The sequence below is a fragment of the Motacilla alba genome, chromosome 3 (assembly GCF_015832195.1).
Source record: "Motacilla alba alba isolate MOTALB_02 chromosome 3, Motacilla_alba_V1.0_pri, whole genome shotgun sequence".
Classification (NCBI taxonomy): domain Eukaryota; kingdom Metazoa; phylum Chordata; class Aves; order Passeriformes; family Motacillidae; genus Motacilla; species Motacilla alba.
In genome coordinates, this window is record NC_052018.1 from 101,484,557 (window position 1) to 101,555,876 (window position 71,320).

At 42.1% G+C, this 71,320-nt stretch overlaps 2 protein-coding genes across 2 annotated transcripts in view; one reads left to right on the forward strand and one right to left on the reverse strand.

Annotated features, from left to right (window-relative positions):
- The first annotated feature begins 1,637 nt into the window (after nt 1-1,637).
- MSH2 (mutS homolog 2) lies at nt 1,638-48,191 on the forward strand. Its single transcript, XM_038132923.1, has 16 exons — nt 1,638-1,902; nt 4,035-4,189; nt 4,599-4,877; nt 5,187-5,333; nt 6,349-6,498; nt 8,663-8,796; nt 26,217-26,416; nt 31,431-31,540; nt 33,535-33,658; nt 34,700-34,850; nt 37,114-37,211; nt 38,647-38,892; nt 40,397-40,601; nt 41,406-41,653; nt 45,604-45,776; nt 47,785-48,191. Exons 1-16 carry the CDS (start codon nt 1,683-1,685, stop codon nt 47,953-47,955), a joined length of 2,811 nt encoding a protein of 936 aa, XP_037988851.1. The 5' UTR covers nt 1,638-1,682; the 3' UTR covers nt 47,956-48,191.
- Nucleotides 48,192-70,280: 22,089 nt separating this feature from the next.
- KCNK12 (potassium two pore domain channel subfamily K member 12) overlaps nt 70,281-71,320 on the reverse strand; it is a 22,319-nt gene continuing 21,279 nt past the window's right edge. Inside the window, exon 2 of the mRNA XM_038133480.1 lies at nt 70,281-71,320. This exon is cut by the window's right edge and continues 4,047 nt beyond it. The gene's annotated coding sequence lies outside the window, so the exon portion shown is untranslated.

Consider the following 71,320-nt stretch of genomic DNA (forward strand, 5'->3'; position numbering starts at 1 on the left):
GTCTATAGGTGATAGTGTGCAGGCAGCTGGATTGGGATACAAGAATTTGGGAATTGGGATACCATGGTGTCTGACTGGAAAGATTAAAAGCAGTGCAAGGTAAGAGAAGTTTCCGAGAATACTTGACTTAGCTGATGAAACATGGCATTTCTCATTATTCCTAGACAATAATCACCAAAATAAAGATTGTCATCTATACTGTTTCTACTCCTTTGTGCCTTTACAGTACAAGATAAAACAGGCAAACAAAACAAAAAAGGAAAATACTTAGGGCAGTGCCAAGAAAAGAGCATGAAAACTCGAAAACCTAAAGCATTCTGGGCATGAGGAGCACCTTGTAGCCAGAGCTTGGGATACTTCTGAGTGCCACAGGACAGTCCCTGCCGTTTCTATCCTTGGGCTGGGTAATCCCTGACTGTATATGGGGGTCAAGCCTTGGGGTTTTTGGCCATTTGCCCTGTTCCTTGTGTTAAAATTAGATTACAAAGTGTTGTAAAATAGTTGATAGATCATTAAGCATGTACTGCTAGTTTGGTTATTATACTGTAAAAGGGGTTAAAAGGGTAGTTATAAGAAACTCAAGGTACTAAAATACACCTCAGTAAAGTGCACCACCCCCAAGCGAAACGAGCCAGCCTGGGCAGAACTGTAATGGGCCAATCAAGCGCCTTAAACCTTCATGCAAATGAAGGATCCAAAAAGAAAACAATCCAAAAGGAAAACAAACAAACAAACAAAAAACAGGATAAAAAAGGGCTTCTGACCCACTGAATCTGTGCCGCTCCATCTGAGACATCGCTGCAGAAAAGCCCCAGCGCCGGCGCTGCAGCATCCTCGACAGGAACGCTCCTGCTCGGCCCGCGGGTCCCCTCGCTTTAGGCCTTTCTTTTTCCTATAATCAATGCTGAAATCACTTTAGCACCGGGAGCCTGCTCTCGTTTTTAACACTTGTGCTGCCTGGAAGGAGCAATCCCCCTGGAAGGCGGGCAAGAGCTGCTCTCTCTTTGCTGGAGGGAGCACACGGGGTCTCTGGACACCATTCCTGCTGTGAGCAGAGCGGGGCCCGTCACCCACAGCCCCTGGCAGCGTGACTGACCCGGGTGACAGCCCTGCTCTCAGCCTGCGCTGCGGCACTCGCCTTGTGGCAGCCCGGACAGGACACTTCTCCTCATGGAGCACAGGCGGTGACCCCCGCGGCACGGCTGCCGGGGGCACCCTGCCTGTCCAGCATTAGCTCGGGCATTTGGAGTTCTGCCCAGGCAGAAGTGGTGCAGTCACCGTGTCCGGAGGTCTTTAAATGCCACTCCACATGGCACTCGCCGCCATGGTCTGCTCCACACGGCGGTGTCCGCTGGCAGCTTGCTCTTGATGCTCTCAGAGGTGTTTTCCAGCCCCACGGATTCTGTAATTCCGAGGTGAATTTCGGCAGCGCGGAGCCCCGGCCACGCGGCCCCGGCGTTGCCATGGCAGCGGCGGCGCGCCGGGCGGGCCGGGCCTGCGCGCTCCCGCGACGCGGGCGGCTCAGCATCGGGGCGGGCGTGACGCGCGGAGCGGGCCCCGCAGCGATTGGGCGGCGCGGGCGTGACGCCAGGCGCGGACCGCGCAGCGATTGGGCGCCGCTTCTGGCGCGCCGGCGCGCGCGTGGCGTGCTTGGCGGGAGGCGGCGGCGGCGGCGGCACAAGATGGCGGTGGAGCCGCCGCGGGAGGCCGTGTGGCCCGAGGGCGCGGGGGCCGAGGCGGGCTTCGTGCGCGCCGTGCTCTCGCTGCCCGAGAAGCCCGACACCACCGTGCGCTTCTTCGAGCGCGGCGACTACTACACGGCGCACGGCGCGGACGCGCGGCTGGCCGCCCGCGAGCTCTTCCGCACCCGCGCCGTCATCCGCCAGCTGGCGGGGGCACCGGGTGGGTGCGGGCGTGCGCGGGGAGCCCCGGGAGCGGGCGCTGAGCGACGGAGAGCGGCGGGCGGGGGCACGGCCGCACCAGGCCTGGCTGCGGCGGGCCTCGGGGAACGGGGGAGCGGAGGAAGGAGGTGGCGGTGCCGGCCCTTGGATGCTCCGGGTGGGCACCGGAACCCCCCGGGAGGCTCTGGCTGGCGGTGCCCCTTGGCGAGGCCGAGGCCTGCGGGCGTCACAAGCTCGGGCTGACAGCGACGTTCCGTGGGTGGCGTGGGCTCAGGATGGGGCGGTGTTGCCGGTCCCGTCCCGGCCTCCCGGGGCGGATGGATGCGGGAAGGGAGAGGCTGAGAGATGTCCGTGGTCCGGTGTCCGCTCTGGTTCACCGAGGCCGGGAATCGCTGAGGAGAGTTCTTTACTTTCAGATGTTTCTGTGTGTTTCATAAGATTTTCTTTTCCATCCGCCCCGTGCTGCTTGTCGTTTATCGCTTGGTATAAGGCAGTGCAGCTTGCAGATGTGGGTTTAAGAGCATCAAGATAAATTATCTTGTCGGAAGGTACAAACCTTAGTATTAGCCTTAATCTCAAGGAACACAGTGCTGCTGAGTTATTGGCTCAGATTTTGCAAAATAAACCTCTTTTAATGAATCAAAAAATATTTTGCATGAGCAACAGCGTTAAAAACATGGCATTCTCATATGCTTTTTCCTTTCTGTTGTGACTGATGAGGTCATAGGTAAAAAAACCCAAAACATTTCAATACTCCAGCTCTCCCCAAAGCTTGATGTGTCTTCCAGACTGGAAGCATGCACCAGTATTATTGTTGTATTCAATTTAGAAGTTTTTTTGCAGGTGTAATCACGTGACTACCAGCTCCAATTTTAAACCCTCTAAAGCCTTATCTACCATATCCAACTAAAAGCCTAAAACTGCACTTGATGCTTTCAGGATGATTTCAAAGAACACATGAACTTCAGCTGCTCCCCACCCCCTGCTAGTGTATTGTTTCAACTGAAAAAATAAGAAAAATTGTGCTTTGTTGGGACAGTTCTACACTGGGAAAGAGAATATATCTAAAATGAGGGGGTTTTTATCTGTTTAAAAAAATCTTACTAGATATTTGAGGAAAGAAAATGAAAAAATCCTATTTAAAATAAACCCATAAGTTCCTATGGGTGTGGAAATTTGCTGTTTAACATCTTTGAAGGAAAGGGAGGAAGAGCCTCAAATGTGATGAAGTCCTGCTGCTAAAAGAGAGATGTGGTACTCCCTGTTGCTTGTGCTTACTTGGTGTCTCACCTAACTCCAGTGTGTCTGATGCCAGTCTGAGTTAGTTCCACTTCCCAGCCTGGCAGAAAGCTTAATGTATTTGCCTGGAATCCCCATTTGCTCAGCAGTGGAATTGCCTTGTTCTGTGAGTAGGCTGCTGCTGGAGTTGGGGAGGTAGAAGTGGTGCTGCTCCTCTGGGCAGCTACGTGGAATTAAATTTGTTCAGCTGCATCATCTGCTTGCACAAGCAGGAGCAGAAGCAGGAAATTTGTCAATTGGGCACTTTCTAAGTTAGGTTTTAATGTAAACTGTTAATTTTTTTTGATGGTATGTTGTTTTTTCTGGATAAATTAAGATAAAAGGGCCCATGTGTGAGTGTGAATAGGGTGGCAGTCTTTTCTGTCAACAGAAGCTGCTTATCCAGGAAAGAAAAAAATGTGCAGTGGGAGGACCTGTAGCAGGCTTCTGATCCTCATTAAATCAAAATGTGTGAAATATTAATTAGTAAACCAAGTCAGGAATACTGTGAGAAGGGAAGGGTGAGAGGAACATATCTCTTTGTACATATTAATGTGAATATGATATGTTATATATTATACTATATTACATATATATTATGCTTATTAAGTGAGATTGGGAATTGAACATTGCTTTTATTTGGAGAGAGAGTATGCTTTCTTCATTAGTATTAACCAGTTGAACGTTGTGGATTTGTGTTGTTTCATGGATTCTACATGTTTGCTTCTTTGATATTAAGACAGTGTCTTCTGAAGGCTGTTCTTGGGGATTTTGATTACAGAAAATAAGAAAATAAGCTTTATGAACAAATTCAGGTATCTCACAATTTTCTTTTTCTTTTTTTTTTTTTGGTAGGAACTGAGAAGCTTGAGAGTGTTGTGCTTAGTAAAATGAACTTTGAATCTTTTGTGAGAGACCTGCTTCTGGTTCGTCATTACAGAGTTGAAGTTTACAAGAACAAAGCAGGGAGCAAATCTGTCAAAGAAAATGACTGGTATTTAGCTTACAAGGTATAATTCTCAACCTTTCTTTATAGTTGTGAGATGAAAGTTAAAAAAAACACAGAGCTTTTTCCTGCTTGGAGTTTTGGGATTTTGAGGGACTGATAGTGAAAAATCACACCTGGTTGTTGTATATTGGTTATATAGCTGTTATGCACACCACTGTATGTTCTACTGCTCTAAGGCTGAAAGAGCTTGCTCTGTGTCTTTTCCATAGGTTGGGAAATAAAGGAAGCCTGAAGTGCTTTCCTCTGTGTAGGTGACAGGTAAAATTCAAATGGTTAAAAAACCAGAACAGCTCTGTATTTTGTATGGATGGACTGTGCAGCACTTAGCTTGATCAGTTGTCATTTTGAAAGATATAAAGAAAATGTGTGTGTACGATTCTTTTAATAAGGATTTCTCTTTTTCTAAGTAGGGTTCTCCAGGAAATCTTGCCCAGTTTGAGGAAGTTCTCTTTGCCAACAATGACATGTCCACAGCCATTGGGGTTGTGGGGGTGAAGCTGTCTGCTGCTGATGGACAGAGAGTAGTAGGAGTGGGCTATGTCGACACCACGCTGAGAAAATTGAGTGTTTGTGAGTTCCCAGATAATGATCAGTTCTCCAACCTTGAAGCTCTACTGGTTCAACTGGGCCCGAAGGAGTGCGTGCTGCCAGGAGGAGAGACTGCAGGAGAGATGGGGAAACTGAGACAAGTAAGGGAGACACTGTGGCTGACAGGCAAAACCTCTAAAAGGCTCAGTTATGGTTTTTAGCCAGACTGATTTGTGGAAAAACCAAGGACCAAAATCATAATTCAAGGAAGTTTTGATTTATGCCTACAAAACGTATTTGTTAATTTATTTGCCCCTTAATCAACAAAAGTTCTAAAATCTAGTCTGACATTCCTGTCCCTGTAGCCTAGCAGTAAATAGGTATCCCTTCAGGGTTTGCTTCTATGTGGTCAATGTCTGTCCCTTAAATATTGAAATTGATGGATAAATGTGTGTGTTTGTGAACAACAGGTCATTCAGAGGGGAGGAATCCTGATTACAGACAGGAAGAAGGCAGATTTCACAACGAAAGATATTGTTCAGGATCTCAATCGCTTGTTGAAATCAAAAAAGGAAGAGCAGCTGAACAGTGCAGCACTGCCAGAGATGGAAAAGCAGGTGAGCAGTGTTCAAATGTGCCTCTTCTTTTTAAAAAGTGGAGTGGTGAGTGCCCCTGATGTGAGCTGAGCTCCTCCACATTCTTGCTGAAGTGTTCAGCAGTTCTGCTCAGCTTGGGTCTGTGTCAGAGCTGGATACCAGGCGTCCTGGAGGAAATGGAAAAAAAAACATTCTCTTATGGCTTTAAAGGAGAAACTCTAATAGGTAGGCAAATAGGCTGCAGAAGAGGTGCCTCCTGTTCATAATCTATCTAGCCTAAGGACTGAAATACAATACTCTGGTTATTTTGCATGACAGGAAAATTGGTATTTGAAAGCAGAGTAATGTTTATGATAATATTTTTGTTTTTCTTACGGCTTAAGTATACGATTTAGTGCCTGCATGTTTGTTCTTAGCTGCAAACAAGAGGCAGTTTGTTGAGATAAACAAGTTTTAAAATGCCCCTCACTGCTGATGCTCGCTGCAGGTGTAAGATTCACAATTATCCTCCCTTAATGTGTCATTTCATAACAGATTAGAGTTGTTTGAAGTGTGTTGCAGCTGAACAAGTCAGTCATGCTGCTGCCTCTCTTTTGTGCTGGCACTCAGCAGTGCCGTGCAGTGAGTCAGAGCAGATGCTTGTTCTGGCTGAAAACTAACCCTGAAACCATGTCCTGAGATGATCCAGCATATCTCATTTATCTGTGCAGTATAACTTGTTTGTGTTCCTGGGCTGGAAACATCCTGATAACAGCTTTGGGGAGCTGGCAAGGTGTGCAACTTCACATTTTGTTGATCAGATTATGCAGATGGCTCGTGTGTTGTTCTTGCACCTGCCTAGAAAGACGCTGCGGTGCCGTAGAACGTCCCTATGGAAATGAAGTCTTGTCAAACAGGATGAGTCTCTCATAGCCCTGCCAGAGTTGGCATGGCTCAAAGTCTTCCCCAGCTGTAATTTTCCAGGAGCATTTATCAAATCCTCTTGGATTCATGTTTCTAACTGGAATGTTATGTGGTTTTTTTAAAACAACTTCAGGTTGCTGTTTCGTCTTTGTCAGCTGTTATCAAGTTTTTGGAGTTGCTGTCAGACGAGTCTAATTTTGGACAGTTTGAACTGACTACTTTTGATCTTAGCCAATATATGGTTCTAGACAATGCAGCTGTTCAAGCCCTCAACCTTTTCCAGGTAAGAAGTACATACTTGGTTAGTAACTGGTTTACAATATCCTCAATTACTTAGCTGCTTGATAATGAGCCTGACTGCCCAATTGCAATTCCCCAGATCCTGATTAATGGCGACTTCTACATCTTAGCTTTGTTCTCAGTTACTCTCCTGCAATGTGTTTTAAGCATTTAGCTACTCTTACCACCTTTTTAATTTTTGTTTCTTGTTAGTTTATTTTACCTGTAGAAGGGGAGAGAGGATCATCAAGGAGGTAGGAAGTGGCCACAGTAGTGCTGTTCTTGGGAAAAGAATGCAAACCTCAGTTAGATGTGTTACTGGAACATGTAACACATGACAGGAGCAGTGCCAGAGGTGTCGGGAAGGGAGGGCTGGCAGTGAACAGGACAGTACTTGAGAACATTCTGAAAGCACCATGTCATGTTAACTGTCATGTTTTGATGTCAGTTTTATCTTCTTTACACACATTTTCTACAAATCCAGACAGGTTGACAGACTCCTTCATACCTCCTGCCAAGTCTGCTTTTCTGCTTTGCCCATTTCTGCAGTTAGAGGAACTCAAAGTGGTGTGTTGTATCAGCTTTTGTCCTGCTTCCACATTAGTAAGCCCTGCTTAGTGATCTTTGCTTGGACCTACTCTGCTTGCATTTCAGATTTATAGGAAGACATCACAGATTATGGCCTCTGTTTACTTTGGAGGAATTTCTGCAGGAAAACAGAGTATATATTCAGCATCTGAGCTGGTTAGCCCCTGAAGAGAGATGTTCTGAATTTTTAAATTTTTTTTTTAGTTTCCTGCCACTGAGTGCCTCTCTAGGATATGAGCAGAATTTACATTTCTTCTCAAGCTTTATGGAGGGTGTTCTAGGAAGTTCTGTTTTAGCTACATTCCTTTACAAGTCCTTGCAGGTGTTAGGTGTTTTGTGATAGGAGATATGCTGCTGTCTCTTCAGGGGCTGTTGTGAGCCTTGGAACAAAGGTTTTTCCATGGAGCAGGAAGCTGCCTGCATGGTAGGATGTGTGTGTGGAGGTTTTTGGATAGCAGTAAAGCCAAGTCAAATTATTTTGTAATTTGAGTTGCTCTGTGAGGTGTGTAGGTAAAGGTCTTAAGATGCTGCAGATGCTGTTGGTGGTATGGAATGTAACCTTAAACATTGGATGTGCTGAAGTAGGTAGTTTGTGTATAAGATATGTATGTATTCTGTGACACTTCCTTACATTCAGGAGATTTTAGTGTGTCATACTGCCCAGAACACTGAGAATAGGCCCATACACTTTAGATATTAGATATTCCAGAGGCTGAATGTGTCAGTATTGCTTCTCATGGCATTAATTTCCTGTTGTTGTGACTCCAGTTCTACATAGAGGAGCATCCAGACCTGCTCCTGGTTGAATGCTTGCCTGCTGTTTTAAATGCAGCCTTTCTTGTGCAGAGGGAGTTGAGATTTTAATTTCAAAGTCAAGAGTTGAAACAAGCTTGTTTGTTCAATATTAACCAAAATTTTTGCTTCATAGCTGTTTGTGGGAAAACCAAATCAAACCACAACAAAAATGCCCAAAAGGCTGTCTGGAGTCCAGCTAATATTAAACCTGACTTATGGGTAATGAACTATAATTTGATCAGAGCTAAGTCTAGGGGTGTTTATAGCACTGCAGAGATGATCTGGGGAAGCTTGAGAGAATTCAAGTAACTGTTCTTCCCCATTGCCTGATTCTGTTGTGTTGTTCCCCCCCAGCAACCCCCAGAGTTCTCAAACAAAAACCCCTTGAACTCAAGTCCTGTTTCTTGCTGCTTTTTTGTGATGGACAGGACCCCTAATTTTTGACCTTAAGAAGAGCAAACTAGCTAGTATGTAGATGTATTTCCACTTTTGCTACTCAAAAGTGCAAACTGCCCCATGACTAGGTACACTTTTAGCTTTGCTGTTCAGTCTGGAGTGGTTCCAAAGTGGACAAACCTTCTCCTTCCTTCCCATGTTCCAGGGACCAGAGTGTAAGTACTTTAATGCTGCACTGTCTCACCATTTTTGATGGGTGCCAAGTTTCATGGGAAAAAAACATGTTCTGTTCCTAAATAGCTGTGTCTCATTCAGTGGGTGTCAATAAACTTCAGTAACTAATTTTTTTTCCTTTTGTTCCTTTATTTTTTTTCTTTCATTCTTTCCAGAGTTCTGTGGAAAATGCAAATACTGCACAGTCTCTAGCTGGCTTACTGAATAAATGCAGAACCCCTCAAGGACAAAGACTAGTTAATCAGTGGATCAAACAACCACTTATGGACAAGACCAGAATTGAAGAAAGGTAACAATATTATGTGCTTAATAGACTCAAACACATTAGTAACTATTTTATATAAGACCCTTTCTTTTTAAGCAAAGAATGCTGCAACCAAGAAATTGTAGTGGTTGGAGTCTTATGTGTGCTACCCTGTAATGGATTGCACTTAGAGCAGAATATGTTTGTCCTTGAGATGCAAATTGACAGGTTACTATTAAATTAAATGCTTTCTACAATTATACATTTTAAAGAGGAGGTGCAATATGTTTAGATGATCTGAATGATGCTGTGCTACAGGCTAAGGCAGTGCAGCAGCCACTTACTGACTTTGTTCAAATGCAAATGCTCAGTCTGTTTAATAATATTTTGATGTCACTTCAAGTTTACCTGTTAAAAAAAACAACAATCCCAAACACCCAAACAATTAAGCAGTTGTGACGTCTTCCTGTTCCCAGAAGAAAGCTACTTCTGGTTACAGTAGGTCACTCTAATCATGCCTAGATACGGGGCTTTTTCTTTCTTGCCCTTTGATCCTGCCCTCTGTCACAGCGTGGCTGCCCTGCCAGTAGATAACAGTATCAGTTGATAAGAAGCCTTAGAGAATCTGGTAAATCCCTGCTGAGAATGCGCAGATTATTCTCAACCATTCAGAGAGGAAAACTGCAAAGGCTGTGTTCCTACTGTGTGTGTTTGTCTGGAGTATGTTCACCACACAAATACAAGTTACGCATTTTTTACACTTCTCCTATATATACACTGTCTTTTAATGATCTAAACCCAAATTTCATGCAACTTTAGCAATCAGCACTACAAAATGTGTATTAAAGTGTATCTTGACAAAACAGAAGAGGCTGGAAAATTGAATTTAACTTTGATAGGTTCTCTACGGCTCATTTTTCAGATAAGGCATTGCAGATATGTCTGTATATGCTGTTGGGCACAGATCCCTGCTACCAAAAAAAGAAATCTTGGCTTGGATGTGCTGATATTTAAATAAGTTATGCAAAGAGTAGCTGTTTAAGTCCAGCTGGCAGCTAAGCACAGAGCTGCCTGCTCACCTCCCTGGTGGAATGGGGAGGAGAGGCAAAACCCAAAACACAGCGCCGTACTGGCTACTGAGAAAAAATAAACTCTGTGCCAGACAAAATCAGGATGATAGTTTTCTCTCTAGATTTCTGGAGACTGAATTATTCTTCTTCTTTTCAACAAGTTTTTCTGCTTTTCCTCATCATTTGCAGAATGGTGTGTGGTAACTTGATCAGAGCCCACTTAGAAATGTTGTTAACGTGACACTGAAATATTTGTTCCCAGTTTTGTTGAATGCTGTCTTCTGCATGTGTTACAAAAGCTTTCATTGTTGGTTCTTGACTAAGTACCCAATATCTGAACCAAATTTCATTTTATGATTGTGTTGTTTTTAAAATTTTGAAAGTTAGAACTCCCATCTTGTCATTTTCTTATGTCAAAGTAAACGTTAGAAATCTTAACTTTTGTGTGACATGTTTGCTTATTACTGTACATCAGAAATCTTCCAAGTTTGGAATAGACAGTGTTTTCTTTATAAGACTGGAGTGGAGTTGTTGGCAAAAAATGTAACTTGACCTGTTTTGTACTGTCATCTCTGTGTTTTGTGTTGTGGTTCTCTGTGGCTAATGTTGGCTGCATGTAGGAAGAGGTGTATTTTAAGGAGGGGGGGAGTAATTAAATGGAGTAAAGCTGTTAGTGAAGCTTGTGAGGGTCAGTATATTCAAGTGTTATGAATTTGAAGGAAGTCCACTGATAACCTCCTGTATCTTGCCCAGCTGCAGAGACCTTGGAGCTGCAATTTGTTAAAAGTGCTTTGCTTTATCCTCTACCAATGAGCACTGAAATACCACAGAGACACCTTTTCATTTTGTTCTGCTGCATTCTGTCTGAATGCATCTTGCTTTCAAGTACTACTTGGATGAGCTCAATTCTCTGAGATAAAAGCAATGTAATTTACTTGTAAGCTTCATCCTCCCAAACTTTATGCTTTTCAAAGGGTGTAGGACTGTTCTTTTTTTAATCCCAAGGAACGAGTATGATAAGAGAAGCTGTTAGTGAGCTCTACTGACAGATTTAAATATCTTTTGAAAGATATGCAGTTGCCAAGTTGTGTTCTGAAGACTTTATAGTATATTGTGGTTATTTTAAGGATTGCAAACCACAGATTAGAGCATAAGGTGGCTTGAGAAGGAAATACCTTGACTGTTTTTCCTTTACATCTCCTTTGTCGTCAAGGTGAGCTACTGATTGTTTCTCAGCTTGAAGTGTGCCATGTTGAAGGACCCCATTTAACACTAACCAGAGCAGAACTCCTCAAACCAAGCAGAACTGCCCAAGCTGGACTGATGTTCAGTGGCTGTTTTGAAGGAAGCCTCCTGTTTTGCTTATACAGGAGGTATTTGACTTAACTGTTGTCCTAGTAGCATAAAATTGGTGTCTGAAAGTTTCACTTTTTTTTTCCCCAAGTTAGACTGTTGTAACCCTCTGCTAAGACCTGCAGGTGGTGCAAGTCATCTTTTGGAGATAAAGGAATCCACTTCTTTCAGTAGTTTGTAATCTGCAGTGTGTTGTTAACCTGCATGGAAAAATGGAACACAGAGTTGAATCTGCAGTCCATATTAACTATTGATACAGTACCAGCACAAATTAAAGTACATATGCACATGCTTCAGATAAAATGATGTTTACTGACAGGAGCAGCTCCTGATGAGAACTGAGAAAACAGAGGCTCCTGATAGCTGCCTGTCTTGTAAGACTTGGGGTTCTGCCAGTATCCAGCTGGTTTTCCTTGATTAAAAAAATAATTATCAGTCATAAGTACACACAATACAGCCCTACTTCTCCTGTGTGGTGTGTTCAGAAGGCAAGTACATGAGGTTCTTGCTCCTTGTCTCATAGTCAGCATATTTGAAATTAAAATGTAGTCGCAGAGCCAGCATGTGCAAATACGAGTATTAATTGTATAACCAAATTGACTGCAATACAGCAGGCAGCTTCAGTATGTCATGTTAATTCTCCAGGTACTGGAAAGTCTGAGGAATGTGGCACAGTATAAAATAGTGCTTTTTCTGTTATGTCCTGAGAAGAGAGTTCATGCTGAATATACTTAATTTTTTTTCTGTATTTGGGATAAACTCTATCTGACATTTATGCACACCATAAATAAAAGATTCCAGCTCACCTTTTTAATGCTTTATGTATACTGTGGTTGAACCTCTTATGTGCCTGTGTCCCATGGAAAAGGTGCAGGGGTCTCAGGGGAGTTAAAGGCTGTACTCAAACATCACTTGCTCTGATCCAAGCGTGTTTTGAGCTTTCCTCCTGTGTTTCTAAATACCATGCTGCGTTGTAGAAACAAAGCCTGTCTCTGGCAGAGTCAGCAAGTAATACATTTGGGAAGCTCGAGGTGCATAAATGGCTGGAAGGGTAAAACTTCCCAGTTTGTAGAACATTTTCATGCACCATGATTATTTAAGTAGCAGTTTGTTTAAAAAATAAAACCCATCCCTAACTTGTTGCCTTGAGACAAGAAGAAGAAACATAATCTAAGGCCCTGGTTCTCCTGGAGCACCTTGGGTGAGGCACGAGGATGGTCAGACTCTGGAATGTGTGCTCAGAGAGGTGGAGGGATCTCTGTTCTTGCTCAGTGTTTGACTGGAGTTAGCCTTGTTTTGAGCAAGGGCTGTAACCAGAGGCCTGCAGTTCCAATGGCAATTGTTCTGCTGTTAAGGTTTCACTGCTTTTGTGTTCTTTTCTAACCTGCAGCTGTCCCTGCAAGGCATCGCAGGTAGGCTTTGTTGCTTTTGTTGTTCTGGGTAGCAGCTCTGCAGAGACCTTCAGTGCTTTTCTGAGTACAGGTCAGGACCTCTCCAGAGGCACAGACTGAGCCCAGGCAGCTGCATTAGCAGTGTGTGCTGGCCCGTGTCCTCACTGAGGGAGGGGAAGATGTGACCAGCTTGGAGGTTTGTCTAAATCACCTCTTTAAAATGCATTTTGGGCACTGGGAGTGCTCCTAATGCCTCTAGGGAAGCTTCTGAAATACAGATTGAGTCTGAACAGATTTGAAGGCAGAAATGTGATTTCTTATTGTCATGGAGATCGTGGTGCAATAAATATTTCCCATGAAAGAAGTTGTCATTCCAGTGACGTGAAAATGGTGTTGGCTTCCAGTAAGCCTTGAAAAATGTTGCCTTTGTCATTCCAAAAGTTACCATCACCAAGTTCCCTAAAGAAATGTTTGGAGCTTGAAGCTCTCAATGCTTCTTCTTTAACCCTCTTCACCTGTGTTTACTGTTTTCAAAACTTCTAATTTACCTCTATTTTCATTTGGGTTTGCTTGTAAAACTGAGTTTGCAATTGAGTGCTGCCTAGACATTAAACTGGAGCTCTGCTAGTCAAGCACACATCACACAGGCCATGTCTCTAGGAAGGAATTGCCATCAAAATCCCAGGCTCTCAAAACCTACCCAAAGGCTTAGATTGTTGTGTTGCAAAAAGACCTATTTTTAGTTTTCTTGTCTGAGGAGCTGAAAAAAAGACACTTTTCATGACACCTTCAGGTGTGGGAAAGACAATGTTTGTATTCTGTTATCCAGATCCTTTGTCTTCTGGGTCAGGGATCAGCAGTGTTGCAAATCTGTAAATTATAGGTGGCATTGAGTGGTGCAGCACTGGAGCAGGTAGTCATAGTATCTCCTCATTGATACTTCCAGCTCACCCACTTCTTCCTGACAAGTCCTCAGTTGGTGCAAAATAAATAGAAAGATTAAGCTTTTAGTCATTTCTTTTGTGTCTGAATTTTGAGGCTCAACAGAAATGAAAATTAAACTAAAATTTGATTGAAATGTCAGATTGGTTTTCAGACTTGTAAGACACGATGAAACTGCTATTTATTTAGGGAAATGTGAATCTGTAGCTGCCATACTGTTCTTTGGCTCTCATCCTGCCAAAATGAGGTGGATGGCACTTACTGCCATAGTTAAATTTTGCTTAGAATCTGTGTTTGAGTATTCATTCCATTAGGTTTCCATTATGTATGGAAACTTAGTATGCGCAGGTGCAAAGCTCTCAGGTTTGTAACAGTGTCCTCGGTAGTCACTGTTTTGAACACTGGCTACAGAAATATGGTTTGTTCTCTGTGAAACAACAGTGACCACATTATTGTTTCTGCTTTGTTTCATTTATGTCCAAGAACATTAGAAAGGTGGCATGTTAGGACACTGCAATGGAAGCTCTTGGCAAGAAAATTTCGTCTTGGCTTGTAATTTAATTTCATTTATCATATGTGAGGATTAGAAGAGTCTTTAATGTTTTGTTGACATACAGTTTTGAGTTTCTTCAGTACAGAATGAATGCAAATGAAGAAATATTTGTTTTTCAACAGCTAAGAAATAGAACTTGTTCAGTATGCTCTTAGTTTGCACAGGCTTAAAGAAATGCACAGGTTAGCAATTTAAAAGGGTGATGGAGTAGTGTAATAAATGTAACCTCTTAATTTTAATAATGTATGGAAACCTGTAAAGAATAAAGCACAAAAAAAATAATAATGAAAATACCTTTTCCTCAGCTGACTCTAGTCTTTGAAGACCACACAGTAATACACTTTTATCACTGGATCCCAAAATGCTGTATTTAATTAAAAAGCAAGACTGGCAGAAAACCTCAGTGGTTTAAGGCGTTAAGCTGGGAAACAGCCTCTGCTGCTTTCCATCTTGGGTTGCTCTGGCAGGTTTTGGGTGGAGCAGTTTCACTGTGTGGGGTTAATAAAGGTGCCCATGACTGGGTAGTATTTGGTGAGTCCTTGCTCCATCCTCTTCATTGTTCTTTGTTACCATATAAGAAATAGAGGTTTATTAGGAATTCTTAAAAGATGGGCAATTGTTGTTTTGTCTGGAAGCCTAAATACTGTGTTGTTCTTGTTTTTATTCAAATTAGGATCTTTTTTCCTTCATGTCCTTGACACTTGCTCACACTCTCTGTGCTGTATGTAGGGTTTCTTGAGTCTTCAGGTTTTAGTGTGAAAGTTTTTCATTTGTTTTTGACTCTTGTGCACCGTGCAGCAGCCTGTGGCCCTGACTTGTTTCATGGATGGCTCGCACTTAAAATAATTTTAAATCAAAAGGTTCAGTCATGCTTCCCTAGCTGTGGACTGCCACCTGTTCCCTTGTAATTGGTACTGGCACTGGTGTTCCTTTAGCTGGCTTGTTCCTCTTTTGATGGGCAGTTTATCATGCTTAAACAATCAAGGGTGTCATGTTCATTGCAGATAATCCAGAAAAACTCTGCAGTTGCCAAAAAGGGGCACTCCAAACCTCCTACTTCCTTCTTTTTTTTTTTTTTTTTTTTTTTTTTTTTGTCTCACAGCTAAAGATCAGTTTGATTTGGCTTGTTCACCTGATGAAAACTAGTCCATGAAAAAGTGAGGAAAGTTGTCATCAGAATTAATCCTCTTGCTCCTCTGCAGCTGGTCCATGAGCTGCTTTTCTCATGAACATCCTAAGTGCAGGTCAACAAGTACCAGAAGCCAGGATTTGTTCAGATTTAATAATCTGACTTGAGTTTGCTTTCTGCTGGTACTTTGACTGTTTTAGAGATTGTGCCAGTTGATTTATGTTGTCAGACTGCCAAACTTGCTACAGGAGGATAGAATGGATATCTGCCTGTCCTTGGACTGGAATAGTGAGTCTGTGAAATGGAGCTGTGCACTACCATTGCTCAATAAACCTGCTGCTTTCCTGACAAATTAGCTGTGAAGATGCTATTAGAATATTTTTAGCTCCTACAGAAAACAGACAATGAAAATTTTATGAAAAATACTGTATGCATGGAAATAAACATTGGGAAGACAAAAAATACATCTCTGATAAAGATTTTGGAAGATACTTCTTGTTTTATGAGCTATCCTCATACAACTTTTGTCTGTACAGTTCCTTGAGGGTAAGAGACTGCTTAGTTGGGTAAGATTGCAATGTCATTTGAGGTGGGAAAGGATTTGCTGTGTTGAATATTCAAAATTCAACTTTGGTGATAGATACTCTTTTTTTTTCCTCTATAAATATGCATGTTTAATAATTGGGAACACTTGTTTATCATTCTGTGAAGTAGTGTGTTACCATAAGGTGAGAATTTCCCCTTTTTATGCCAGTTCCTCTTCTGGTGAGCTGTTTAATTCATTAGGGGTAATAATTTTGTTATTCCTTAACTGTGAAAGAGGAGGGGAGGGGAATAGAATCTAAATAGTGCTGTTATATAAAACAAATGGCAGTTCTTCGTAATAATTAAAAAGTTCTTTGTTCTTATTTGGCAAATACAGCTTTTGGGAAAAGAAAGTAATGGTTTGTTTTCCTTGTCTCTCAGTTAGATAGTGACTGGTACTGTATGTAACACACCCAGGCTGAGGAGTGCGAAATAAAAGACACCTGGCTCTGGTTTGGGGTGTGGCTGGGGTGATTGTGTCGGTGTCATTTGGATGAACAGGTGTATGAGAGTTTCTTCAGAATCTAGACAGGAGCAATACTTCTTGTTTTAAATGTGCTGATATTTTCAGGACCTGGGTTTTGTAGAGCCAGGGCTGGTTTGCTGTGGGAACGTGAGTATCCCAGCCGTGAGGTGGTGACAGATGTCCCTGTGTCCCTGCGGCAGGGCATAGGTGGCCTTCGGTCTTACCTGGAGAGAAGCAGTGGGAGCCCTGGCAAAGCTCTGGTCACCTCCTGCCTGCAGAAATGCTCCTGCAGATCCCCTCTGCACTCCTGTGCAGCACAGCTCCCAGCTGCCTGCAGCTTTGGCCAGGGGCAGGGCGGTGGTCGATGGGCAGTGCTGCCAGCCTTGCCTTGTGAATGAAGGAAAGATGATTCCTTCTTCCTTTTCATTGTAGGGAATTTCTGTGCCTGCCTCCCAGTTCTGGCTGGAGGAGGCCAAGCAGAGCTCTGCTGCTGTGGTGCTGCTTTATTTCATGTTCTTCAGCATGATGCTGGGCACTCGCTTCCCTCAGGCTCTAAAAATATTGCTGTTGCAGCAGTCTGATTCAGGAGCAAAGTCTTAATTGCATCAAGTGGTACTTTGCTGACAAGAATTAAGACCAAATATTTTATTTTTCTGCTGAAGAATTGTTTTCTTCTTACTGGCTCTGAAGAGTGAATGTTTTGTTTTGGGTTTTGTTATCAGCCCGCTCCCCCACGGCTGGCGGGACACAGAGACAGGGAGTACATAGTGCGGCTTTTGCTTTTTGCTGGGCTTTTTGCTTTGCTCTTGCTCTGGCTTCTGCTTGCTCCTGCTTCGCTCTTGCTTTTGCTTCTGCTTCTGCTCATTAGCTAGTTTAGCTAAGCAGTCCATTTTTTTTTCCCTGGACTGTTTTTTTTCCTTTTTTCCTTTTTTTTCTTTTTTTTTTTCCTTTTTTTTTTCCTCCCCTTTTTGGAACTTCTTGAACCTGCTCTGGACTGGGACCTGGAAACACTGAGAGCTTGCACCTCGTGGCTTGTAGCAGCCATCTCCAGCGCCGGAGGGACTGACAACAGAGCAACCACCCCCCAAGAGAGACTTTCTGAATTTGTCATCCCTTTCAGAGTGGTGAAGGAGTGTTATCATCTGGTATTGTTCATTCTGTGTGCTACTTTGCTTGATCTGCTGAGGTCGGAAAGTTCATAAGCACTTGTGCAAAAATAATGAATTACTGGTAACATCAGACTTGGATAAGTATCTTGTGGGGAAAAAAAACCCAATGTTATTTTAACTACTTTTCTGATAACCTTGTCTTATTTTTTATTCTGATCTTATTATCTTGCCTCATAGTCAATACATGCAGTTTTCAATGCTTGATTTCTGTAAGAAATTTTCATGCTTGATTTTTATAAAAAATAGTTACTTTGTGCCTGGTACCCCTGATAGAAGCCCAGGGCTTTAATTTGCTCTCTGGCCTTTGACATAATACTCAAATAGTGTATTCAGAAATTCCTTTAGGGTGGTAAACAGTCTGTTGCTTCCCTGATCCATATTAATTTTATGTTATATAAATGTAACTGATACAGTGGAAGACTGCATTTATTTGAATTACAAAATTTCTCTGTAAATGGACTGTCCTGAAGTTAGAAATATCCATTATTGTTATCATGGTAGGATGGTTTAGGGACTAATTAGGGGAACTAGAAAAGGCATGAGACTGATATTTGACTGTGGCTTTCTCTTAGGTTGTTTAATATTACAGGTTTAACAGCAGGGAGCCTGATCTGTGCAGCTGCTTAGAAGCACACTGTGTACCCAGAGCTCTGGAAAGTGTGTGCAGTTTGATTTCTGTGGCTCTCCTAGGGTCTAAAGCTGCTCTTCAAACCTTGCACTCTATATTACAAGGGATTATACTTCAGCAGGGCTGTGAAAAACAGGATATTCATGGTCTCTTCAAGTTACATTTAAGATTAAAGGACAATAGGAGTGGGTTCTGAGGAGCTGCACTGTTACAGTGGAGTGAAAGGCAGTTGTTAGTGCTAAATGCATTCTGAGAGCTTCAGATCTGTGCCTGCAGATAGATCCCTTGGTTTAGTTCATTTAAAACTTGATGGGGAGAGTATGGCAGGTGGAAGAGCAGTGGGTAGCAGCCCTACCTGACACTTCTCCTGGTGGCAGTGCTGCTTTCTGCCAGCTTGGAAGTGCTGCTGGGACTGGGGCTTGAGGGCATAATTTCCAAGCCACTCTAGGCCAACACCAGAACACAGCTGGGCTTGTCCACAGCTGGCAGGGCCACCCCAGGGTGAGGTGGTTCAGGGGAGCCACAGGTGAAAACAAAGCCAGCACAGCAAACGAAGATGCGTGTTTGAGGAGGGGGCTGCAGCTGGGAGCATCACCATCAGTGGCAAGCTGAGGTGCCCAAAGGTGCCTCTCCCAGGTTTTGTTCCTCCACACTTTGTGGCTGGGCTGTGGACAGAGCAGGACAGCTCTCCAGCTGTTCCCCTGAGCCAGCTCCTCTTTGGTCTCTCTGACTTTTTTGTTTCAGCAGAGGGGAAGTTTTGGTACTCTCTTTGGGTCTAGAGCTGTGAATGATTGCAAGAGCTTTTAAGAAGCTACAGAGATGCTCTTCCTGGGGTGACAGCATCGTCTCTCTAAGAACACAGGCTTTTGCAGGTGAACTGAGAAATGCATCCCCCTGGGACTCTTTGCTCCTGGTTTGCTGTTTCTGTTAATCTACTGTATGATACAGTATCTTCTCATTTGTTGAAAGCCTGTAAATTCACATCCCTCACATAAAACTGTAATGCGCTTCAATTTCTGAATTGAGGAAGAATATACACTGTCATACTTCTTCACTGTCCCCTTCAAAGCTTTCTTTTGTAAGCAGCTATCTTAGTGTAGCTTTTTGGGGCTGTTTAGGTCGTGACAGTGGTTTTCAGGCAGGGAAGCTGTGAAGTAATTTGATAATACAGAAACATTCAGAAACTGAGGAAACAAAGCCAGCTTTGTGCTCACATGGCAGGAGGAAACAATGACACTGTTTGGGCAAGGGTGGCTGGGGAAGGTTTTGAGCCATTTAGCATGGAGGGGAGTCCCTGTGAAGGTGCAGGCTGCTCTTTTTTTGGCAGACAGTAGGAAGAAGTCCTGACTACCTGGGCACAAGCCTCCCACCTGGGTGTCTTGGAATTGCCTGGGCTGTCTGCTTCTGAATTACAGGCCCTTGTGTGTCTGTGCAAATTTGGGAGAGCTGGAGGAGAGCTTGCTCAGGTGAGCAGCTCGTGATACTCAAACACAAGATTTTGGACCCAGAATGATATTGTATGGCCAAGTGGGTACAATTTCATTAAAACAGTAGCAAGATTCAGACCCCTTGCTTGGGATATTCTGTCTCATATGTAAGCAGTGCTGGAGGGGTGTGTGTACAGTTCATGCAGAAAGCAACATTCTGAGGTCTTGGTGAATCAAAAACCTGGATTCAGATCTAGTGTCTTCAAAGTACTGGAGGAACTGGTGCCTGTTGTGAGCCCCTTCCAGGGCTGTTCCTGTGGCTTGAGTAAATGTTGCCATCAGCTGGAGCTGCCAGAAACCAGAGCAACTTCTGGCTGTGCAAAGGCTCCAGTATGAGCTGAGTGGGGACTGAGATCAGGGATCCTAAGCCTATGTTGTATGACTAAAATAAAGTGGCTTTTGATGGTATTAGTCTCTCTAAAGCTGCTGGTTCTTTATTCCTCACGGTTTGTGTTACATTTATTTCTAATTGTTTGCAAAGACTGCTCTAGTTTCATAAAAAAAAAGTAAGTCTTTTGTGCATAACTAAGCACTTCCAAAAGCATGCGTGGGTTGCCTAGCTATTTTGCATTGTTATTTCTTGTGCTTGTCTGAGAAATTTTGGATGTTATTTTTATAAATGCATGCAACAGCTCTGGTTGTCTGAGGCAGAATGACCTGGGATGGTCAGTGTCATTTTTATGCTGCTGTGTACTGAATTACTAAAGTAATTTTTAGTTATCAGGGTTCAGATTTCTGATTTAGGCTCCCATGTGCCAACCTTAGGTGTCTGCCTTAATGCTTCAAAGGCTATAAAGCATACTGAAGTTCTTGGGCATGAAAAGAGCTTTGTAAATTTAAGGTCTCTACTGAGGCAGCAAACTGGATTATGGCTGATTTTGGGGAGAGAGATGATTGTTTAGGGAATTACTTGGTCACCAGGAGAAGTTTATAAAGGGAGCTTAGGGGACAGTGCCCTGCTTATTTCTGGTTGGAAAAAAAGAATTTGAAGTATTTATCTACTACAGCAACTTGCTGTAGTCTGGGTTTCCTCCAGGGTGTTAAAATACTGTGTGCCTTGTGTGAAAAAGAAAACCCAATTAGAACAGGTGAGGTGGTGGGTATCATTTTACATGTCTAGGTTAAACATGTCCAGGGAGGATTTGCTTTGGCTACATTGGCTTAAGAAGAGATCTGAGTTTGAAAGAAACCCGAGGGAAACAAAATAGTGGTATGTGAGGTGTTTTTCCACTTTCCTTTTTATAAGGAAAACACGAAATTAAACTGATACAGCTGTGCATATTCTGAAACTTGGGGTGAGATGAAAGTCTCAGTATATTTTAAAGCAGTCCTTAATATGCTGCTTTTGTAGGTGGTATCTACTGATTAAAATTCTGCATAATCAAGTAGAACAGTTGGACAGGAAAGTTGGTCTTAATCTGCAGTCAAAGAAATCCTGTAGCAGGCAGAGAATACAAATGTGTGCTCTTCAGAAGACTCAGCTGTTGGATAGTCAGGGGAGTTACAAACTTTAAAGGTCTTCTTATAAGTAAGTCAGCTTCTCCTGTAAGAGAGGGCATTCCTAGTTTATTTCAGTATTAACACTTTTGTGTTATGTGGAATTCTTAGTTGGTACAGGTTTTTTTCTGAAAGCATCTATGAGTAATTGGGATTTGAAGTCACTACCCTGAAGTAATATATAAATATTTATTACTCATTATTAAATATGTATTAGTGGTTACATATGGATCCCAGTTTCATGAAAATGTAGAAGAAAAGACCTCAACGTCCTTTTTTTTGAGCAGAGGTGCTTGAGGGAAGTGTTTTCTTTCCTGCATGGACAGAGAGGTGCAGAGCTGTCCAGGGTCTTGTAGGATGTTAGTGGAGGAGAGATTAAAACCCTAGATGCTTTATAACTACTCTTATTGCACACTGGTCTGCTGGGGTTTTGTTTTTTGTTTTTAATTTTTTGTTTGTTTGTTTTTGTTTTAGGGTTTGGTGGTTTTTTTTGTTTTCTGGGGTTTTTTTGGTCTTGACCAATCCTGCTCAGGCATTATACTCTGTTCCTTCTAATGGTGGTCTTTTATTTTTAGTCCTTTAGTTTAGTTATTATTTCTACACACAGAACTCTTTTCTTTCTTCATAAAAATCTGTATACAAATCTGGTTAATGTTTTCCTATCAACTTAAACTTTGATATTCAGCTGTGTAAAAAATCTAGAAATAGGATTAAACCCTCCTGACAAGGTCTGTGTTGAGGCACCTTAAAATGGTGGTGAGAAATGCTGCACAGGTGTAGCAAGGGAAGAAGCAATCTCTTCTGATGTCAGATGTGATGCAGACATCAGTGGAATGGAAGCAGTGTGCCGAGGCTCGGGAAAGTGTGTGACATACATTAGATTGAAAAAAAAAATAGATTTTTGTTGTCTTTTTCTCTGTGTGTGTGGTACATTGGCTTCTGTCAGAAGCTGGCTCAAGAGATGCCTCTTATTAACAATAAAACTGGGGAAAGGATGGGATGTTTTGAGTTGAAGTCTGGAATATCCAGCAGAAATGTGGAGATGAGTGGGTTTTTTCCTCTCTCTGTCTCCCAGAGCGTGCTAAGCCTAATGGTACTTGTTAGAGCACAGAATTCAAAGCTGGTAAACAGCCATGGTTGTGCTTAGCAGGAGTAAAAGGTGGTTACTGTTTCCAAATTAAGGAAAAACACTTGGGCTGAGTTTCAGTTACGTTTGCTGCAGTCTCGTTCTCTGGTTTGGCAAATTTAAATAACTGTCTTGAAACAGAGATTTCCTTTGTGTTCTAGTGTGATTTCACTACTTATAATTGTTTCTGTTATCTTGAGTGTGCTGCCTTAGATCTGTGGTGGAAAGTTCTGCCCTATTTTCCTTTCCTTTTGGCTGTGTGGCAGAAATGAGTTATCTGGTGTTGTCAGCTGTTGTTTGGTTACACTTTCTTGGATTTTTAAAATTTGTTTCTTTTTGTATTTCCTTTTTTTTTCCCCCTCAGTTGAACTTTATATTAAAAACAACTTGTCATTTGATTTCATTATTACTTGTGAGCATTATTCATGGCTCATGGTTGCATTACCTTTCTATTCAGCAGCCTTGTATGTATCCTTACCAACAGAAAATTGTTATGCAAAATGTGGCAGGAGCACAGACCTGTCAGATGTATCTTTGTGGTTGGCAAATGTAGGGGGGAAGATAGAACAGTACCAGGAAGGTCATGAAATGTTAGTCTAATTATCATGGTTTTAGCAGGGGAAAATTGTTCATGCTGATCCGAGAACTCTTTGAACTTGTCATTGTGGACAAAAGAGGAGGGGAAAAAATAAATTAGAGCTTTCAAAATGCCTTTGACAGGTCTTATCCAAGAGGCTGTTGAACAAGCTGGGGGAGTCGTGGGATGAGAGTGAAGGGTTTGTTTGTGCAAAAGGCACAAATAGGGGGAAAAAAACCCCTAGATCCTGGTAAAGATAAGCTCAGGACTACAGAAGCTGTGCTTGAGATGTTCTTGAATGACTTACAGCAGCTGTGCAGAATTTAGTAACTTTTCAGAAGTGATTCTGTGCTAGCAGAAGTGATTCTGCTTTCACTTTTCGGAAGTGATTCTGTATGCTAGCATTACTGATTTTCAAAGGACCTCTTGGAAGAAAATCTAAGTTCTCTGACTTTAAACATGAGCCGTGTGAGGGCAAGATAGCATCTGATGTTGATGGTGAACTTGAATTTTGCACATTCTTGCATGTGTGACATTTGCCATCAAAATAAGAAAAAAACCCTAGTTTTTATACTTGAAATTTCAAAGTTGAAATCATGGAGTAGTCAGTAGTTTAAGCAGGTTGGATAAACCCAGAAAACTCTTGTTTCCTGCTGCAGGCAGGAATAGTATTTCTCTGGATTAAAATTCACTTTGATAATGGATAAACATTCCAAATGTGTCTTGCTTTCTTCCTGGTGCTTTTTTAAAGTGAAGAAATATTGGGATTTTTTAAGTGAAGTAAGGTGATTTAAAACCAGAAATTCATGCAATTTTCCTCATAATAAAACTTGAAGGTATTTGCAACTAGTTCCTCTTTATGGGTTGATGGTGTGGTGGTATTTTGATAATGGAGAAATAATAAATAAATTGTATGCTAAATGGAGTTTATAACAAATCCTGCTTTGTTTTTGCCAAAGGAATTGTTTCCAGATTGCAGGATTAAAAATGACCAAGCTGCTTGGTTCCTGTGGGGAGGTTCATGTTGGCAAGTTGGTTCCTCCTCTAATCCCTTAGAGGGGAAGGTGCATATCTGGTTAGTAGGCTCATTTTTAGGCTGTTCAGCAGTTGTATCAGGTAGCTTTAGTTTACTTTAGTTCTTATTGCTTTTTTTCCTCAATATCTAAACAGTATCTGGTGTTTAAAAGCTGTGTTTGGTCACTGGTTGCTGCCGGCACTTCTGAGAGAAGAGTTTGTGATGTGAGCCCTAAGTGAGGTCTGCTGGGTAGATGGAAGGGATTTGTGATAAACGTGGCAATGTATCTGCTGTGATGAGATCATGCAGTTCTTGTTATTCCTCCAAACCATTGACAGAAGTCTGAAAGCTAGAAATTGTGCTCAGAAACATCAACAAGGATCAGAATGGAAAATTGCTTGGCTTTTATGATGTTTCTCATACAAGTCCTGCTCTGTGTTCTTGCAGTAGGTATCTTCAGTATTTTCCTGTCTATTTCTGACAAGCTCTGTGTACGTGCTGAAACTTTAATGTTTCTTTTGGAAGTAAAGCACCTTTATGTGTCATTAATGTCAACCTCTCAATTTATGTATTAAGGCTGTAGTTGAATGGATAAACGTAGAGCTAGGATCCTTCTCTCACCTTTTTCATTGATTTTTTTTTTTAATATAATAGAGAAGATTCACTGGAGTGTGGGGGTGGAATACTTTTTGAAAAACCAGGAATTTTTTGTATACAGAAATGTACCACTACCTGTCCAGGGCTCTCTGCCTCTCAAGTTGCTTTAGCCAAAGCCTTTGTTTCCTGTCTTTGCTAATTACCTGAGGCAGTGGACTGTGTTAACCCCTGTGTAGTGTTGCCAGTGTCTGGCACTCTGCACAGCATTGCAGTGTGTAATGTAGAGATTACTGCTGTCAGAATGACAAAAAAATTGTAATTTCCAATACAGTTTGCAAGTGCGGGTGTTACTGTAATTGAAACAAATGCATTTTTCTGCCAGTAAGCAAACAGGCAGGAATAATGTGGTGGAAGCTGTCCTTTCCTTGCTTGCATGTCTCTAGATAAAATTAACTTCTCTGCTGAAGCAGAGATATTGATAGGTATTATTAACCAGGAATCAGCACAGTGTGTAGTATGGGGGGGTCTCTGAAGGAAGCAGAGCTCTTCCTTGGTCTTCAGAAAGTGTGATCAAAAGAACACTGACCTTCCCAGCGTTCCAAAGTTAACCATATCCGACTTCATTTTTAACAGCAAATGCAAAATGTGTAGAGATGGCAAAATTAACTGATGCAAAAACCCCAAAAATGTATGAAAATGTGCTCGCATTCTAGTGGAGAAATACAACTTAATGCTCTGTAACTTCTTGTTGAGATTTATGCTTGCTTTCAGCACTTAAAGAATATTTATTTCACTGTTTTAAAGCCCCCATACCTAAAATTAAAAAAAAAACAAAAACAAAAAAACAAAAACCAAAAAACAAACAGAAAAAACCCCCAACAAAATACCAAACCAAAATGTCAGGGTGCAACAGCAAGGGAAGGCAAGCTGGGAGTCAGTGGTGACAAGGCTGGCAGACAGTACCCTCATTGGTAAAAATGCAGTCCCCCAATGCCTGCCATGAGGCAAACAGTAGTTTGGAAGTAGTTGGCGTGGATTTACAGAGGGAAAATTGTGGCTGGGTAACCCAGTAACCTTCTACAAGAGACAAACTAGGTGGTTGGATAAGGGAAGAGCAGGAAATGTTGCTTCTTGTGGCTTGAGCCATCACTGTCTCCTGTTACATCTCACAAAGCAGGGACTAGGTCAGTACAGTGTGGTGCACTGCAGACTCACCCAGCTGCCAGGCTCAGGGGCATGCAGTCCCCATGGAGGTCAGTCACAAGGGCTGTTTTCCAGAGGTTGACACTGGGACCATCCTTGGGGATACCCAGGATGTGCAGCTGGCTGTAGCTGTGGCCCTGCTTTGAGCAGGGGTTGGGGTAGGCAGTACCCAGAGGTGCCTTCCCATTCTGTGGTCCAGGCTTGCACAGCTGCACGGTGTCCATGTTGGCCTTGACCACAGGGAACTAAACTCTGGCAGCAGTGGGGTTTTTTTTCCTTGCTTAGTACCTCTTCTTCCATAGACTACTGGAAGACTTTTTTTTGCTAGTGAAGGGAAGGGATTAATCTCAAAGTCAATTCTGAGTCAGCTTTACCTACAGGATAGATGTTGGGATTTCCACTTGGAACAATTGCAAATACCAACAATTGCACTTCAATGCTGTTCATTAGAAATCCTGACTGTTCAAAACTACAGAAGCTTGACATGGGTTAAATCTCCTTGCTTTCTCAGCTCATGTGTTGTCCTGTTTTCATTTGTTTTGGTTTTTTTTAACCAAGGAAGCTGGCCAGTGGGTACAGCCCTAGAGAAAATACACCTAGAAACTGTCAGATAACTGGTGACATAAAAGAGTTACAGATCATGGCATGCTAATCATGGTTATGAATTTCTCATGTAGGTTGAATTTGGTTGAAGCTTTTGTGATGGATCCAGAGCTACGTCAGTGCCTTCAGGAAGATCTGTTACGTCGCTTTCCAGACCTCAATCGGCTGGCAAAGAAATTTCAGAGACAAGCAGCAAATTTACAAGACTGTTACCGAATGTTCCAGGCTATCAATCAACTGCCTAATGTTGTACAAGCACTTGAAAAACATGAAGGTATTGCTACCCCCACCTATTCTCAATGTTTTTGGTGTCCTGATGATGCAAAGAAATAGAGCGTAGATTTCTAAAGATGACTTTTTTCCCTTTGTGCTTTTGTTGGCAGAATGAAGCTTAAACACATTTGAATTTTAAAAGAGCTGAAATTCCAAAATGCCAGTCAGATACTTAAGAATATTCATAGCCAAATCTTTGCAGGAGAATATGCTCCAATTAGTGTGTAGCTGGGGTGCTTGAACTGTTGGGTGGTAGTGTGGGAATCTTTGACATGGACTTGTCTCTAGGAACTCCTGACCAACTGTGTGTGCCCTGTGATCTTACAATTAAGATACCATTCATACAATAGTGTTGTCATCCACTTTGGGTTGTAATGACACACAAAACCCCCCCAACTTTAAGTATTAGTGGTATAACTCAAATTGCTTTTTTTAAATCATAATGCTCCTGTGTTTGATACAAGTAACATGGCAGGATTTCTTCCAGTCCTCATTAGTAGGAAGCACTATGCTGTGACAATCAGGTCTAGAAAGTACAAAAGCTGCTATTTTTTTTCCTTTTCTGTGTATTACCAAGAAAATGCAGAATAAGATCAGCATTCAATTTAGCAATAGCAGTTCTAACCTACCAGAAAGCTCATTTCTATAGAAGCCCATTAATTTGTTAGAAATTCCCTCTGTGTAAAGCAAGCACCAAAGCCTGACAAACAAATGTTATTTGAAATGGTACGGTTACAAAAATTTCTTTCCTCTATTTGAGAAGAAAATAAAGCTACCCAGTGTCTTACACTTTTCTGTACTACAGTTTTACAACTTCAAGTAATGAAACTTCTACAATATTAATCTTAAAATAAATCCATTTTTGGTTATTGGCTGTGTTTTTTCTAAGAGCAGTTAAGATCTGAAGCTCTGAAAGAACTGACAGATGTAACTCTTCTGCTTGTTTTTGTTCTTAAAGAGCTGTGTCACTCTTCATCTGCCTCATTTGTGTCCATTTGGCTTTTCCAAACAGACTCTGCTTGTTTTAGCCTTGACATGGAGCTCTTGGATTCCCATCCTATACTGAGATGTTAGTTCAGAATGCTGGCTTCCTGTCTTCACTTCTTTTTATATTAGTTGCCATTTGGATCAACAGAGTTCCTCTGTCATAACCCTGGGGTAGGAAAATAATTCCATTTTTAGAGTTTTGAGGAGCAAGCTGTGTAAGGCAAACTGCTAAGCTCACCATATGGAGAAGTTAATAGACTGCAAAAGGTTCTTCCTGTTCTACACATGAATCAGTTGGACTTAGTAGGGCAATCACCAGCAGTGTATTAAAGATAGTTTAAAATAGGTGGTGTGTTATTTTTATTTTTCTTTGTACTTGTACCACCTGTTCAAAGTACATGAATGGTCTGGTAATTTTCAATGTACGTGAGTGATTCAGACTGGATCTGGTAATTTCTCTGTTTCTGATTGTACAGAATGTTGTAACTCATCAAGAGATGGAAAGTCAGAAAGATTTTTGACAATTCTGAGTATGTGCCAGTTTCAGAACTCCCTTGCCTATGAATGGCTGTGGAGGTATAGAGCAGCTATGGGGCTATAGAGCAACCACAAAGCCATCAGCTGTGACTGCCTTTCCCTCAAAATAAAGCATTGTTTTGATGAAATCCTTGTTTTTATGGATGGTGACAGCTGAGGAGGGGGGTGATGAGTGAAGATGGCTTTTTTCTGGTTTGGCCATAAGAAGTCTGCATAAGATGGGAAAGAACTCTGAGTCATCGAATCATTTTGCTCGAGCTGGCAAAAGGGAGCCGTTGTTCATTACTCAGATTGCTGGGGCATGAAATTTGGGTCCTTACAAGATTTCTGTCTTCAAGAAGCTGCTGAAGCCTCTTCCTTCCCATCTCAAACAAACACTCTGTAAGTCTGTAAATATGCAGGACACAGGAATTGTGTGCTGGGTGTCGGATGTGTTTTTACCATACTGTATACCATACAGTGACTGGATACCCCTTACTGCTTGTTTCAGTCCTCTTCTTTCCCAGACTGTTGCACTGGTGTCTTACAGCCTGCTGTGATCAACCTTGGCTGTTTCCCTTCCTTTGTCATATCCAACTGATTATTCCCTTACTCATAGTGGAAACACACTTATCTATCAATGTGTCATCTTACTCAGTGTTGCATTTTACTTCATTCCTATTAGCCCACTTTTCAAGGTGTTGATCTAGTTCTGATTTATCTTATTCCAATATAAGCTACTGATAGCTTCCATATTGTTTATTTTAGTGACTTTTATTAGCAGCCTTCTTTTCTGCATTAATATGAATTCACACATCTTAAAAAGGTAAATGCTTCTGTGAGCCCTGGAGGAACTGATGTCATTTTAGATTGTTCATCTTTTGCAAGAGGGTGATGTCCTCTTTATCTGCTCTTTGGTCATGGCATAAGTCATAGAGCTTGCCCCTTGGCACCTCCTGTGACACCATGCTGAAGGCTTTAGAAGAGCCCAGATTAGGTCTGCAGAGTCCCCTTTGTCTCAGGCATTCAGTATTTCAGACAGATGTTACACCATACGCAGATATTCTACCTGTAGAAAACCTACACTATATTCTATCCCAATTCCCATTGTTCTTTTCCTTTTTATCCCACTTTCCATTGCACTATCAAAATGACTGGTGCACTTAATCATTGGGATTTGTCTGTTTTGCCTGGATAGAGCAGTGTCATTTTGCTGCCAAAGTAACTGTGTGTTTCAAGTCTGAAGATTAGTGTTTTATTTTAATTGCCAGACAACATTTAAAAACCATATTAATAGTCAAGTCTTTAACATGTGTAATAAACGCTTGTCTGTGCTCCAGTAAGTAAATGATGGTTTAAATTAAAAACAGCACCTGGGCACAGATAGGCTTTGTGATCAATATGCATCTCTGCTTTTGATGGTACGTAGCTCTATTAGTCTTTTTCTCAGTGGTTACTTTTCATCCTAATAATGTTGAGTAGGTGCAAAAGAGCATTTTTTTTTTACTATACATCTTTTCTATGAGTTAATGAATACAGGTGCAAGACATGTTGGAGTTTAATTTAGAATTTTTCAGTGGTGTTTCTTGCTTATATTCTTGTAATACCAGGTGTTTTAAGAAAAGCATGTGCAAATAACTTTTGTAAACCCTCATTATTCACTGACTCCACTGTTTTACTTCCTTCAAGTGCTGGATACCAAGTTTGAAGTTGGATTAAAAGTGAAAATAAATTTTGCAGTGTATCAGTTGGACCCATATGAATGTATGTAAATATGTCAGTATTTTATTTACTTAATAAATTATTATATATTCCCATATATTCTAACTTTTGAATGTGACATCTGATATGGTGTCTGAGATGTACCCTTCAAGCTTAAATAATGAAATGGCATCAAGAAAATTCCCTACTCAAGAAAACAAAATAACCACTTTAACTTCAAGCACAATTGTTTTTCATTGATTCAAGAATATTGAAGCTCATTTCATTGTGTGTGCCATGTATTCTGTCAGCTGGAGCACTGGGAACTGCTAAGCCCACTCTGAAGAATGGACATGAAACTTTTTCTGCTCTTCAGTCTCTTCTTTGTTGACTGCTTTTATTTTATAGGTTGGTTTAGGTGTGTCTTCTTACAGGAGGGAAAAAACCAAGATATTAAGAGAGCAAGCAAGAAGTTTGGAATTGAAAGCAATCTTTATTTCATATCTCTTGGTTTTGAAGATTTTTAGTCAGCAGAAAACTCCATTTTTGCAAGTTCAGTAATCTCTCAACAATATGTAATTTTTTTCTCTATTAATAGATATTAGTTTAGAGCTTTCACTTTAGAAGTTTGAGGGACTGGGGAAGCAAAAAGGCATGGTAGAAAAAGAAATCAAACCAAATTTTTTCTTTCTACTTCACCTGAGAGAGGAGAGATTCACTTGGGTAATCGTGTCCTCACTGTGTAACTTCTATAAATTTCTGTGGCACTTTTTCTATAAATTTCTATGGCATTTTTTCTTAGGAAAGGCTAGGATTTTTTTCTTAGTCTGGTAAGAAATTTAGAGGCTCTTGAATATCCTGAGCTTAATTCTGTATTTCTCTGTTAATGTGCAAAGCCTTGTCTGTAAGCATTAGAGGCAGCAACGTGATTCTGTGCATAATTCAGTGAGTCTAAGCTCATGGTATTGGGTTCATTTTGAGGCATTTTTTGTAAATCATATAGTCAGCAATCTTTCTGTGATTAAATCATAACTTTTAAGTGGCTGCAAAGATGTAAACATGCACTTACTGACAGAACGTTTCCACAGCTGGCTGCTGGATATAGGTGCTTATTCGTAGCTTGTGTGTACCTGAAGAAAATACTTCCTTCACAAATTGGGCAGTATCTGTGCATGTTAATTTAACTGTGAACTGCTTTTGGTGTTCCAGGCACTTCCAGCCAATATGTGTTCTATGCAGTTTGACTTGGTGCTACCAAGTCTCTCTGTTGATTTTGATGCCTTCGGGTCTAGTGGGAGGAAGTGACTGTAAACCTGGTTATAATATGTGGTCTTTCTTTGTGGAAAACAAAAGCTGATAACATACACTTCAGTTGCTATGTCCATATTGTAATTACCAAATATTCCCAGTATTATGTAATATTTTATTAAGAAGAATTAAAAGCTTTGAGTGTGGAAGAAAAGACCTACATTTTTTTTGCAGAAGGCATGTCAACTTTTTATGTGCAAGAATTGGCATTATTCAGACAATGGGTTTGCTTTTATACTGTCGTTTGTTGTTTTACTCACAGTAGAAGGGAATTATTACCCCCAGTTATGAACAAAGGTGACAGAATAGGTACAAGCTTTATCAGAATGTAGATGGGATAGTGCCAATTTTAGAGAAAGGTACATGTGTTTCAGTGAAATAGTCATAGCCCATCTTTGTAAAATTACCCAGCTAAGCATTTGTGTTGTTTGCCTTGGATAAGTGAATTCTGGTAAATCTGTGGGGGTTTGTGAATGATAATTTTTCTTGTTTGTTCCTAACAGGAGCTCACCAGATGTTGTTGTTGGCTGTATTTATAACACCTCTTAATGATATCTGCTCTGACTTCTCAAAGTTTCTGGAGATGATAGAAACAACATTGGACATGGAAAAGGTATGAAATGTTGTGTGGGCAGGGTTTACTCAGCAATTAAAGTTGTTTGTTGAGCTTTGCAGTCTGCTCTATATGAACTAAATTTAATTGATCATCTCTATTAAGTAGCTAGTGATAATTTAGCTGTATGTAGAAATACATGTTGCATTTAGAAATATATGAAGGCTGTTATTAATATATCAGGGTACTCAACAGGGTGTTCACCCACTATCTGAAATTATCTAGCCAGTGAAAAAGTGCTTTGGGTGCATTGATGCTGTGGACCTGAAACTATTTTTTATAAGATCTCATCAGTATTAAAAGTGGAGAAGTAATTTTGTCATTTCTCTACTTTGTATTTTTAAAGTTACAGTGGTATGTCTCAAATCCAGAATATAGCCTAGGGTTTGTTTATTATCTGGGGAGACTTTTAGGATTTTCATTTTTTTGTATTAACCAGGTGTTAGGATTATCCTAAGTGAAGGTCACAGCTGACTGTAAAAAAAAGAGAACTACCTAAATACATGCCAGACATGGTAGTAAGGGCCATTTGTTGAACTTGTGAGAACTGCTTTGGGTTAAAAATTTTGAACATGCATACTTTTCTCCAAAGGCAGGAGCACTGCCTTTTCTTTCTTTGTATTGTGTTGTGCATCCATCAACTGCATTTTGCTGTTTATGGAAGGACTTGTTTGATTGACATGTTGCTGTAATTTGTGATGTATGGTAATGAAGAAATTTATAGCTTTATACCAGTTACAGACCATCTGTTGATGCAGTTTGTGTGCCCTGGGACTCTGTTTTCTCTAAAAGTAACAGCTGTTTAAGCCTTCACCCTTCATAGTCCAGCTCTTCAAATTTCTTTTCAGGTTCTACTTTAAAAATGTTTTGTTGTCCTTCTAAACAGAATAACAAGTCAGTTATTTTTAGTCAAAACCCATGGAATCTGGCATGTTAAGTTTGATTTCTCCCCCCCTTCAAGGCACTGGAAAATGTGTACAGATAAGCCAACACTGGTTTTACCAGAAGTATAAACCTTGTCCCTATGAACATTAGAATCTGAACTTTGACTTGAAATTCCTCTTGGATTTTGAGGGAGTTCAAATAAAATACGCAGTTCTATTCTGAGTGCAATTGAAGGATAGGTTGTCATAGCAACTAAATTATGTCAATAATCCATTCTAATATAAAAAGAAACATCTAAGTTCAAAAAGCGTGGGGTATGGTTATTCATTTACCTAGCTGTAATAAAAGTTGAGAAACTGTCACTTCCATTCCTATTTCTCACAGAGTCATAAAGGGGCTTTGAAAAACCATCTACTCCAACCTCCTCCTCAAGTCAGGGCAACTTCAAAGTTTGGTGGTGCTTTTGGTACATAGCCACCTGGCAGTGGAAGCACAGGGAAGGGAGAGAAAAAAGATGAAATACAACAAAAAGATGAAATACTTCATCCTTGCCTCTGAAAATGTTAAGCTTAGAAGCAACCATGTCTGCTTTTCAGCTCAAGAGCTGGGTTGAAATTGGTAGGATTTTTTGTGGCACTATGTAGGTTCCTTCCTAAGCCCTAGTCTCTTTTGGGGCAGAAATTACTGATTTAAAACTGCAGTTTCCAAAGGCTTCTGTTTTGAAATACCCCATGCTCTGTCTTGATTAGCTGCCTAAGTCCAGGGTAGCAGACGCATCATGTAGATGACAATTTCATTCCCTCTGACTACTGCTCAGTCATTTGTTTGCAAATAAATGTGCAGACAACTCAATTTCAGCGGAAAGGAGCCTGTTAAATTGGTATATTTTGCGTGTATGAAGTACACTATGTGACAAAACAAATATTTGAGATGTTTGCAATTGAACCAGATACCAACTATCACAAACAACATTGCATGACAACATTATATATATCTATAAAAAATTGAGTGTGAATTAAGTTAATTCATTTCACTGTGTATGATCAGGAAGATTTTTTTTTTATTATTGCTTATGTTCATATAAATTTTTTCTTGTTATTTTGCTCTAGGTGGAGAATCATGAATTTCTTGTCAAGGCTTCTTTTGATCCTAATTTAACAGAATTAAGAGAGAAGATGAATGAACTGGAAGAAAAAATGCAGTCCTTACTGAAGACTGCAGCCAAAGAACTAGGTAGGGTTTGGAACTGCCTTTCATTCATGTCTCCTTAGTGAAATGTTTTGCAATCAGGTGATGCAAACTGGTATAAAGAAGTTAAAGGGTTAAAGGATGTTTGCATTATTTTGTTATTGAGTTGGGCTGACTTTGGTTGTTGCAGTACAAGCTGTTGAGAACAGAGGGATTTTTGTTTTATAACTTGGCCTTAATTTTTTTTTAAACAGTATTCCAGATTATTTCAGAAATGATCATATATATTGCAGAATCCATTTTGTAGAACTGTAACTCATCAAACTCCTGGCTAACTCTAGTTCTGTTCTGCATTCTTTGAGGACCTGCACCGAGACTTTTTTCCCCACTTCTGTGCATTATCCTGAGTGTCCATTCACCTTTCTTTTGATGTTCCTTGCAAAATGTAACTCGTAAGCAAATGAGACATTTAAAGTGTTGATTATCCTGTGCAGAAAATTCCATGTGCAGCTGATGAATCGGGCATTGAAAGAGCAGCTTCGAGAAAAAGAAAAAGCCACCAACTTTTAATGCCAATATGGCAAGGAAAATTGACAACACTATACTTACTTTGGGTTACACCTCTAAGAGCTTGCACTTTTTTTGTTTTGATTTTTTTTTAATGTAAAGATGATACCTGGATGAGAAGAAGGAAAGCCAGGATGGTGTAGGGATGGAGTGAGAAATCTTGTAAGAGAGCTATGTGTTAGCAGGGGGATCATGAGAGTATAGGAGCTGTGCTAACAGCAGCAATGCAGCGTGTCCTTGCATTTTTCACCTTCCTGGAGAATTCGTAGCAATAATTGAGAGCCTGATTGGAATATGCAGTTTGAGAGCATTTTAAAGTAAGAGCAGAGAACGAATCCATGTATTTATGTTTGGTCTGGGTATTTCTCATACCTGTACAGAACCAAAGCAGGTCTACTCAATTAGGTCATGTAAGAGAGGCTAAATCATGGGAACTGAGAGCTAGTGAGCAGGAATAGCACAGGCTGCAGGATTTGTGATAATACAGCTGGTTTCTTTTTCTTTGTTTTTATCTGAAAGGTTTGGAAGCTGGCAAAAGTATCAAACTGGAGACAAATTCACAGTTTGGGCATCACTTTAGGGTAACTTGCAAGGAGGAAAAGGCTCTCCGTAACAATTCGAAATATGGAATCATTGATACACAGAAGAATGGTGTGAAATTCACTAACAGGTATGAGATGATATTGGTAGTTTTTTTAGCCTGTTCTGAAAATAATAGAATTGTTCCTTTTTAATTATGCTGATAAACTGGATTCCTTACAAACTGTCACCTTTTTAATTGGCTCACAGATTGAAATATTGAGCAGGACTGGCTAGAGTTTATGTTAAAAGCTGCATTCCCCATTTACGTTGCCAACTGTTATCTATTTTTGGTCCTTTGACTTGGGCTAATTTCTCTGTTTTAGCTGCAGCAAGTATCATAATTGCTTTTACTGTGAGTGTTTATACAGACACAAGCTGCAGTAGGGAAAGAGCTATTTATGTTTATCACCGAATGTGACATGCAGAACTTTGTTGCTGATTACCTTTTTTTCCCCTTTGTTCCAAATCCTCTCTAATTTCTTTTAGTCCCGTGCACTGAACTTCAATTCTGTGGCACTTTTGATTGAGCTGTTAAAAAAAATTTAAGTTTTCAGGCTAATTGCATTGAAGCTGTTTCAGCGTGTCCTTGTCTGGACAGCAGTTCTGACACGGATCAGCTGAAAAGTCTATATTTTTGGTTGAATTTTAGCTCTTTTAGAGCGTTTTAGCAGGAGCAAGGGCTGCATCAGTCATCAGATGTTTCTCTGTTCTTCAGTGTTTTTACACGGAGGAAACAAAGTAGCAAGTTGCATGTGCAGAATTGGGTAGTAACTTAGGTTGAAGGCTTCTTCTTATCCCTCGCTCAAAGCTGATGCCCCTTGGAAATTAGATCCAGTCTCAAGCTTAGATGGGGTAGCCCAAGGGTTTGCCCAAGTGCCCATCCTCTTAAGTACCCTTCACAGCCTCGTGGGCACAAGTTCCAGTGCTGAATTACTATTTATGAAAACTTTCCTGATCAGATCTAATGAGAATTTTTCTTGGGATCTTAGGATCTCATTCTTTTGCCCTGCGCCTCCAAGGAGAGTCTGTTGCCTCTTCCCTGCAGGCTGAGCTCAGATTCTCTCAGCCTGGGCAGGCATCTCTCTCAGCCTTGTCCTTGTGTGCCACGTGCTCCAGCTCTCTGCCTTTGTGCTGACCATCTGCTCCAGGTTCAGTGTTGGGAAGACAAAACCCAAAACCAGAGATGTCTCAGGAGTGCTGAGTAGAGGGGAAGAATGACTTCCTTCAACATGCTGGATCCACTCTAGCTAGAGCAGCCAGCGTGGGCTTGGCCTTCTCTGCCTCAGGGCCACACTGCTGCCTTGTGTTCAGCTTCTTGATGGTGTAGTGACTGGTTTCTGTTAATCACTCACTTCCATAGTTATAAATCCTTATCTTTGAAAAGGAGGGCAAACATATTGGTTCACACCAGCCAATATGTTGGTGTATTTCACACCAATTTACTTAAATGAACAAAGTGTAAACCTTAAGTGCATTTTGTTTTAACATTTATTCGGAGGATATTTTTAAAAAACATCCCTGAAATGTAAACCAGCTTTTTCTTTTTTTTTTTTTTTTTTGGTTCCAAATATATTGGGAATCTAAATGTATGATGAAGTTAGGCTTTTCTGTAACTGAGAAGATGTACTTAGAACCTGTATTTTGTCATCTGTTACTTTCCCTTAGTGAAGCAGCCCGTGCAGCACTAATAAAAAAGACTTCTCTGTGCTTAGTTAAGTTATAGTTGCTTCTGTAGGTGGTACTGGAAGCACAAGACTGACTTCTGCCTGTAGTGCAGGCACACTACTTGGGTGCGTTTCTTATTCAGTCTTGCAGACTCTTGTTCTTTGTTTAGGAGACAAGCTTGAGAACAATAAAAACTTGTTTAAACTCTTGTCTTTATTTCAGTTTACCTTAGTTTGAAGATCAGACCCTGTTCATAGTGACAGTAATTAACTTAGGTTTTTACTAAATGAAAGAAGTCAATGCCTTCAGATCTGATAAGCCTGTTGTAGGACTCTGGGTTAATTACACAGTTGCTTAGCAGCAAAAGTAGCAAAATAGCCAGAAATTCAATTTGAAGAGCTAGTCCTTATCACACAGCAGTTCTATAGCAAACATAGATGATGTCATATGTTGATGCTAGAATTTCTGGTTTGGCCCTTATGGGTGATCTTGAACTTGGAATTAATCTTGAGGCTGCCTTGGTGTGGATGAATTGTAGGTCAGTTGCTTTGTGGTCTTTGTGCTGAACATTGCTGTTGAAACAGCTGGGGACACTTGGTATAGACTCAGATGAGGAGGCCAAAAGTTTGGCAGTGTAGGTGGAGGCAGAACATCGCAGCTTCTAAATACTCTTGTTTTGTTCACAGCAAACTGAGCGCCATCAATGACGAATATATAAAGAACAGGGAAGAGTATGAAGAGGCTCAGGATGCAATTGTTAAGGAAATCATTAACATTGCTTCAGGTGAATATGCCACTGTTGATGTGTGTCACAGTCTGGAGTGCTGGGAGGGAGGACTTGCTGTTTCTTTGAGGGTCTTTTACGGAGACAAACTGTAATATTGCCTAAAGAATTGGTGTGGAAAGTGAGGTGTGGCTTTCAGACAGCTGTTGAAAGTTTGAAATATGAATTGTCTTCTGTTGCCAGACCCTTTCCTGGCATTGCTGCAGATGTGCAGTGATGAGGTGTGTGCAAATGCTGATGCCATTATAGGAACAAAAACAAGGCCACAGGGGTCACATCCATCCTCCACCTACCTCCCTGACTCTGGGTGTCTTCATCCAGACAGCAGAAGAGGTAAAGGACAACAGAGACCTGAAGGAGAGGGACCTGAGGTCTAAGAACATTGATATGCAATATAAGATCAAGTTAGTCACTGCTTATATGGCAATAAAAATTGTTAGGTTCCTAAGTTATTTCCATATATTTTGCTCCAAGATTGCCTGCTTACAGGGCATTCTTTACTATCCTTCACCAAAAGCAGAAGAGACACTGGGGAATTTGGGCTGTAGACTCCAGTTCCTCATCCCTTTCACAGAAGAAAACCAAACACCAGAACTTCAAAAGCTGGTACTGGGGATGCTGGGCCATCTAGCCTGGTGTCACAGGCTCTGTATCTGACAGACCTCTCCCTCCCATCATTCACACAAACACAGATGGCTGCTGTATCTGAAGTGTCTTTGCTTTCATGAGCATCAGAATGCCGTGTATTATTCATGAAGGAAACTTACTGGATTTCCAGATGAGGGAAATAATCAACATGGCCTCACCTCCTCCTTTTCTTAGTCTGAAGAAGTCTCCTTGGTATTCAAGGCATAGGAACTTCAGGATTGCATCCTAGACTCTCCCAGGAGGTGACTTTCATCTTGAAGAGAATTGTTACTGCCGATGTATTAATGTCACCGTCATATTTTCTGAAAAATCCCTTCACCAGGATTTCTTCTCCTGGGAAGCTGAGAAGCCTCAGAGAAAACAAAGATTCTCTCATTTGCTTCTCCTTTGTTTTGCTGCTTTGGAATGTGGTTTGGAGATTGTTTATCCAACAGGTGGCTGCTTGATTGGTTTCATGTGAATTGTTTTAACTTGATCAATCACGGTCAGGCTGTGTCGGAACTCTGGAAGGAGTCACGAGTTTTCATTATCATTCTTTGTAGCCTTCTGTCTATATCCTTTCTCTATTCTTTCATATAGTTTAGGATGGCATTCTTTAATATAATAAAATAATAAATTAGTCTTCTAAGAGCATGGAGTCAGATTCTCAATTCCTCCTCCGTCTGGGGAACTCAGCAAATATCACAAATTAACTTGATGGACTCAGTGTAGGCTTCAAGGTACCTTTTCAGCAGGAGCAAAAGAATAGCTAATGGCACTGAATTTCCATCTCCTCTGTGCAAACCAGGTTATGCAGAGCCCATCCAGACCATGAACGATGTGATAGCTCAGCTGGATGCCATTGTCAGCTTTGCCCACGTGTCCAACGCGGCGCCCGTGCCCTACGTGCGGCCCGTCATTCTGGAGAAGGGCCAGGGCAGGATGGTGCTGAAAGGTGCCCGGCACCCCTGCATCGAGGTGCAGGACGAGGTGGCCTTCATCCCCAATGACATCACCTTTGAGAAGGGCAAGCAGATGTTCCACATTATTACTGGTAAATATTGCTGTTCTCTTCTTTGTTTGTTATTTACTTTATAAAATGTCTCGAGTATTTCCGATAATGATGTCGTTTTAAAAAAGGAAAAACAAACCAACAACGAGCAAAACAAATCAGCAACCTAATAAAATTCTGTCAAAACAATTTCTCTCATCAAGGGTGAGCAGCTACTGAGTTAACATCATTCAGCATGGAGAATAAGATTTAGCTCTGGAAAAGAAAGGAGGGTATTTGTAAGCTATTATTTATTGCTATTTTTGATTATAATTTTTTAAAAAGAGTCCACAGTGTTCATAGGAAATGTTACCTTCGACTGTGGTTATTCTATATGTTTCTGTACATACAGGCATAGTTCTCATAATCAATCCATACTAACAGTAATGGAATTGGTTATTTTAATTTTAGTTGTAGTGCACTGTTTGGAGGAGGTGATCGCTAATTTACAAAGAGTCATTTGTGAAGAAAAGAGAGGCTGCTGGACAGTAGAAAATAAGAAATTATTAATTCCTTAAAGTAAGACCTTGGTGAATGTAACTCCACAAGCCAGGCAACCTCAGGAGCTGGAAAGCCTGACCCTGCTAAAGTGATTTGGAAAATTCCACTAGGCGTCAATTGTACTTTGTTAGTGTTTTCTTTGTGAAGTATTAAAGTTGATTTTAAATGCAAAGCATGTTTCAATGACTGTACCACTTTTTACCCTTTTCTCTGGTGTAATTAAGATAATTTTACTACACACTAAAACATTTTTAGTGTTTATAGATTTAATTGAATCTTAATTTCCATCCAGATGTCCTTAACATACGTTCTGAGTAGCAAAGATCTGAAATTAGAGAATGATTAACGAGCACTTCTAACATAATCAAAAAGAAAAATCAAAAATCTGAATTAATGCATGGTAACACGCTTCTATTTCTGGTTAGCAAAAGTGTAAAATTTGTTTTAATTATCAGTTTTCTGGATAATACTTTTCATTTCATAATACTTTTTGTTTGTATTTCAGTTACAATTAACTGCTTAATATCTGGGTTTGCTGATTCTGAGCGACCCATTAGCTTGTACCCAGTCTGTAACTAAGCTGTTTTATTTTTACAGAGAAATTTTAATAGTTGTTTGAGGTGAAAACAAATTATTACAATTCTTAAGCAGAAATGAATACTGATAATTTCTTAATTTAAAGCTTACTAGTTTTAGGTATGAACACATGTTTTAGATGACTGCTTATACTTTTTAGAAGTCCCAAAACTTATGAAGACCCCTGATTTTCTGTGATCACCTTTCTTTTGAAAAAGGAGCATTCAGTAAGACAAACAAGCAAGCCTTGTTAGCCCTGGAGCCACCTGTTGCACCTGTTAGACAAGTTTGCTGCTCTCTTCTGGCAAGAGAGTAATAAATTTAAACACTCTTTTTTTTAATTTAGAGCATGTTCTCCTTTAAAAAAAAACTGTTGAATTGTAAAAAGATGATGCTTTTTCAATTAATTTTTGGAAAATTTCTTCTTTAGGCCCTAACATGGGGGGGAAATCAACATACATCCGGCAGACAGGGGTGATTGTTCTCATGGCCCAGATTGGGTGTTTTGTGCCCTGTGAGTCTGCAGAAATAACCATTGTGGATTGCATCCTGGCTCGGGTGGGAGCAGGAGACAGCCAACTCAAAGGAGTGTCTACTTTCATGGCTGAAATGCTGGAAACTGCCTCAATCCTCAGGCAAGTCCTGTGCTTTGGTTTGATTGTCTTGGTTGGGGTTGATGGGAAAGGAGGTGCTCTAAGAGAGGTGCATGTGAGATTTTTCTTTTGTGGGGAATCTCAGTGGAGAATTGCCACATTCACATTTTCTGAAAAACCCCTTTGCCCAGGATTTTTCTCCTGGGAAGCTGAGAAGCCTCAGAGAAAAATCAAAACAATTCTTATCTAATTTGCTTCTTGTCTGTTTTGCTCGTGTGGAATGTGTTTGGAGATTGTTTACCCACAGGTGATTGTTTCATTGGTTTCTGGTGTGAATTATTTTGACTCATTGGCTGATCAGTGCCAAGCTGTGTCAGGACTCTGGAAAGAGTCACAAGTTTTCATTATTATCTTTTTAGCCTTCTGTAAGTATCCTTTCTGTATTCTTTAGTATAGTATAGTACTCTTTAATATAATATAGTATCATAAAGTAATAAATTAGCCTTCTGAGAACATGGAGTCAGAGTCATCATTCCTGCCTTCATCTGGGGGAATGCAAATGCAGTAGAGAATCTCAAATTCTTTTCAGCTGGTGCATAAGTTATGGAAGTAGCCTTCTGTTTATTCCAGTGGTCAATACAGAGTTGCTACCAAAAGGGCAAAGTCTAAATGAGACAAAGAACCTACTGTGGAGTGATTCCTGTGATGCTGTGTCTGCACTATGTTTGTAAATTAGAAGGGTCTTTTGCCTCTGCCATGCTCTGCATCCACAGCATGACTTGTGATATTCCAATATCCAGAGCTCATGCTGCTGTCAAACGTTAACCAATGCTCTTGTGTTTTTAGGACAGCAACTGAAAACTCCCTGATAATCATTGATGAGCTGGGAAGAGGAACTTCTACCTATGATGGCTTTGGCTTAGCCTGGGCTATCTCAGAATACATTGCCAGCAAAATCTGTGGGTTTGCCATGTTTGCTACACACTTCCATGAGCTCACAGCTCTTGCTGACCAAGTGCCAACAGTAAATAACCTCCATGTCACTGCTCTGACCAGTGATGACACGCTGACCATGCTTTATCGTGTCAAGGAAGGTAAGGCTGTGTATCAGCTTTGTGTTGCCCTGAGAGAGAAAAATCTTCATGTGTGGATTTATTTTTGTTGTTTTGTTTTGTGGGGTTTTTTGTTTGTTTGTTTGTTTGTTTTTCTTTTTTCTTTTTTTTTTTTCTTTTTTTTTTTTTTTGTTTTTTTTGTTAAGGTTGGGATTAAATGTGTGATCTAGTGTTTTTTGTTCGGATTTAGATGTTTATTAGTTTTTATTTACACTACAGCCTTATAAGTTGTGAGTTCTGCAGTGCTTTACTAATAAATTAAAAAATGGAGCCTTATTTCTCTTTCTAGAAGCTTTTTTAAGGATGAACTGTTTAATTAAGAAATTACACTTAAATTGTTTTTATTTTTAACTTAATAACTAGCTACTTGAGACCCTCAATGTGGACTTTTTAATCTAATTATACATTACTTGAACTCATGAAGGAGAAGGTGAAGAAGGACTAGCTTCTGCTCTAAAACTTCTGTTTTGCTTTATATATATTACTATATTAAAAAACTTAATTAGTTTTTTAGACATAGCAAGTCTAAGTTTTTTACTCTGTGATATTACACATTTCTATTCAAACTACACACTTATAATCTTAGTTCTGTTATTCAGTTTTGGAAGCTTTCTCTACGGCTTCAGGTTAATTGCAGTGTTCTCTTGGGGGTCAGTGCTTGTCAGCACAGAAAGTCTAAAATTCTCAGGAACCAGGGTTCCAACATTAATGGAAAAAAAAAGTCTCCCCCAAAATTCATGTCGAGGTTTGGGGCTTATAATATATATATATATTCTTCTCTGTCCATGGACAGTGTGTGTGACAGGAGCTCTGTCCCTGCGTGAACACAGTAGGTGATGATGTTAATGATTATTTCTTAAGCTGTCTAGGCTATTTCTGCCACTCAGGTTGGTGCTTTTGAGTTGCTCCCTTTTTCTTTTTTAAAGACAGAGAGAAGGGTTCCAGAAGGTTATTTTCTGTTTTCCTAAAACAGCTACTTTAACCTGCTGGTGGAAGAGACTTATATTTCTTAAACTGTTGTTTTAAAAGGAATGAGTGCACCTTTTATGTGCTGACAGTTTTTAATAATGTCATTTCATTGTAATAAGACTTAGTCTTACATTGCCCAATTTATACAGGAGTTTGATGTAGGAAAAATCATATGGGTAATTTGTAGCAAATGGCATCACAATAAAACAAGAAGTAGCCTGTTTTGTTAGTATAATTTCAGTTAGATGTATTTAATGAAAGTCTTTTAGTGGATCCAGTTATTCCTTTCAGTATTAAATTAAACAATTTTTAATTAGGCATCAATTTAATCTATTTTCCTGCTTCCCTATATCCCCATCATTTGGTTTTGTTCCCTTCAGCAGAAGCCTGTATTTATTGCTAAATAAAGCTGATCTGTAACTGTGGCTTGCAAGGTGTGCCCATTTATGGCATTCTAATTGAGTTGTGAACTCTGCAGTGATTTTGGATGGTTCTCACTCGAGTATTTCAGTCCGGTTGGCAACCTCTGGGCGGAGGTTTTGATGTAAAATGTGGGCAGAGTACTCCTTCTTACTCTGTGTACCTCCTAATTTTCCTCTTCTGAGTTCCACAGCAGAGGAATTACTTGGGTGACGCTTGAATGGGTAGAACAGGGTTGCTGTAGAACACTCTGGCTGTCCTGGATCTGATACTTTTCTGGTTTTAGTCCTATGACATTACTAACTTCCTATTTCTTACTCATTTCTTCTGGTTTTAAATCCATTAGGTTACTTTATTTCTTGCCCATAGATTCCACGTATGACCACTTCTAATTTTGTTTTCCCCTCTGGCTATAATCTTGCAGTTAGGTTTTGGGTACTTTTCTGTAAAGCTGTGGGAGACTGCTCTGAGCAAGGGGAATCACAGCAGGAGCAGAAGTCAGGAATGCTCCTAAGGAATGCCCAGTTTTTGCTTGAGTATTACTCCAAATTGCTGTGCCTCTGGTTCCCAGCCAGGCCCACGGGAGGGGAGGTGTCTGTGCTTCTTTCCTAGTTTGCTGTTCCCCATCTTCTCCAGCACACGTTGAGCTCCTTCCACAAAGTGAATGCTCAAATTGGTGCTTAAAGAGTGACTTAGTGTGGCATTGGAACTGAATAAAAATAGTCATAAACTGCTGCAAGTGTACAGGGATACCAAGTGGTTTTTGTGCAGCAAGAGATGGTGTTGTACAGAATCTGCCAACAGGCCATCTTTAGGCGCCTTAGTTGGAGCATGTTGGTTGAGGAGGGAGTCAAGAGGCACTATATCAAAACCTTCTACATCCTTTGGAACAGCAGCTTGTACAATAAAGCCCCCGATATTCCCCTGACAGTTGGGTGGGTTCTCTTTCTTCAACCCACTCCTTTTGTTTTTAAAACCTGTATTAATTCAGCCATTCAGGTCATGATAAGAACTGTAGAAGCCCAGTTTCCTATTTTTCTTCAATCAGTTTTGCCATTTTTAGTCATACACATCTTTTCTTTGTACATGCAATGTCTTTTCGTTCCACCCATGTTCTTGGAAGTGTTATTGAGCACGGAGACACAATATTTTTATCTCTCTACTTAAACCTCTGTCACAGGAGATGCAATACTATGAAATCTTCATCTTTAGATACCTGGTCTCCAATCAGATATCCATCTGTCACCTAAGTTTCTGCATTTAGTGTTGAGCTCTTTCCCTTTTGGGGTTGTTATATTGCTCCTTCAGGGATGTGCATATAGTCAGCTCAGATACAGCTGTGTTTTGAAACAAATAGCAGGTTTGATGTTGTCTGAAATGTATAACCAGACCTGGAAAGCATGACAAGGAACTTCTGTACAGTGTTTTCAACCATGTCTTTGTGCTTCAAGAGTGACAAAATCACTGGAAGAGGAGACACATGAAGTACTGTTCTCCAGGCCTCTGCTCAGGATTCTCTGAGCTGAGAACTGACTTTGCTCTGGGTCTGGGGAGGGGTGCTTTTTAAAACAAAATCAAGAAGATGAATTCCTGCTCAAATGGGTTCATTTCCTTTAAGAAACCCAAGAGATCACAGGGTTAATGAAACAGAAAATGTCTAAACGCTAAGTTTTCCTTCATCTGTTCTTTGGTTACCTGGTATTTAATAGATGATTAGTTAACAAAAAAAGAAAAAACAAAACCAACTGTCATTTTGCAAGTGTAATTAATTTATTCTTAATTCCTTACTGGAGACCAGAATTAAAAGGATGTAGCAATATCTGTGGAAGAACAAATGGAATTATGATTATGTAAACAAGTAAGAGTTGATAGATTTTTATCAGAGGGCTTTTTATACTGAAGTGAAAATTGTTTTATGTAACTGTGTATAATTTACATATTCTGAGCAATTAAGAGGACTTTTCTCAAACACTTTATAAACACTGTAGTAATTGAAGTAAGTGTGAAGTCACAGTTGAGAGATTTTGATATAATTAAAGATGACTTCTGGAGACTGAGGAATTATGTCGTACAGATGCAAAGGAGGAGAAAGGTATTGAGAATACAACATTCTTAGTATTTATCTATACACACACGTATCTATATTTATATAGGTATAGAGGAAATGTCAGAGATGCCTATTAAAAACATGCAAATTATTGTATTCTACAGACTGTGCCAAAATACTTTAATAAAAATCATTGTCTGATTTGATTCAAATACTAGAGGGAAATTCTGTCTGTCTGAAGAGTTTTCCATTTCTTCCTGAAGCACTTTGGAGCTCTGCAATTACTGCTTTAATAGAGCTTAATTAAATAAGAGCATATTCTTTGTGTTATCATTTTTAGTAGAAAAGGTAAATCAGAAAGTGTTGAGGAGAACCAAATAATGTCCCACGCTTAATTTTTCAGAACAGAGAACTATTACAAGCACGTCCATATAATCTCTGTGTAGCCATATTGTCTTCTGAGAATTCTTAACTGGGTTTTTTTCTCTGCATCCAGGTGTTTGTGACCAGAGTTTTGGAATACATGTAGCAGAGTTGGCAGCTTTCCCAAAACATGTGATAGAAAGTGCAAGAGAGAAAGCTCTGGAGTTGGAGGAGTTTCAAAACATTGGCAAGTCCGAGGAATCTGAAGGAGAACCACCAGCCAAGAAATTATACAGAGAAAGAGAGGTTTGCTGTCAGAATTTTTTTTTTAAATTTGAATTGCTGAAGCAAAATCATTTAAGGATTCAGATTCCCCCAAAGCCTGAGGATAATTACCCTGTAATTTATTTTTCCGTTACAAAATGGCTTGGCTACCGTGTTCGTTAGGAGTTGAAGAGATGTTCAGGGGTAGTGAGTTTGATTTAGATTAATTTCAAGTTAATGTAGGCAAGAATTTTATCTAAAAACATAATTTTAAGATACAGTTTTTGTTACCATTGTGCGGAATATTCTTGGCTCTGCAGTTGGGTCACACCTGGTTTTGCTCCCCTTGTTTGAGTGCTCATTGGTGTCATGGTGTTCTTAGAGCCCAGTGTGATCAGATCTGTTCACACCAGAGGACAGCTGAATATCCAGCCTTCTCCTTTGTGCCCTTCCATGTCCCGTCAGAACTGTCACATCTCAGAAGCTGATCATATCAAAGAACACAGCAATCAGTACCTGGAAGGGCTGTTTTACACCTGATTTACAGGCATCACAAAGTGAAGTTTCTTTAGAGAAGCTTCCTCTGCAGGTAGTGTAGAGGAAAACAAAGGCTGCAGGAAGCTTTTACCGAGTATCCTGTGCTGTCTTGTTGCTGGATTAAGAGTCCTGACAGTGGCATCTGTGGCAGCCTCCTGGGAAATCCAGTGCTGCTGCTTTGTGGCTTGCCTTGGTTTTTGTCCAGTGTAGCTGGGTCCTCCTTGCTGTGTGCACACAAACCTGCTTCCAGAGCTTTGTTCTGTGTCCCAGCAGTCAGCCTGGAACTCCACAGCCTTGTACCACCTCCTGGCAGCCTTGGGACTACTCCAGTGTATGGAAGCCTTGAAGTGTTACTCCACATCCAGAACACTTCCTACATTTAAAAAGCCTTTGCTCTAGACTGAAGCTGTTACCTGTTACTTTATTTTCAGTTTCAGAGGTCAACTGCATTTGTTGTTCCTGGCTCAGTAGGTGGATCTGATGCTTTAGATGAACAATCTCTGGTTTGTTCTGCTTTTTACTGCCAGAAAGCTTCCCTTCCAGCTACCTTAGTTGCTCCACTATTACCTTTCCTGTGCCAGGCATCGTGGTGAAGGAATTTAGTTGGATCTGGCTGCATGGTCCTAAGTTGGTGTAAATTGACATAGCAAGCGCTTGTGACAAGCACAGCATCATGTTTTATCTTCAGTAATACAAAATATACCATAAACCCTCTAGGCAATAGAATGGCAGAACTTTAGATGTCTCACCCAGAGAATTTGTCTCTGGGTGAGTGTGTAGAGGGAAAAGGGTGCTATTACTTTTTGGAAACTTCTGCACTGAAAGCTACAGCATCAGTCTTAAATGATAAGAGGAAAACTCAGTGAACTTTTCAGTAGAATTCTACAATGCAGAGGACTGGATGAACTTCTGCATTTTTGTTGTTTCCAATACAGGGATTCTGAATACTGTTCATTGCAATGTTTGTTCTTGCTATTCAAGTCAGATTGTTTAGAAGTTCCACTTTGCCTGTTTGTGTAAAAGCATATGCATAAAGCTTAATTATCATCTGTTCTCCTTGGTGACGGCCACTCTGCAGTTGCTTGGTTACAATTTGTCCTTTCCTTTTGCATATTGAAGCATTGCTTGTGATTGACAGTCCCTTTTAAAAGTAACTAGTTTGGGTAATATGACCATTCTGGTGCTATTACTGCTGGCAGTGCTCACCTCATGTTGCTGCACACTGGAATTAAATGTGGAACACTTACAGGAGATTGCAATGTTAAATACTGTATTTATGCTGATCAGCTGGTGCTTTTTGCTCATGCATTGCAAAAGAACTTCTGGTACCAGTGTAAGTGGTTTGTTCTGGTGTTCAAAACTTGATAACAAGAACAAAAATAACCATGATTTTTGCTTGCACAGAGTTTCTGTTGATGAACAATACTTTGTATCTATAGGGAATTTGAAAAATTCCTGCTTGCAATCTAAACACCTTTTCTGTTTTCTTTTCCTTCTCTTCTTTCCATTTCAGGAAGGTGAAAAGATAATTCAGGATTTTCTTTGTCAAGTGAAAGCATTGCCCCTGACAGATATGTCAGAAGAAGACATCAAAGTCAAGTTGAAACAGCTGAGAAATGATGTGCTGGCAAAGAACAACAGTTTTGTGAATGAAATAATTTCTCGAACGAAAGTTACAGCATGAAATGTGCAAGAACAGGATACAGCTCCTGAAGCATATTTTGTATTGAAAGAACTATAATTTTCTTGTCTTGTAGCTTTTATACTTTATGATACTTGTGCTCATTTATGTAGGCATTTTTTTCTTGGATTGTAATTATTTTGTAAAAAATTCTGAGCACATTACGTGCCAGATTCCTGCTTTAGTTGGGATCATTTTGTCCTTTGAGAAGTTTGCAATAAAATGGTTTTTCATACTGAGTGTTGTTGACTGCACAGACAGAATGTGTAGTGCTTTACCAGAAGTGTGTTAGGAAGTCTAACAGTTGAGGTGTCAAACAGGTGCCAGAGCCTTGGAAAGCCCCAGTTCGTACACAAAATCTTTGTCCTAGGCCATGACTCTTTTTTGTGTGATGCAATTATGTTAATTAATTCAATGAAGATTTACTAATGCTATGTTAGTGCTCCATTAGAAAAAAACAAACATCTAAGTGTGTCTAGATAGCCAAGAGGGCCAGTAGCATCCTGGCCTGTGTCAGCAAGAGTGTGGCCAGCAGGACCAGGGCAGGGATTGTTCCCCTGGGCACAGGTGAGGCCACACCTCAAGTGCCCAGCTCTGTGTCTCTCACTACAGGAAAGACATTGAAGTGCTGGAGAGACTCCAGAGAAGGGCAGTGGAGCTGGAGAAGGGTCTGGAGCACAAGTCTGATGAGGAGCAGCTGAGGGAGCTGGGGGGGCTTAGCCTGGACCAAAGGAGGCTCAAGGGAGACCTTATCCCTCTCTACAAGTCCCTGGAAGAAGGGTGTAGCCAGGTGGGGATTGGTCTCTTCTCCCAGATAACAAGTGATAGGACAAGAAGAAACAGCCTCAAATTGCACCAGAGGAGTTTTAGATTGGGTATTAGGAAAGATTTCTTCCCCAAAAGAGTTGTCAAACCATGGAAGAGGCCACCTGGAAGAGTGTTGGAATCACCACCCTGGAGGTATTGGCAATACATGTGGATGTGGCACTCAGGGACATGGCTCAGTGGTGGCCCTGGCAGTGCTGGGTTGATGGTTGGATTCCATAATCTTTGGTCTTTTCCAGCCAGATGTTTCTGTGGTTTGTCAGAAATTTTTTGCCTGTGTACCTGCACATGTCTTGGGAGGGCTGCATTGGGTGGGTGGGAGGGATTTTTTTTTGTTTGCTATGTGAATGGTAATGCTTGAGTGAAGTACACTACAGGCCTGCTCTTCCTGCCTGAGTTTTGTAATGAAAGCAGAGGCTGGGGTGAAGTTCCATTTTAACTGGAACATCTGAGATGATCATGGCTAGTGAAGGCTGTCTGCAAAGTAAGAATACATTGATTTTTATCTGATGTGCTTCTCTCATTGAGGCAGTTTGAAAGCGTGCTGGTACAAGTTTATTTTCTCCTTGAAATTTAGTATTTTAAATTGTAACTGAAGAATACTACCTATATTTAAAACTGTCAGCATTGAAAGAATTATGGGAAAAGTTGTTTGTCGCAGGAGATGACAGAAATAAAATCATGCTGAAGATATTAGGCAAACTTGCTGTGTTCAGAGATGGCATCAGTGGGTGCGTGCTGGGACAGCCGTGCTGCTGTTAAAGCTGTGCTAAAGTGCTGTGTCAGGGATTAATGTGTTGCAGTGGTGTCCATTTAAACATTTAAATAGTCATAAAAGAGGTGTGATGTTCAATTTGCTGTTGGATAATGCTTATATACTTAGACCAGGACTGAGACATATTAGATCTGTTCAACAGAAGCAATAAAGGCTTGTTTGAGAGGTTGGGATGATGCATAACACCTCTCTGGCCATTAAATTAAAATGCATTTTGCTTACAAAGACAAAAAGAGATTTGAATTTACAAACAGCACACTTAATGCGTGGTATGGAAAAGCATCAGAATGAAAAAATCTGTTGCATAAAGTAACAATGTATGTTTTTGCAATTTTGATTGTTTCAACCACCAAAGTATCCAAAAATGTTGGCTCAAACTGCTTTAGGCATTGCTAGAAACGGGCAGTTCCTGTGAGACTGCAATGGCTGGTACTGACAGCCTCTGCCTGTGCGTGCTGAGATCCCTGTGGTCTGAGCAAAGATGCCCCTTGCTCAATGTCATGTCCATGTAACCAGGAGAACCAAGGTATAAAACCACCAGAGGTCATCTCTTCCAGGAATTTCTTTGTTGTCCCTTTGACCGTGTGTGCACTTTAAGTGTCTGCTTGGGCAAGGAGTTCCTCACTGAGCTGCCACCAGCTTCTCTGCTTCCCTCAGTCCTCTTCATGTTCTTTGTGTCCACTCCTTCCTTTCTGAGGGCAGTGCCTCAGTGCTGTGTGTCTGCAGTGTGCTGAGGACAGGATGCTTCTATTTTTGTGTTGCAGTTGGAGGCTGATAGAGGTGTTCCTGTGTGGCCAGATTTGCCTGTCTGAGGGTGAAAGGTGCTCGTGTGTTACTCAGGAGTGATGGGCCAGCTCGGGGCAGCTCCTCCTGTGTGCTTCAGAAAGGGTCTGGCGTGTCTGCAGCAAAGAAGATTCAGTTTTTCTCATGCCCTCCAACACTCATAAGGAAGAAAAGTGCAAGTTAACAAGGTTTTAAAGCTAATCTTTTGAACTGTTTTTTCTCTTCTACGCTACACTTCCCCCTCCCTCTGCTGCTGGATATAGGCAGGAGGAGATCAGGCAGGGTTAAGTCTCCATATGCCAGTGCTGCTTGCAAACTGGGTTACAGGTAGTGTGATTTCATCTGAGCAGGCGGGGTGGCTATTTTTGCTGGTTCCAATTTAGCTTTTTGTTCAGAAATGTACCTATGGGGCAGGAGCAATTCCACAACTTGTCTGCTTATTACAGAGCTGTGCCAGGGATGCAAAGATTATCAAAGTTCCAAAAGAAACTGAGGCCACGCACTGTTAGCTTTCAATAAAGATGCAAGGTTCTCTTTGCTCATTCACCTGAGAAAGCTGGGCACTGAATGCTGCAGGCAAGTGATCTTTTTGGTCTCTGCTCTTACTGTTCATCTAGAAGGCTCTTCATGAACAAACCTGCATTAGATGGGGTGAAACAGAAGAGGGGGCATGAGCAAACACTGAAGGAATTAATTTTCCTTTGGTGATTTCACTGCCCCTTTAGGGACCAGGGGCACCTGATAGCCAGTCTGATGAGAAAGTGTTGGGTTTACCTCTTGGGTTGTGGTCAAAGGCTCCAGTTAGGGTTGGATGACTCCAGGGGTCAAGGGAATGCTGCCTGCCAGACCTGGACTCGTCTCTGCATTTTCCAGCTTGCAGCTGTGCCTGTTCATCTCAAATAATAATGCAGTCACCAAGTGGCTCTGTGTCTCTTTCCTCTGCTGGAGCCGAGGTGGTTCTGGAATCAGAAATGGCAGAACAGGACTGAGGTGAGTCCTTGCCCACTGGCAGCTGCACCGATGCTGCCTTGAGGAGACTTCCAGTCCTTGGAGAGCTTTGGATCCCTGCTGGGGTGACACCGGCCCCACTGGTGGCCTGGCTTTGCAGAGCATAACAACTTTGCATCAGCTCTTAGGGCATGTAGCTGTTCTGGGCTGACAACCACCCTGTCAGTGACTGGGAGTGCTCATGGTCTGACTTTTCCAGATCCAGGGAAGCCTGGGGGACAGCTCATTGCTGAGGTCTGGGATTGTGAGCAGTTTCATCCGGTTTGGTGTGAGATTGCGATGGTGGTTTAAACTGGTTTTCATGGCATCCATTTAATGAGTTTTTGAACACCCAGCCACTACACAGGCTGAGCAACTTCTCTGGCTACAAAGCAGTGAGACAGTTGGTCTTGTTATTCTGCACTGGGGCAGGTTTATTTGAAAAATCAAGGGAGAGAATTTGCTGCTCTGTATCTGAAGAAGTGTGAGGTCATGCATTGAATTCTTTGCCTCTTGCTGACCTGGGAAGAAGGAAAAGAAGTGGCCTCAGGAGCCTGAAGCCTTAAAATACAAGGGGAGAGGTGCTGTCATCTTCTTGAGATGGCTGCAACCCTTACAGGTATAACTTGGCTCTTGATGCTGTTTGCTGAAAAAGCCTTGCTAGCAGTTGTCTCTCAGATATTCCTGTTCCTCTCCCAGCCTGTCGCCTTTCCTCTCTCTGCTCCTGCCAAGCTCATGAACTGTTCCTGTACCCAGGGGAGCACCATCCAGTGCTTCTTTTATGTATGTGTGTCTCTCAGCTGCCAGCAGGGATTTTTATTTGCATGGGGTGGGACAGGGGTAGATGCATCCCTGCACGTGCTGCTTTGCCAGTCAAATTGAGAGGGACCAAACTCTGTCCTTAAAGAGGAAAGTGACAATTTCTGATCCCTTTGAGTGGCAGCTGGGACTTGCCCTCCTGACTCGGTGTCCCCTGTCACCTGACCCAGCAGCAGTGCCCGTAGCTGAGGGAAGCAGTCGTGTTAGGCAGATGACAGGTTGTGTTTGTTCCTCCAGCTGCAGCCAGTAGTGCTTTCCTAGAGGTGAGAAAAAGTGTTTGCTCTTTTGCCTTTGTTGGGAAAAGGTGCCTTGGCACCGGCTTTGAGCTGCTTGATTTCTGTGGCACTTTCCTTAAGGATGTAATGGTTCTGCCTTTGTGGGGATGGTTGGAAAACTGAAAACAGCAGCGCTGAACAACAAGAGCCGAGGGAAAAGCTGTGAATAAATAAATAGCCAGTGCTTATGGGAACATTTCCCCTGCTAATCCACCCTGTCCTGCTGCACGCTGCAAAGGCATGGCTTGGCAGGGAGAAGCACAGGGGGTGGCTTCAATATGTTCACTCTTTCTCCAAAAATTAGGCAACTGTTCCCTTGTGAGTTGCTGTAGACTCTGGCAATGGGCCCATGGCCATGGTAAAGAGCAGACCTGCACAGGGAGGGCTGTTGCACATCACTCTGGCGTCTGGTCCCATCTCCAACCCGCTGCTGGACCGTGCTGTGGGGGAGGCAGGAAGCTGGGCAACACTCCTGAAATGTGTCTCTGCCTGCATGAAGATGCTGCTTTATATCCTGAGGAACATGAATTTTTTTCATACTGAGCTTTTGAAATATCTTCTGTCCTGCCCCTTTCTTTTTGTTCACAAAACTTCAGGAAAGCATCCACCGCTGCGGTCTTCAGACCAGAGATTGTCAGTCTTTTCAGCATGCCTGCTGTTTTCCCTTGTGTGGTTGATCCCAGATGCCTCTGACAGCAGACCAAGCTTTTAAACCTCTCTGCACCCACCTGACCCCATCCAGAGCTGCCTGGGGACCTGCTCTCCCTGTGCAGGTGCAGCCAGAGTGGCACTGTAGGGAGACAGAGAGAGCCAGCAAACCACGTGCCACGTTTGCTGCACATGCTGCACCTCCTCGTTGGAGCTGTGGTTCAACAAAAAACACTCTACAAAGGATCAGAAATGCAGCTGTCAGAATGTGGTCCCAAGCCCTGCAAGGAGTGACAGCATGTGTCACCATGGTGCAAGCCTTGTGGGTTTGGGTGATTGGGGAAATGCTGTTCAGAAGCAGGTCCCTTCTGCTGGATATTTGCAGTAATTCTTCCTTGTGCCTTTCTGCTGGAGGTTGTTGCTGACCTGAGTGTCCCTTTCTTGGTTTTCAGGGTCTCAACATAATAGCAAGATAGTTTCCTTATGCTTTCATGTGCTAATGAAGAAGGTAAAAATTAAAAACCAAGCTTCATATCAAGGTTCACCATCCAAATTACCAGCAAGATGATTCTGATGCTCATTTTAGTGCAGATTCTCTCTCTGACTGCATTCTTTTTTTAGCCATGACCTGGGAGGGCAGCATGGGAGTTTTGGTTTCTGTACCTACTGACTCCTTTCACCTTGGGCAGTAATAGATGTTTGAAGCTCACACTCCCTTTCTGCTTCATTCTCCTGTGGCATTTATCATTCCACTCAGGCACACTGGGCTGCACTGTAGCAATTCACTCCCACCTTGGTGGCAGTCAATGATGACATTAAAAGGTTAAAAAAAAAAGGAGCCTGCTTACTTTGTGCCTGCTGTATAAAAGGATGTGTATGATAATGCCCAAGGCTGGTGATGCAGGGGCAGGAAATCAGGGGGTGCACAGAGCTCTGTGAGATGTTCCCTCTCTCTGAGGGAACATCCCCGGTGAAACTCAAGGGTTTAAAAGCTGCACTTCTCCATGCTGGCACAAAAGCCTGAGATGAGAGGAGTGACTGCACCAGCTGGGAGCAGCCTCCTGGGGTAGCTCAGATAGTGCAGAATGCATGGCATGGTCTCCTTTGGTCCAGTTTGGGGGCACCCTGGCTGCTGTAGGTGCCCTGGCCCCAGCACAGGCTGCCCTTTCTCCAGAAGTGTCCTGAAAGGTGCTATTTCAGCACTTGTTTGGCCTCTGCTGTTCTGCTCTGGTTATTGCCTTTAACTTGAAGAAAGTCATCTGGGACCAAACCACTTGTTTGAGGTTGCCCCAGAAGATGAGCAGCACTTGCTGAGCAGGCAGAGCACCACCAGCACTATGAAACACTTGCATGGCTGGGTGGCTTGCTTAAAATATTTGATGTTCTGAGAGGGAAGCTCCTGTGAGACTCCAGCTTGGACCTGCCCTTGCAGTGCAGTGACACAGCCCTGGAGCAGAGCTAACCTGGCTCTAGCAGACCTGAGTCATATTCCACTTTCCACTTTATTTTTCTGGGAAGGAAATCAATTTCTAAGAGGGAAACCTTGCAGAAGCCCCTCTTTCTGTGCTGCTGTGGCTGGATATCAAGCATCATGTAGTATGATACAACACTGGTTATGGGAAAGCTGCAGTGCTGATTATCTTTCTGCTGTAGAGAGACACAGGATTAGCTCTGCAATCTCTCTTGTAAGAGATGTGCTCATTCAGTGTGAATCAGAGGAGCTGCATGAAGTAAATGCTTTTTTTACCCTGAGATTAGACTGGCTGTTGATTTGGCCCATGAATCCATGCTACTGCTGTTGTGCTCTCAGTAGTTCTCAATGGTTTAATTTCTCTCTGGAGTGTAGTTTGTAGATAAAAGTGTAATTTTCTTACTGGAAAACTTCGAAAGCTGATGAGTATCTTACCCATTAGTATTATAAAGTTCAGTTTTACTGTTTTTTTGGGTTTTTTTTTAATGAGAACTGATCTCCATCAGTGACTATATGCTTATTTATCCTGAGCACATGAGAGGAAATCAAACCATCCAAGGCTTTGCTGCACCTCCCACACATCCTGAGGCATGCACTTAGGATTTTTTTTCCCCTGTTGCCCTTATCAAAGGATATCATGCAAGGCATCAGGCTGCTTGAAGGTGTTTAATGTGAACAAGGAGTTTTTTGGGGGAGTATGGTAACCAGTGCAGTAATTTGCAGATAATGCCTGAAAACTTGCTCTTTGGCCCTTCCAGGAGGACACAGGAGCATGGGAGGCATGCCTGGTGTGAAATCCTGAGCTGCTGTGCCTGCTTTGGGCCAGTCCCTTTATGAGGCCTGCCCAAGTAGAATCTTGATCCAAATGGGAAAATTTAGTCTAGAAAATAGATTGCAATGCATCTGGTCTATAGAGAGCAGGCAGCCAATAATGCATTTCACAGGGAGCTCAAAGAAACCTCCACAACCATCAGTCAGGAGGGTTTTGGAAAACCCTCCCATGGCTGTAGTGCCTTGCACACTTTTAGGATGGTGTTGGACACCTTTGGTTGCTGAAGGAGGGAAGCTCTGCTCTGCCTCTGCTGCAGTTTAGTCTGTCCCCAAACACAGCCCTGCTTTGCACTGCAGCCAGCACAGTGCAAATGCTCAATGAAATTCCTCTGCTTTTAGTGCTGTGGAATTGGATAGGCAAACAGGGAGGAGAGGAGAAGCACAGCCACGAGGAGCATGTGCTTAAACTGAAGTGCAACAGAGGGAGAACCACAGGCTGCTTGATTTTGCTGTTACGGGAGTCAGTGACAAAGTTTGCACCAATTTGAATAGAGCAGGATGAGGTCACCGTGAGTCTGTGTGTGATGTTTCACTTCTCAATTCCTTGGGTAGTGAAACCAAGCCCTGAGCCCTTTGAAACGGAATGGGGTGCTGAACCTGAAGGCTGAAGTGTGGGGCAGGTGGGAGAGGCTGGAATTTTTGGGTGCCCTTCACATGCTGCTCTAAAAAGCCACACAAACAAACCAACAAAAGCTGTTAGCACACAGAAAGTAGTCCTAGTTCTTCTTTTAAAAAAATGTACACACTAGCAAAGTCTTTCAGCTCCAGCTGAGGAGGAAAGTGGCTGCTGAGATTGATGTTCCTGAATGTGTACAGGCAGAACAGCTCCAGGACTTGGATGGCAGAAAGCTCGATGCCATCAGGCTGTCTTGTGCCTGCTGAAAATTCACCTTTCTAGAAATGCTTTTTCCCCACTGATCTGCATCCTCTGTCAGGCCATGTAAAAAACATCCATGAGAGCAGACAAGCTGTGGTGAGCAGGATGTGACTCTCTATGTCAGAGTGTGAGCTGTGGAAAAACCCTGGCTGGGCTCTGCTTGTAGCAGTTTCAGAGACACCAGCTAGAAACCAGCCTGACAGAAATAAATTCTCAGCTTCAATGTACCCTGGAAGTCAGCAGTTTCTGTCTTAAAATGGACTGAGTGGCCAAAAATGGTTGCTGGAAAAACTATATAGGAAGATGTTGGTCTTCATCCAGTTCAGAGTGGAAAAGCACATGGACAGGCATCCTCATGGATGTCCTGAAAGGAGACAAGCTCTTTGCTTCCCCCCTGAAGCTGGACCCTAAATAAAACACCACTTTTGTGTCACCCTCACCTCCCCACTCAGCCCCTCTCTGGGGAGAGCAGCATTTATTCTAACCCATATTTTTAGTGGCTTGCACATCTGTAGCCTGTCCAGATGGAAACATTAGCCTGTCTATTGATAATATATTGGGATTTGAACGACTGAATTTGTTCAGTGACAGGGGAAGAAAATCCATGTGGCGACCTGTCAGTTCTCCCTCCCTGGGGTGTCTCCATGGCCCCTGTCATTTAATTAAGCAGAGAAACCTTTGCAGTTTGAACTGGACACCACACCACTCCCAAGGCAAATATTGCCTGCTCAGGGCTCTCCTCACGGTCTCAACATCTGCCTTGCAGCTGCTTTAAAACTGCCCACAACAAATTTCCTGCCTGCACAAGAAAGCGCTGAACCAAGCAGGAGCAGCAAGCTCTCTGAAGGATGATGCTCCCAGACTCCCAGAGCTGCCAGCATGGCATATTAAACCCTTATGGGGTACTAGAAAAATGCTGGAGGGTATAGGAGTGATGCTAATAACACCCAGCTGCAGTTTCTGGAGTTTTAAAAGATTTTAGAGCAAAGATGACTGACAGTGCTGAATGACGCAGTGAATGCATCCTCTCTTGACTATGTGGGGTGCTACTCGTGCTGACTTGAGCATATAAAAAATCATCTCTTGCCCTGAGAAGGGCATCTGTGCGTACCAGCAGTGTCTTGGAATGGTTTTCTTTATGGGGGTTGTTTCTCTTCTGGCAGGTTGTGCAGAGCCTCCATGTCAGCACCACATTTTCCTCAGAAGTGGGGGATGTGGGAATGGTGCCTCTGCTGAGCCAAAGGGCTGATGGGCAGAGAGGAAATGTGCCAGATAAACAGGATGAGAGGAAATGGTTAGATTGGATATTAGAAAATAATTTTTCATGGAAAATGTTGTCAACTATGTTGGAATGTCCAACAATGTTGGAACAGGCTGCCCAGGGAAGTGGTGGAGTCCCCATCCCTGGAGGTATTTAAGAGTGATGTAGAGGTGGCACTCAGGGCCATGGTTTAGTGGTGGGCTGGGCAGTGCTGGGTTAATGGTTGGACTCTGTGATCTTCCAAGTCGTTCCCAACCTTAATGATTCTGGAATTCTCTGATTCTCTGAAAGACCTCCTGTGAGCAGCAGTGTCACCCTGAACACCAGGCTCCTGCCAACCCACCAGCACTCTTCTCCTTCTGTTGAGCAAAGATGATGCCTTTAAAACCCTTTAATAAAATTATGTTCTTAATTAAAAAAAAAAAAAGGCTTTTGAATCTCCCCTGCTGGAGTTATATATTTATTTACTTGAAGGGCATCCAGGAGCACTTCTTTGGGCACCAGTGCCAAACCATCTGCTTGCAATGCTGGCTGTGCTCTGGATGCTGCCCCAGGCTGGCCAGGGAGCCGAGTGTCACAGTGTCACAGTGTCGGCACAGCTGCTGTGCCTGGGGCCCTGTGGCACTGCAGCTGATGCAGGTGCCCAAGAGCCCCCTGGCCAGGGAGACCTGGGCACTATGGTGGCACCCATTCCCCCGCTCAGAGTTTGGATCCTGAAGTGTCCTGCAGGTCTGACCAAAGCGAGAGGCAGGAAGGTGAGAAATGGCTAAAACACCCCAGCTGATGTACTGAGACCCCCATGGCATCCCCATCCCTCTCAGTTGTGCAGGAATAGCCCTGGGAGAAGGGTCTGCTGAGATGGATGCTGGACAGCCCCCAAATACAGCCCAAATTCCCCCAGAGCCACCCAGATCTCCCCACATTTGGCTTTAGGGCTTTGGGCACCTGACCCTGCTCATGGCAGTGCACAGGGAGTTATCTCCCCCCACACTGGCTGCTGCCTCTGCCTGGGTTAAGTTGTATTTTCTGCTGTGGAGATGCCCAGAGGGTGTATGAGCCCTCTCTGATGGGATGTGCTGGCTGTACCCATCTTCACCACCTCTGTGGGAAAGCAAGCAAGAGCACCCATGGCATCAGGCAGGATTTTGCACTGGTTGTGTTTCCATTTGCTTTGGAAAATAAAATTAGGTGTTCTAGCAAGAAAGGGCTGTGATATTTCTGGGGACTTTCCAGCAGAGCTTGTCTGTGGCTCCAGGTTTCTCTGTAGTCTCTGCTCTTTGTAGGTGAAACCAGTCAGAAAGAGTGAACAATCCCTCATGATTGCTTTCACGTGCACTTTTGATGTAACGTTTTTACAGCATTGCAGTGTAGATCAAAATGCACTTAAGTTGGGACGTGATAAAAAAACTTCTAAAAAGTTAACTCGTTGACTTTTCAGTGCCTAAGTTCAAAGCAAAAATGAAGTAATTTTTAGGGTAGCTTTAAAATTTGCTGAGAGATGCAGCTCTCTTTTCACTAGCAGTTTCAAAACCTAGAGCTATGCTTTTTTTAGACTGCTTTGATAAATGGATGTTTTGTTACAATCCCACTGAGCTGAGCTGCTTTCCAATTCCTGCTTCCTAATTCTGATACCTGCACGATGGGAGGAATTGTCCCCACCAGCTTAGCTTTTTATGTAGCAACCTCTGCTTCCAGCTCTTTCAATTGCTTTTAATAATAATAATATTCTCAGTGGCCTGGTGTCCACTTTCACTAGCTTGGTGTGCACAAGGGATTTGGTCTGGGGAAAAATTCAGAAATTGCTGAATACTCTGTGTTTCTGTTGGAGCCAAGGCGCTCAAGATTTGTAGGGTCAGGACTCTGATCATCTTCAGGAGAAAAATGTGCTGCCTACAACATTGGTCTGGGGCTCGAGGATTTGCTGTTAATTCCTGCACAGGTCTCCCATGTTGTGCTGGACAAGTCCTTGACTCTCTGGTATCTTTCTATGTATAGACTCACAGAATCATTCAGGTTGGAAAAGACTCACGAGACCATCAAATAATGTATATGAAATGAGGATGCCAAAAATGTCTCATTCAGAGGCTTGTGGAGAAGCCTACAGCTGGTCATGAGATGCTTGGAAATCACCAGCAACAGAAGGGAGCCAAGATGGAGTATCTGATTCATCCACAGTCTTCTCATTATTGAAAATGCTCTGAGGGGCTAGGAAAAAGGTAATGCACTTCAGGTGGAAACAATGACTAAAAAATTGTCCTTGATGGTTCATTTTTTTTTCTCTAAAGGGCTGTGGATACAGCCTGTAACTGCCTATAACCATTTTTAATATGAGGTAATTTCTGCTTTAATGATCTCGCAGATCTCAAGGATGTGCTAAGATTTACCATCAACTCTTAGATCTACATAGTAATATTTAACTTCTTCAGTACTAGCACAGATGATGCTCATGAGAGGTTATTTAATTATACCTACATTTTCAAAGACAAGTGATAAAAATAAATATTGGTACAAGTCAACATGATCATCCGGGTATGAATAATCTTGTCCATACTGGCTTTTTCCTTTCCCATTGCTGATGGCTTTTTACCTGATTTGCAGAGATTTCAGGGATGAGTGTTTCTCTCCCTGCACAATTCAGATGAATTGGTTTGATTTTGCATTGCAAATGCAGTTGATGAAATGAGACATGAGCTGTTGCAGCTCCTGGCATGCACACAGCTCTGGCCAGGAGTGCAGGAGAAGAATTCTGACCCTGTCTGACCAGGCAGGAGTCAGCTGGGGAGAACCTGAAGCACATGGATAAAGTGAAGGTACCCCTTCATTTAACCCCAGAGGAGTCCTTCTGGTTTGGTCCCTCCATTGATTTAATCACTTTTCTTTCCATGTCATTAAGCTGCAGTAGTGTGTTAGGCTGAATAGTTTTTCTTCCCTGGATGTTACAGGTTAGCAGAAATCCTTTATTTGAAAGACACTCTCAAATTCCCACTACTAAAAGAGCGGAGACTTGGAGTCACTTGTCCCATATAATTTCCCCAGGAAGGGGTAGGGATGGCCACTGGTGCACAGCTCAGCAAGGATGGAGGATTTATCTCTTTTGGGAGACAGAGGAACCACACAGAACTCATCTGTCAGTATCCATGTGCCAAGTGCACAGGCCTGCCCTTGGTGTAATGTGTGGCAGGAGACCAAACTGTTCTGAAAGCAGAGAGGTACCATGAGATGACCTCTCTTAGTACAGCAAATCCATCAGTTATGGCTGCACTGGATCCTCCCCAGCAAGTATTTTGTTTTTCCTTCCTCTGGTTCACCAGGAGCATGAGAAGGTCAGAATAGTTTCCTTGGCCAAGGAGCCATACATGCAGGATTTTGCCATCTGATTGACATTTAGGTGGTGATGGACATATGGACATAAAACTTTGCTCAACAGGCATCCACCTGCAGCTGTTGGGGTGAGGGAAGAGGGGGTCCTTCTTCTCATTCTGCTGATAGTCCCAAAGGGAAAGTGTCCCCGGTTGTTTGGCACTGCTCCAGGGCTGGGTCACTCAGGATCATCTCTCTTGGTAGCAACACGATGTGTGTGTTAAAGGCAATCAGAAGTTTTCATGCAGAAGACCCGAGACACTCAAACATCAATAAATTCCAAAATGAAGGGTTTGATCATAGCATTATAAACTTCCCACATGAACGATTTTGAATGACTGGAGGGTGACAATCTAAATATAAATGTAATTTCTTTTTTTAAAACTGACTTCAGGCACATATATACAGCTTTGGTTGACTTTCAAGAGGAGTCTGTGGGAACATCTGACAGCAAAATTAAGTTATATGTTTCTTGTGGGAGTTCGTTTCCTCCAAAAACAGCAAACGCCTTGAATCCCTGGCACTCAGATTTTTAAACCTGTAATCCTAGCAGGATATGAACTGGTTTTAATTACCCTCAGTGTCAGAATTTTGTCCTTTGAAGGAATCACTCGGGGTGTGAAGGGGAACAAGGACATTTAGCGCAGTTGTGAGGGTGTGATTCAGTTTTAGGGCTGGTGTGGTGATCAGCTCAGGCATGGAGGTTTTGGCACTGATTTCAGCAGGTCACAAGGTCACACACAGCTCTTGGATTAGTTTGGGAGAATAAAGCAGTGGGAAGGAAACAGAGGACTTGGAAGCAGGCAGAGGAACAAATGGGGTAAGAGACCAATTAAAGTGGATAAAAGCAAAGAGAAAAATGGTGGGCATGGTGAGGGCTTTAACAACTTGTACAGCACATTTCAAGGGTATTTCAGGTGAAATCTTTTTTAGAACACTCGTTCAAATAGCGTCATTTCCACCAAAATAACTGGTTACATGACTAGGGTGAGGTGGATTTTAACCTTTATATAATCTTCTGTATAAATGCAACAGTTGCACAAAGTGTACTTTTTGGGTATGGTGTAAAGAGAATTGCAGAATCAGTTAGGTTGGTGAAGACCTCTGAGATCATCCAGTCCAACTTTTCACTGAACACCACCACCACATCAACTTGGCCATGGCACTGAATGCCATGTCCAATTGCTCCTCGGACACCTCCAGGCATGGTGAGTCCACCACCTCCCTGGACAGCCCATTCCAATGCCTGACAACCACTTCCATGAGGAAATTCTTCCTGATGTCCAGCATGAACCTCCCTCAGCACAACGTAAGCCTGTGTCCTCTACTCCTGTTACTGGTTGCCTGGGAGAAGAGCCCAACCCACACCTGGCCACAACCTCTTTTCAGGGAGTTGTAGAGAGTGATAGGATCACCCCTGAGCTTCCTCTTCTCCAGGCCAAACACCCCCAGCTCCCCCAGTCACTCCTCATGGGATTTATCCTCTAGACCCTTCACCAGCTTCATCCTCTGGATTCACTTCAGCACCTTGAAGGTGTCAGTTTGTTTCTGGGTGTGTGTGATCAGGTGCCCACTGGAGATGGAAGACAATGAAACCCAGTCCCAGTTAAAACCAGCAGCAGTCATCTCACCCCCATGAAGTTTCCAGCTTGGTGTCTGGAACCACTGAAAACCCCGATACACGATAAACCCCCAAATCCCAGTGCACAAGGTCTAATGAATCACCTGTAATTGCCTCATCCCTTAAACACCAGCCCTGTGCAGGGCTCTGTCCCAGTGTGGCACAGCAGTGACATGCCAGCAGGCAGCCTGGACACCGAGCTGGTAACTGGTATGAGCACGGGATAAAATCCCAGCGACACCTTTGGGAACTTGAGCCCCATCATCCCGGTAATGTAAATATAAATGCAGCCCTTATGTGAGGGCTGGATCCTGCTGTAATAAATTGGATTGAGGGCTATTTTTACATTCCTGCCTCTGGAGAGGGTTTTGGGGGCCTGGATACAGACGCATGTCTTGGCTGGGTGCTGGCAGCCCTGTGTCCACTCCTCGAGGGGTCAGCAAGCGTCTGAGCAAGCCAGCCCAGGCTTACCTGAGGGCAGCACGGACGAGCTTCCCACCAGCAGCAGAAACAAGGGCAATCATCTCCCTAGAAATCATCTCCATTGAACTTGCTGCCTTCTTCCACCTCCTGATACACACCAAGACTGGATGCTTTCACAGAGGCCTTCTGCCTACACCAGGACAAGCCGCTTGAGAGAACTCTGGGAGCTGCTGGTGCTGCTCATCCTGGTGAGTTTTCTCTTCCACTCATTTGCTTTGTTGCCTTCTTGGAGAGCAGAGCTCAGTGAATTTTTTTTTCCATTAGGAAATGAGCTGAAGTAGCTGGTGACTCCTCAGGGATATATTTGCAAATCAGGAAGACACTTGAACAGTAACATCAAAATATAGTGGTGTAAAAAGGGTAATTATTAAAAACAAAAGATTTCTGACTTTCTGTAATTATGAATATCTACCAGATTAGTAGGATTTTCCCACCACACTCTATGACAGAGAACTTTATGCCTGAACTGTGAAGAATTTGAAACAGTCTGAAAATCTTAACTTCTTTGAAGCATGGAAGACCCTGAATAAATCCCAGGGGAATTAAGACTCCCAGCATAGCAATTCTGGGGACACCCAACATCAGTGAAATGACTGCTAAACAGCCAAAATTTTCCTTCTCCCCTTCACTGCTGGGCTCAGCACAACTTTTGGTGGCCACAAGTCTTCCACCCTTATCCTTTCTGCTGGTAAAATAAGTTGTGTGAGTTTTGGCAGGCAGGGGCTGCCACACCAGCCCTGCAGCTTCTGTGTCTGGCTGGACAATGCAGCAGTAGGTGCCATCCACAGCCTACACCCAGCACCAGCTCTTACTGGGGCTTGTTTTACTTAGCTGAGGAGATGGGGAGAGCAATAGGGCTTTGCCTGGGTTTATAAACCAGAAAGGTTTGTCCTCTGGGTCCATGTTATCTGGTAAGATTAGTAAGAGTCCATGTTTGGGGCCCTGACATTTCTCTGTTCGCAGTGTGATTGATTTTTTAAGTGCCTTTCTAGTCAATATCAAAATTCCCAAGATTTATCTTAATACCTTGGACAGATGGCTTCTATTGATTAGAATGGAAGTTGTGGAGAGGGGATATATTGGGAGTTCCTTGTGACTGTTTACAGAGCAAACAGTTTCCATCTGCTCTGTATTTTATTGCAAAGCAAAGGATCACTCAGCTGCAGAATTTAACAGGTGGCCATTGAGTACATCAGAAGCACATCTCGCCAGTTGTTATCCCACCTGCCTCTGCTCAACCATACAGTTTACCCAGCACCTGGGGACTTGTGGGGTCTCCACATACAGCTCTGAGATCTCCATACATTTCCAAGGGGGTCTCTCACCCAGGAGGTGCTTCTGCCTCGCCTCCCACTTTCCATGCTCAGAAGAAAAGACAAGAGTACTCGCATGCACATCCCAGGCAACATTTTTTTCTCCTGTTTATTTCAAAAGTCTTTGCAGGAGCTTAACTGCAACATTCCAAACATCACCTGGAATTTGACATCCTCCCAGATGTAGAGAATTCATACTCGATCATGTTTCACGGCATTAAAAACACACAGGAATGTTCCCTGGACACCACCAGTGGGTTCTTCCACAGTCTCCTTAAGCACCAGCTCTACACATCCTCTGCCAATGCCTCTGCACCGCTCTGCAAAGCAGCTGCACCTCAGCTGTCTGTGCCTCCTGGATCCATAACCATGTTTCTGTGAATGAAGGGGTGCCAAGCCCAAAGTACCCATTTTTGTTTGCAAACCGTATATAACGAACCAGCAGAAACGTGATCCGCCTTTGATTGGCTTCGTATATGGCTTTTAGTCCTCTTCATTCAAAGATCTTACAGTGCAAAAATCCTGAGCTGACATCAAAAGTGGGACTGATTCGTTAAGAGCACTCACAATTATGAGTTGGAGGCTAAGGTCCTGTCAACCTAGGATTAAAGCATTTTAAAATTGACACTTGTTTAAACAGATTTCAATCTTGAAATTTATTCCAGTTTAATGTTTTGCAAGGAAGTATTATCTGAAAGAGAGTAAAAAAATCTATGTTTTCCAATCAACAATTTACAGGAACTTATGTTTCTTCATTTCACCTCTTAACTTGGTAAACACAATCAAAATTGTGATGGAAAAATACATGCATCTCCTTTTGACTACTAGCAGGCATTTAAGTCATTACATCTATTTAATTAGGCTATTTACTACCTGCAATTCAACCAAGTTACTCCAGATTCAAGCCACAGGAACACTTGCTTCTTAGACCCTGCAATCTCTTTTGCTTTATTTAGATAATCTTCGTGTGGTTTGGCTCTTTGGGTGTATGTTGAGTGATGTCAGGCACTAGGACCTGCTGCAGCTGTTTCTGGATGGTAAAATGTCCTTTTTTTCTGACCAACACTCAGCTGAAATGTCTCTTGGTTGTCAAAAATGTCCCTGGCTAATACTCATATGCACAGTATGTGACAGTAAATTGCTCATGTAACATTTGCTGCCATCCTCTGATTTCAGTAGCAGGGATGTGAAATGTCCCTAACACCGTAGAAACAGATGCAGAAATTTGTTCCAAAAGTGCCATTTTGGTGCTGAAGCCCTTTGCAGGGCAATGTCCAGCACCCCAACCAACCATCTGATTCTCTCCTGAACCCAAACTTCTCCCACTGCCATGAAAACATCTAGCTGCTGCAAACAGAGGCAGCTCTGCTCACAGCTTTTGCATGTGGGATCCTTACCACCACATCCACGATTATTTTGCTTGTCTGAAATGCTGATAATGAGCGTTTGGGTTTTCTGTTTGGGGTTTTTTCCTCCTTTTTTCAAAAAACCATGACCACTTGAAGGTCAGCTGCCAAATGGACTGAACGATCAGTGCAGGAAAATTGAAAATCATAACATCTTGTGTGTAGGCTGTGAATAATGGGCAACACCCTTTTGATCATTAAAATAGAAAATGATCTCTCTGTTTTCCACTGTTTTTAGCCCATTAAGAAGGCAGGGATAAGAGCACATTGCTGATGATTTGCACCACTCTCCTGGCAGTACAATCCCTGGCTGCAGACCAGGGGCTGGCAGTGGGATGGATCCCACCCTGGCAGGGGCTTGGCTGGAGGAGGCAGCTGTGGTTTGCCATGACCTTCAGCTGCTCTCCAAAAACCACAGATATCCCAAAGCAGGGACATTTTGTCCATTTTCTGCTGGGGGCTGGATCAGTATTCATGGTCCACAGGCATGCTTAAATTTGGGGATGGAGGCAAGCCCACCACAGAGCGCTGTGTAGACCAAGGCATGTCCTCAGATACATTTTGCTTTCTTACAGATAAAGAAAATATAAGTTTTGCATGCCCTGGAGCAGGCAGAAACTAAGGCTTTTTCCCAAAAGACGCAGGTGCATTGGAAAAGAATGATAATTTTGTGACACATGCCTGAGCTTTGGGGTCCAATTGTATATGTTAGCACCTTATTTTCTGTTCAGAACACCACTGACTTTTGTTGATTCACTGTACCGGTAAGACAATTTTTCTTGTTTTTCTGATAATGATCTCTTAGCAAATATAGCCAGACTCAGTAATTGATTCACCTTGTGATATTTATATATGCTGTCATCATATGGAAAGTCTAAACAAACCCCTCTATCCATTTTATGAAGAGAGAAGCATCACAGTAGGATTGCTGCTTTGCCAGTGCAGAGACACTGAAAAGAGCAAACTGGAGTGCCCCAAACACTCCAGTTTCAGGAACAACCAAGGGTTCCAAGGTGGCCAGAACCAGGAACAGCCCAGCACAGGCTGCAGCACTTTGCTGTGCTTCTCAAGGGCTCAATGCTATGTCCATTACCTTTTCTACTTTTTTAGTACTGGCAAACATCTCCTGTGGCTCAGCAAAGGGAACTGCCTGGATCCACCCAGCCAAGCTGCTTTAACCACCCCAGTGCCAACTCCCAGCCAAACCAACCTCCAAAATAACATTGCTGTGTGTCAAGAGTCCATCCATCACCTTTGGCCCTGTAGCTGTGTGGCATTAGTGGTTAGCAGCCAGTCAAGCCCTGTGATTTATGTTTCTTTGCTTGAATTGGAATTACATTAGCATGCCCTTGGTTTGCAATGGCCAAATAGGTAGAAATATTCGGGTTTTGAAGGTTTATAGACATGCAATTCCATTTGCAGCAATCAGGCAGGCTCCGTTTCAATCCCTCTAAAAGCTCTATTCACAGGAGCAAATGTTCAGCATAGGGCTTTTTCCAGATGGGACTTACATACTTCTGACTTTAACAATTTGAAACAAATTAGATAGAATGGGCAAATGAAATAGACAAGTCCTTTTACATGAAACTGAATCATTAGCATCCTTCACAGAATTCACATCAAGCAATTCTGTTGGCAGGAAAAATATTCAGTTTGCTAATTCCAACCATGATGTAATTCACAACCAGATTCTAGATTTTACAAAATAATTGTAAAAAGAAAAACATTCAGAAAAGTGACTAATTTTGGTATGTCTGGGAATATTTGCTGGTGTTCATATTTCAGATATTTGCAATCAAAAAGGAAAGTCATACCAACCAGGAAACAGCAGAGAACTGGTCGTTCCTTCTAGAATTCAATGCAGAAATGAGCAAATACCAAAACCAGGGAATCAGCTCCAGAAGTAAAATTTTGAGGTTTGTAGTAGGAGATAGCAATGCCAGCTCAGATAAAGATATCTACCAAGCTGTGCCCTTTCAAACAGAAACAAAATAAACAGGAATACTTTTCAACAGGTTATCTTGAAACTCAAGTAATTTAAATGGGCTGGAAATTTGGAACGAATATTTTTGCTGAGAGTATCCAACAAAGTAGTATTCTAGAGAGCTAAAAATGGGATTGCATATGTAGAATTATAGCATTTTTATTTTTGTAAATAAACAATGTTTACACACACAAAAAAACCCCCACAAACAATCCCCAAACCATTTTTTTAGATGTTGTGCTTTCAGATACTGAGGTTTTACAATAAAACTGGAACTGAATTCTTGCACTGCCTGTGCAGCCCATGGATGACAATAGGAGCAAAAATTTCCTGAACATAATTGTACTTGCATGGAATAGGAAATTATACTCATTCAGAAAACCTGGTGTTTGATTTGCACATTGTCAGAAATAGCAGTAATTTTTTCATGTTGTTTATGTATGTTGTTATAAAAGCATTAATCTTGCATTGACTCACTGGCTTTAAAAAGTACTCTTACAGTCTGCAAAGTACAAAAGGAATACGGAGACTTCTTTGTATTCCTTAGATTTCAAAAAGCATCACCTGCTGAAGGTCTGATCCTGAAAACACTTGGGATGTTGATGATAGGAGGCTGGGATATTACACACTTTCAAAGCCAGCCACATCCTTGTACCAAGTCTTGGCTTGGGAGCTGGCTGGGACACACCTGGGCGTGACATGGCCCTGGGACTAGGAGGACTTGGAGGCACGGGAATCTGCACCTCTGATACACCCAAAATACTGATCATCACTGTAAGGGAGCAGCACGGCTGCTTTCCCAGTAAAAGCTGGGCAATGGACTTCCTAAAATCAGTGCTGAATCAAGACAGTGACTGTGTGTGGTCCCTTTTCCCACAGGAAGAGGCATTTCTCACAAAATACCTTTCTCCATGTTCCAGACGAGGTAGCTGAGCCCAAGATGTCACAGGAGCTCCTTGGGGGGGGGTGTGGGGTGTGTGACAGTGTCACAGCCTTGTGTGACGAGGAGTAAACGCACCAGCGAATGCAAAGCAAGTCTTTGGTTTTCTGCTGGATTTGCTGCAGAACACTTCTAAGCTTCTCCCTTTGCCCATGCTTTTCACTCCTGCTGTATTTTTTCCCCCTCATGCTAAATTGCCAGACTTTTTTGGGTAATCTGCAATAAACTGTATCTGTATTTACTCCCTTTTTTTTTTTTTCCAGGGAAGGATGAAATTCAACACATTTGAAGGCTGCATATCTTGCAGTCCCACTTCAAAGCTCAACTACACCACTCTGGAACCTTAGAGCTGAAAGTTTGGATTTGATCTTAGACCGCTTTTTGCCTATGCAAAATGTAGGGCACTTGCATTTTCTTTTTGAGGGTTTAAAGAGATAATTTAATTAAAGGGTGGATGTTACCCATTTAGCAAACAAAGAGAGAAAGAAAAAGGTATGTGCGTTTATTGGTAGCTGCATTCAGACCGTGGCCATGTAAACTAAAGTAGCTTCTTTTCCTCAGTGCCATTGCCACACAACACATTTATAATGCATAATGAACCACTTACTGTGTATGTGCTAACATTCATAGCCTTTGTGTCAAAACTCAGTGGAATTGTCCATAGTTTCCTTTATTTTCCACAACGTAGTGCTTCTCTTTTCCTAGCACTCATGAAAGGCACAATTTGAGCGCAAATATGGACATATCCACAAAAAAAAAAAAAAAAAAATTAAAAATTGCATACTGGTTGTACAATGTGCAATGCACCCTTCATTAGTTATTCTGTGTGAGTCAAGTAGTAATTTTTCCTAATTGAATTTATTATGTAACACAGCATTTACTGTATTATTTAAATGTAACACTGCAGACGTGTGTTGGTTTGCAAAGGCACATTAGTAATCCAATTAGAGCAGCAGCCATACCCACAGATTTGCTAGGCTAGCAATCAGCAAAGTATGATTTTGTTGAGATTAGCTCTGAACATTCACTGCAATGATTTGCCACTGAATATTATTCAAGTTAAAGGCTAGAAAAATGATAAAATGTGAGAATGGTCTCACTGCTACAGCTAATTTCCATATAGTCATAAATTCATCCCACACAGGCAATCAGGTTTATACTGAGCCCACAAGCCTGGCTATATGACCTCCACTGCTGCTATAGTCCTTCAGCAGCAAGGTATGAGTAAAATATGGGTAAATGGTCACAGTATACTCAAATTTTCACCCACAGAAAGCTGAGGAGGAAAAAAGACTGAGGGCCAGGGCTGAAGCCATGCTGGGACAGCAGCACTAGACCAACAGGGGCATTTCTGCATAACCTGAGCATGGCACAGGGCACTCCCAGAGAGCTCTACTGGGATTCCTGTCTTCCACCAGTAATTCTGGTTGCAATCAGATCTGGTAACTGCCTAAAGAGCCTTTGGATGCATTGCTGTGCAACGCTGCTCCTGCAGGGAGGCAAAACACAGCCTTGTCCCTCAGACACTGCCCTTTGTGGCTGAGATTGCTCTGAACATCTACACGGTCTGAAGGATGCCAAGGAATGTCAAGAACTGCAAGGAAATAAAGAGTCATTTGAATTTTTTCAAAATGAGAACTGTGTTTGCAGATGGGAAGAAACCACTCCAAACTTTGTCCAAGACACACAGAGGGAAGACAGACCCCGAGAGGTCAATGTAGTGACTTGCCAAATGCTACAAGTTTCACAAGAAATTATTCCTTGTGACTGCTCCGGGGATAAGAGAAGATGTCACTTGAACTTGGTCACTGTTGCCCATCAATTTTCACCTAAGTTTTAATTTTCATCTGCAAGGTATCAGTGCAGGTGCCAGGCAAACGTGGTATCTCCTTTGTCCAAGTGGCTCACACCCGTGCCATCGCTGCCCTCACTAGGGGCCAGCTCACAGAGAAGTCCTAATTCCTGCAGCCTTCTGCTGCTCCTGAATGCTCTTCCCTGGGCTCAGGCAGCACCAATCTGGGGGAGAGGGTCTGAGCTCAGGTCTGTGCTGCCTGTAGGCTCAGCAGGCAGCTGGGCTGTCTTGGTCTGTGTCAGTGAAGAGTTACTGCTGCTCTTCTACAGGGTAGTGCAGAAGGGGTTGTATCAGGGAAGATGAACTTTTAAAATCTAAGTCAACTGTATTCTTTCAAGGCTACCCATAATTAAATTTAAAAAAAAAAAAAAAAACACACAAAAACCCAACCCATTTCAAGAATGTAATATAGCTCCCAAGTTACCTGAAAAGAAAGTGCAATCTAGTGCAGTGTGCTTTCACTTTCCCACTCTGTTCCTCTCATTTCCTTCTAATTTCTTGTGCTTCATTCTGTGTCCAGGTATTGCTGGTATCTGCTTTCTCTGTGAAAATGAAATACCAGGAGGAATTGCACTTGGTGCAACTGGTGCACGCTGAGGGGTTAATTCACCAATGGAGCAGGCTGCCCTGGGGAATCCACAAACAATGAAAGAGGAGTCAGGCGCCCAAGCCTGGCAATTTCAAAAAGGAGTTGTCATCAAAAAAAAAAAAAAAAAAAAAAAAAAGCAGCTGAAGGAAGAGCACAAGGGACTAGGAAAGACTGATCTCAAAACTCCTTTGTCCTCTTGGCTCGTGTTTCCATGCACAGGAGTGATGCGTGCCCAGGTAGGGCTGGCAGGCTGAAGAGTAGAGATTTG

Coding starts and splice junctions, on each gene's coding strand:
- MSH2 (XM_038132923.1), top strand. CDS start 1,683: ATGGCGGTGGAGCCGCCGCGGGAGGCCGTGTGGCCCGAGGGCGCGGGG. Junction 4,190..4,598: donor ACTGGTATTTAGCTTACAAG/GTATAATTCTCA, acceptor TTTTCTAAGTAG/GGTTCTCCAGGAAATCTTGC. Junction 26,417..31,430: donor AGCACTTGAAAAACATGAAG/GTATTGCTACCC, acceptor TGTTCCTAACAG/GAGCTCACCAGATGTTGTTG.